Source organism: Perissodus microlepis, chromosome 3 (assembly GCF_051167445.1).
Source record: "Perissodus microlepis isolate ML-2025 ecotype Zambia chromosome 3, ASM5116744v1, whole genome shotgun sequence".
NCBI lineage: Eukaryota > Metazoa > Chordata > Actinopteri > Cichliformes > Cichlidae > Perissodus > Perissodus microlepis.
In genome coordinates this window covers 1,116,481-1,188,569 of record NC_140463.1, presented here as the reverse complement: position 1 = coordinate 1,188,569, position 72,089 = coordinate 1,116,481, and the positions used below count along the sequence as shown (strand labels likewise).

Genomic DNA, 72,089 nt, shown 5'->3' with positions numbered 1-72,089 from the left:
TAATTGCAGTGGTGTAGAGGAAGAATTATGGAAGGAGCAATTAATCGGAAGGACTGTAGATTCTTACCAGTTAACTGAGTAATATGATATTCTTACAAAAGAGTTTATCAATTCAATCACCCCAGAGATATTGGTTTGTGAATTTTGGAAAAAGAGTAACACATCATCCGCATAAAGGCTGATTTTATGTTCCACGTTCTTGCATTTTATGCCCTTAATTACTGAATTCTGTCTAATTGCTGCTGCTAGTGGCTCAATAAAAATTGCAAACAGTGAAGGGGAGAGTGGGCATCCCTGCCTGGTGCCCCTCAGGAGACAGAAGCTGGAGGATGTCTGGTCATTTGTTCTGACACAAGCTGTTGGGGAGTTATATAATATTTTTAACCAGTTTATGAAAGAGGATCCAAAACCAAATTTGTGTAAAGTTGCAAATAGAAATTTCCAGTTAACTCTGTCAAATGCTTTTTCTGCATCTAAAGAAAATATTGTAGTTTCTAGGTTTTTACTGTATGAGTAGTCTATCAAATTAAGTAATCTACGTGTATTTGTTGATGAGTGCCTACCTTTTATGAAACCAGTTTGGTCAGGATGAATTAAGAGGGGGGTTATTTTCTCCAGTCTCTTTGAGAGAGCTTTGCAGATTATTTTAAGGTCTACATTTATAAGGGATATTGGACGATAGCTTGAGGGATATACAGGGTCTTTGCCTGGTTTTAGCAGGAGATTAATGTTTGCAGAATTCATATTTGATGGAAGTCTGCCCTTTTCTTTGATTTCCAACAACGTTCTGTAGAAAACTGGTGCCAGAATCGTCCAGAATTCTTTGTAGAATTCTGCAGGAAAGCCGTCTGGACCTGGAGCCTTATTATTGGGCATACTTATCAGAGCTTCCTGGAGTTCACCTGATGTCAGTGGCGAATCCAGTGCCATTGCTTGAGTGTCTAATAATTTTGGAAGAGTTATGTTGTCTACAAACTGATCAATTTCCTTTTTAGACGGGTTTATTTGTGGTGAATACAACATTTTATAGAAATCCCTGAAAATGTTGTTTATTTGTATTGGTTCATATATTGTGTTCCCAGATGAATCTTGAACAGCACATATAGTTGTTTTTTCTTTATTTATTTTTAGCTGGTTTGCTAGAAATTGATCGGATTTATTACCATGTTCATAATTTTGTAAGCGTAGTCTTTGTACTAAGAATTTTGTTTTTTTTATCAATTATCTCATTTAATTCCAGTTTTGTTTTGCGTATTTTGTTCAATGTTTCCTGATCTTGGTGGGACGCGTAGGCTTCTTCTAGTGATTTGATGTTTTTTTCTACATCCTGAATATTTTTCTTTTCTTTTTTCTTTTCAGATCTGGCCTTTGGACCAAAATAGTTCCAAAGGCCAGATCTGAATGAGGGTGGGGGAGGTTCAATTTGCCATGTTGCAACGAGCTTAGCTTCTGTTTTGCTAGCTTGTGCTGCGCTCAGTGGATCTGCACTCGACAGTGCAGCCTAGGTGGAGTAGTCGAACGCAGATCCACTGAGCTCTCAACACAGACAGCATCGTCAGCAGAAAAGCTGATAAAATAAATTAAAAATTTCGATACATATGCGTACCGAACCGAAAGCACTGTATCGAATGGTTCAACATTGATACGAGTATCGTTGCACCCCTAATGATCAGTGTATGACTTTTTGGGTGTTTGATAATTTAGGTACGGTAAAACTTACGTATAAATAATTGTTTTCATGTTTAAGCTTAACTGATTAGAATAAATTAAATCCTGTTTAGAAGATAAAATGCCTGTGTTCATGAGAAGCTGAGTACTACACTTAAGGGGAACTGTGGGACAGCAGGCTAAATGAAACATATGCTTTTGTGAAAGAAGGGAAGATGTTAAGATTGAAAATGTTTGATTTCTTTTTTGATTTATTTTACTAGAATAAGCGGTTATAATCATTTTTTATACACACATTGCAATTGTGATCATAGGAATTGCCACTCAGTCTTGTGAAGGTCATAAGCTTCGTTCATATATAGGAGGAAAATGTAGGAAAATGGCTTAGAGTGCGGAGGGGTAAATGCAAAATCGCTTGCACACATAAATAATATTTTGACTAATCGTCTAGATCAGAGAGTCCCGGATATAAAAATCTGAACCAACTTTGAGTAACTAGAAGAACAATGGATAAACATATTAGATTATTGAGACGTTGCAGAGAGGTGTTTTCCTTTTCTGTCCTTTACAGAAGAAGGAGCAGATTCCGGAACCACAGCAAAACCACGAGGGGGTTGGCCAGAATCCAGGAAGCACCAGACCAAACAGATCTGGCCAATAAAGGGGGGCACGGATGTGACCTAAAAGAAGCGTAGATCTCAGAAAATTGCCCGTCCCAGAAGATTAGTTGTTTAAATTGTAAAGAAGGTCAAAAAGCTCGTTAGACAGAGGTGGTGGTCATGCTGGATATGGTCTACCCGTTAAAGGGGGCAAAGGGACAATTAAGTGAACTGTAAGTTGTGTGCTTAGAAACCAGGAGTAATTTTAAAGAGGAAACGGTTTAACTCTATAGAGACTGTTTCCACAGATTGACAAAAGTAATCTAGGACCTTTTACTAGGAAAAGCTAATTATATCTGTTTGGATTTTACCGTGAGCAGTGAGGGAAGTCAGAAGTGGGTTTAAACTGTGACGCTGGGTGAAAAGGGGGTGTTAGGAAGGGTGAGGGAAGAAGCTGAAATTCACCCCTTAGAGGATGGGAACCATTTTTAAGGATTGATAAAGCCATCCTCTGTACCTGCTTAGAGTACAGGGAGGCTAAACAAGACTGTGGCTCACCTATCAGACGACTGGACCATCTCACTATCTGATTTAGAGAGTTTTTCTCTGTGACAGAGGTCTGACCGAACCATGCCACCAAACAAAAGGATAAAACAGACTCAATAAAAGAACGATAAAACAAAGTTAACATTTTTTGGTCAATGTGGAAATGAGCAAGTTTCCTGAGACAATGAAGGTGCTGGTGACACTTTTTACAAACTGATTTGCAATTCTGATCAAAGTTCAGTTTTTCATTGATTATGGTCCCAAGATATTTATGATTGTACTTGCTCTATTTTCTGACCTTTAATTAAAGTGACTGCGTGCCCATTTTGTTGTTTCCTAAAATCAACAACCATATCTTTTGTTTTAGATATGTTCAGCTGGAGATAAGACTCCTCACACCACTGAACAAAGTCATCAGTGACTGGACCGTGGTTAGTTTCACCCTCTTTCAGTAAGCTGACAATAACAGAGTCATCTGCATATTTAATGATGGCCCTGTTTTCATGTCTGCTCTGACACATATTTGCATAGAGAATGAATAATAAGGGCAATAAGACGCACCCTTGAGGAGAACCTGTGGAGGAGAACACTGGGTCAGACAGAACCCCATTTATTCTCACTCTTTGTGACCTGTCAGTTAAAAAATCTAAAATCCAGCCCAGCAGGTTTTTCCTGATTTCAAACTGTTCTAAAAGTATTTTAATTAAAATATGGGGCTGTGTTGTATTAAAAGCCAAAGAAAAATCAATGAAAAGAAGTCTTGCAAAAGTCCCTTTGCTCTCTACATGTTTCAGAATCAGATTTAGTAAAGTCAAAAGTGCGTCCTCCACTCCTCTATTGGGCCTGTATGCAAACTGCATTGGATCCAGTTGATGTTCAGTTTCTTTCATAATCCCATTTCTGATGATTTTTTCAAAGACTTTCATGACAACTGAAGTGAGGGCAACAGGCCTGAAGTCGTTTAGAATTGTTGGACGACTAGATTTAGGGACAGGAACCACAACTGCTTCTTTCCAAAGAGAGGGCACATGTTGTGTTTGCAAGGATTTATCAAAAATAACCTGAAATATAGGACTGAGTTCATCAGCACAAGATTTAATTAGGCGGCCACTGATATTATCAGGACCCTGGCTCTTGTTCACATTGACTGTATGAAAGGCCTTTTTGACATCACTGAGTTCAATGATAAAGTGCTGAGTATCTCTCAGTTTCTGTTTCAGTTCCAAAATATCCTCGCTAAAATCAGAAGAAGTAAAACGAGCATAAAACATATTTAAAGCATTTGCAAAGTCTCTGTCTGAATTAAAACCATCTAAAATGATCTGACTGCTGCTCTGGGGATTGTCCTGCCCTGTTTTGCTTTCAAGATCTCGATTTTCAGTTCCTTGGTGGCTGTCTGAAAATCAGTAACAGCCCCCTCTTTAAAGGCCTGTCTCTTTTTCCTTAAACAGGATTTGATGCTTTTAGTGACCCACGGCTTATTGTTAGCACAGACTTTAACGCGCTTACGGGGTATAATCATATCTTTACAAAATACTGCATAAGAGCTAGTAACATCCACCAAAGCGTCGAGATCATCTCCACAAGACTGAATAAAAACTTCCCAATCTGTACACTTAAAACATTCCTGCAAGGTAAGCACAGATTCTTCTGACCGTATGTCAACATCCTTAGTCTTTGTCTTCTCTCGTTTTAAGACAGTTTTATAGATGGGAAGGAGATGCACACAGTTATGGTCAGAAGATCCCAGAGGAGGAAGCGGGAGGGATTTATAAGCATTCTTCACCGATCCGTAACAAAGGTCCAACATTTTATCCCGTCTGGTAGGACAGGATACATATTGATACAGATTGCCCAAAGTTGATTTAAGAGAGACATGGTTAAAGTCCCCCATTATAAAGTTTGGTGCATCAGGAGAGAGCGCCTGCAGCTTCTGCACTACGTCTGAGATGATGCTGCAGGTGGAGGCGGGGTGAGCCCTCGGGTGAATGTAAACTACGGTAATAAAAAGTTGTGGAAACTCACGAGGGAGATAAAAAGGGCACAGTGACACGGATAAAAGTTCAACATCTGGTGTACAAATACACTCTCTAACAGTCACAGCGCTACAGTAACGTTTATTCACATACAAACATACTCCCCCTCCTTGAGATTTCCCTGTTACCCGTGCATCCCGATCCCGGCGAAAGGGAGCTCCAAAACCGTCAATTGAAAAATCGGCGTCCTGATCCAGCTCCGTCAGCCATGTCTTGGAAAAAGCCATTACACAGCTGTCCCTGAAGTCTTTCTGGAACCTGACGTTTCCCTGGAGTTCATCCAGCTTGTTCCTAAGAGACTGAGCATTTCCAAGGATAACAGACGGCAGGGGAAACCGACTGACCTGTTGTCTCCTCAGACGCAATTTAACACCTCCACGTCTCCCTCTTTTCCTCTTCCTCTTCTCACTCATTCTGTTAGAGTCTTTATGTATAAAATCCGGCATACATGAGGTGAGGTCCTTACCATTATATGGTAAGTTAAGTTGTAACAGTTTGTCGCGGGAGTATACAATCCTCAGCTGACTCACGGCCTCGCCCACATCATTGGAAACAAGCCAGCACAGTAGAAATCCAACCACAATGAAGAAAAAAGAATTCATGACGTTCTTACTGTTGTGGAGCGTCACTTTGTAAGAAAACTGTCACTTCCTTCAACCAAAACACATGCCAGCGATAGAAACGAAAAGAAACGATAAGTACTTAAAAACGATAAGAACTTAAAAACTTAGGATGCCAAGCTCTCACTCACTGCCGGTCGCTGCGTGCGCTCCCAGATCTGAACCCGAATAGTGGACTAATGTGCAAACCATAATTTGTTGAACATATTCACGTGGCATCAGGACACCCCAGGCCGCAGGTCGATGATCGATTTTGTAATCGTATCACCAGAACTGCGGCCATATGTTCTGGACACTCGGGTAAAAAGAGGGCCTGGGCTGTAAACCGATCACCACCTGGTGATGAGCTGGATCAGGTGGTGGGGGAGGACGCTGGAAAGACCTGGTGCACCTAAACGTATAGCGAGGGTGTGCTGGGAATGCCTAGCAGAGGCCCTGGTCCGTGAGATCTTCAATGCGCACCTCTGGCAGAGCTTCAACAGCATTCCGCGGGAGACTGGGGATTGAGTCCAATTGGACCATGTTGAGCACCTCCATTTCCGAAACCGCTCTACTCAGCTGCGGCCGTAAGGTGGTTGGTGCCTTTCATGGTGGTAACACCAGAGCAAAATGGTTGACACCAGAGTTGAAGGGAGCCACCAGGCTGAAGGAGTCCTTTCGTGGTACGTTAGCTTGTGAGACTTTGAACCCAGCTCATAGGTACCGACAGGCCAAGTTGAACGGGGTGGTGGCTGAAGCAAAAACTTGAGTCTGGGAAGAGTTCTGAGAGGACATGGCAAAAGACTTTCAGAGATTCTGGCAAACTGTCAAGCTACTACCCACTTGCACTGTGTGTAGTGCACGTGTGGCACTGCTGACTTTGACTGAAAACATTGTCGGGCGGTGGAAGGAATATTTTTAGCACCTCCTAATCCCAATGGCACATCTTCCTTAGAGGAAGCAGAGTCTACAATGTTGGTGGAGATTGGGGCAGCACCTCTGGATTGCCAGACTAGGGTGGTGGTCAGTCTTTAAAAAAGAAGACTGGAGGGTGTGTTCCAACTATAGGGGGATGACACTCCTCAGCCTCCCAGGGAGAGTCTATAAAATGTAAGAGCTTGGCCCGCATAGCCGACAATGAGTCGGCCTCGTTCCTGGTGGGTGACAGACTCCACCGTGGCTGCCCTTTGTCACCAATTTGTTTCTTAATTTTCATGGACAGAATTTCTAGTCGTAGCCAAGTGGTGGAAGGCTTTTGCTTGGGTGATCTCAGAATCTTATCTCTGGTTTTTGCAGATGATGTGGTTCTGTTGGCTTCATTGGGGGATGGCCTCTGAGTAGCACTGGAATGGTTCACAGCCCAGTGTGAAATGGTGGGAATGAGAATCAGCACCTCAAAATCTCCTCCAAGTGGAGGAGTTTAAGTATCTCAGGGTCTTGTTCACGAGTGACGGGTGAAAGGAACGGGAGATCAACAGAGGGATTGGTGCTGCAGCTGCAGTGATGCAGACGTTGTACCGGTCAGTCAGTTTGAAGAAAGAGCTGAGTGTCAAAGCAAAGCTCTCAGTTTACTGGTTGATCAACGTCCCTATACTCACCTATGGTCAGTGCTGTCACTGCTGAGAGTTTAGTTTCCATCCCTGTATCTCATAATGTGAACTCCCTGATGAACAGAAGGTTGACACAACTCTGATGTGATGCTCTTTACTCGTCCCCTGGATTGTTCACTCCCCACACACTAGTCTGTGGTTTTGACACAAAATCTCATGGTGCAAGGACAACTGTGTTTCGTGTCAGCCCACCTCTCCAACAGGAAGCCACAGCAGACTCCTGCATCTTGGGCAAAGCAGAGATGTAGGGAGCAGTAGATGTAGGGAGTGCCATGGAGAGCTGAAGCTGAAAGCCAGCCAAGAACTTGGTCATGCAGTGCCCAAAAGGACCTGGTGACAGGGTTAATGATCCGTTCACAGTTTACTTCCTCTAAATCTGACTTGTTAATCAAAACCATCTTTTTGACATCTTAGCTTGGGCTGAACTAAACTGTGTGTTTAAACCTTTAGCCAGAGGAAAAAGTACACTTCTACAAAGGAAAGGGCTGTACTTGATTTAAAAGAACTTCATAATGACCTTTAATGCAAAAAGAAATCATTTTATTCCATTGATCTTGTGTTTATGAGTTATGGAAGTCACTTAACGGAGGTTAACATGTGATCATTTATCCAGTCCTAAGCTGCACCGTGGGCTCTGCATCCTGAAACATTCTGTGAACATCGTCAGCATCTTCCTCATCAACATACACATGTGTCTGAATGTCAGCACCTCGATGCTCAGCAGGATAGAACCACCAAACAGAAATGCATCAGAGCTGGAGGATGGGGACAGACTAGTGTCTGATGGAACAGCTGTTGGTGGATGAAACAGGAGACAAAAAAGCTTTGAACACCAAAGTAAAACTTTAATTTCTTTTTGGAGGAAGAGGATGACCTAGCAGAGAATAAGATTTGATGAGCAGGTGAGTAAAGATTGTGTGTATTCACACTGGTTTTGAAAGAAAAGTCTGTCTGGTTCTTAAGAAGGAGAATTTAGAAAAACTTGTGATCAAACCAACCGTAGTTCTTTTACTTTGACTGTTGATGAAGAGAAACTTACCTGATTTAATGTGGAAGTGTGAAGTGAAGGTAAAACATCTGTGAGCAGTGTTGCTGGGATGGATTCTAACAGACATGTTGATGGTTTAGATCAGGGGTCTCCAACTCCAGGCCTCAAGGGCCGATGTCCTGCAGGTTTTACATGTGTCCTTGGTCCAACACAGTTGATTCAAATGGCTAAAGGACCTCCTCAACATGTCCTGAAGTTCTCCAGAGGCCTGGTAATGAACTAATCATGTGACTCAGGTGTGTTGACCCACGGTTATATCTAAAACCTGCAGGACACCGGCCCTCGAGGCCTGGAGTTGGAGACCCCTGGTTTAGATGAAGTTATTGTTGAAGTCAGGTCAGAGATCAAACAGAGAGTCTAAATAAAGATGTGCAGTTTTTAAAGCTGCTGTCCTTGATGATACATCTGTGACAGTTTGAAGGATGTTCAAAACATCATTACTGCTGAGAACTAAAGGAATAAAACAGAGAATCCAACACAGCTCAACAGAGTGCTGAGTTTGTCTGTTTCTCAGTGATAACAGGATGTAGTCCCAGATGTACAGAGGTCTTTTTAAATACGGGCTAGTTAAGATTCTTCTGAGTTATTGTAAGTTCATAAAGATTATTTAAATTTGATTATTAGATGTCACATGATATCTTTCTAACCTTGTATCTGTAAGTCATAAACATTAATGTATTGTTATTCAGTGATGGATAATAAGTAATCCTATATATGCAAATTGATATTTGTTGATTAATCTATGTTTCCAGTTCAAAGTTTTCTCTGAATAAAAATAATTTCATGGAGATCAAATTTGCTCTTATTTACAATGAACACGTGTTGACCTGATTTACTGTCAGTTAACAATCATTGATAGTTGTTTTCCTTGTAGTCTATCTTGAAGTCATGAAGATTACATTAGTCATTAATTCACTAGAATTACTTATGCCCTCAGTGTTGTAGGGTTAGTGAATCTAATGATACAGCGACCTCCCCTTTGCACTGTGTAATATAAAAGTCAGTCAGGGTTGCAGATGACACAGACACGGTTGAGTTTTCACTGACAGAATGGAGATCATGGTGTTTTTCTCGCTGTTGCTTCTGGCCTGCTCTGTTTCCACCAATCCGATAGACGCAGATATTGAAAATCATGACCAGCAGATTTCAAACCAACAACCCTCTCTACAGGATATCCATGCTGTGCTCAGAGAGCTTACCGCCTCAGTGGCTGAACAGAAAGTGGAAATTGGGAACTTAAGACAAGAGAAACAAGGTACAGTATCATGTCAGTTAGGGAAAAAAGTAAAGGCTTCATAGAATATACTGTTGTGTTACAGAGATGTAGATACAGAGAGTCACTTCATAAATATTCACAATGACAGAAATGAGTTTATTATCATCATCATCATTATTATTATTATTATTATTATTGTTATTATTATTATTATTATTATTATTGTTATTATTATTATTAGTAGTAGTAGTAATAGTAGTATTGGGGAACATATCCAGTGTCAGTTCCTGATGTCTTTTGTTTCCTGGAAGAAAAGACTTTTTCAAAAAAACTTTAGGTAAGTACAGTTCCTGGTTCCAGTTCCTGGTTTACAGATGGTCGGGATTTAACTATGATGATCATCTGACTCTGTTGAAAGAAAGACATGCACACGAACACATCCAAAATTTTAACCTCCTTTGTGGAGGTAATGGATTGACTGCAACAGTGTTCAGTAAACAATGCAGCACACATAGAACTAACTAAACCTATTAGTGCTGTTTCACCATTACACTCACAGGCTGTTTTAGCAAATTTCGGCCTAATTTCTGTGATCATTTTATTTTGTATTTGTGCTGTAGAGCCACATGCAGACAGAAGACAACAACCTCTAATCAACTGTTGAGTTATTATGTATTTATGAACTATGCTACATAATCATGAATCAAACCCATGCCTCTGTAGCCATTTGGCATATGGGTCACCTGATTAATGAACAGAGCTACAGCCATCATCCATCCTTTGAGGGCTGAGTAGAAAGGTGCTATATGAGTACAAGTCCATACTGTTTATCACCTCAAAAAATGATCATATGAGTCGTGTGGATACTTCCATCTTTTGCATACAGTCTATGGGCACACAGCACCTGTAGGAGGTGTGGTTCTGTGGCTGTGCAGTGTGTGAGGTGGAGGATGAGGGGACGTGGAGGAGATCACCGCTCAGTGTAGCATGAACAGAATGAGAGTCACAATCACTTTCTTACTTACAGATAAAAACATGTGAATCACTGTGTGCTGTCAGTGAGATTTTTTATTTTGCATTTTTCTCAGAACAAGAAGCGAAGCTGCAGACTGAGATCGATCAGCTGACAGGGCAACTACGAGGTACTGTGTATGAATCTGAAAATAGAAATGTTTTAATTCTACATATCTGACATGATCACATTTATATAATTGATGTTTGACATCAAAGATTACATTTACGAGTTTAGTACTTATGTTTAAATGTCTTAATGACACTGAAACTAAAAGCTGGTCTGTTCAGCTCAACATCACGAGCTGACTGGAATGTGTTACAGTTAAAGACAAGACAGTTTGAAGACATAACGCTGCTCAAACTCTCATTGCTGTGAACGTTTGAAGCTGTATTTGTGCTGTAGCGCCACCTGCAGACAGAATCCAAGAAACTCTGGTCGATTAACAGTGATATAAATCTGTCCACAAGGTGGCGCTACTGTGTTTGAATATCTTTAGTTCATTCACAGGGGCAACTTTAGTACCAACAATGTTTTTTATTTCTTCCACATGATATCTGAGGGCAGGAGAGCGAGTAGAGGATTAGTATGATTGTTTTCTGTGATTAACAGAGGTGTTGTGTACAGGTGTATCTCCACTCTGTGCAGGTCATTAAAGTGAAAGCACTCTTTAAGCTTCAGAACACACATTAAGTTCATTACTGGATCTAATTTACTGATTGACATTAAACTGAGTTCATGTTTGTCTGAAGCACACACCAAGATGCAACTAAAACACTGAATAACACAGTTTGTTGTCTTGGCAGAAGCTACAAAATTACTTCCTGTCTGATCTTAAGGACGAGTTTGGGATCCTTAAAAAATGGATTAAATCAAATTTCAGTTTCCAATCACAGAGTTTGATTTCTTCTGTGAAAATGAAATCCTTTCAGCTGTCAAACATTTCTTTCATTGGAGATTAAAGTTTTTGTCATTGTCACGTTTTTTGGGAAGAGTCTAACTCTAAAACAGAAAGTTTCAAATAATGACATTTCTTTCTCCCTCAGCCACACAGGTGGCTTTCTCAGCCTCTCTGATGAATGGAGCTTATGGTGATACTGGACCCTTTAACACTCTGTTTACTCTGATCTTCAAACGTGTTGTCACAAACATTGGAAATGCCTACAACCAACACACAGGTAATAACACTGAATGTCACTTCTCAGCTATGTTGATGTCAGGCTGATGTTCCAGATGTTCTAACAGCTGATTTTCCTTTTAACATGACAAAAACAAATGTCCCACAGGTATTTTCACTGCACCAGTTAGAGGAGTCTACCACTTTGACTGGAAAGCGTATGGAAAGGAAAACATTCAGGCCGGTGCTCTGCTGTACAGGAATGGAGAGAAGATTTTTTTTGCATATGAACTGCCAACATCTGGTGGTGTGAGCGCCTCTAATGCAGCCTCACTGCTTCTACAGGCTGGAGATCAGGTGTCTGTGCGTCTCTATCCTAATTCAAGGATACATGATAGTGAAAACCATCATACCACCTTCAGTGGTCATCTGCTTTTCACCATGTGAGAGGTGTGACATCTCCAACACTTCCTGTTTGGACTGTCTGCTGTGGGCGGGGCTTGGCCATTTTTAGAAGTAAATCACCTGCTGGAATCAGTTTCATGCTCTCTCTGTCTTTCTGGCTGGGTTCTAGTTTCGTGTTTATTTGTTTCTACTTCTCTGATTCTACTGACTCAGATAATTTACTTCTTCTTGTTATCTTTGATTCAAATAAATCCAGTTAAATGCTCAGTGATTCTCTTCTCTTTGTCCTTTCTTTGAGTCGGCTCTTCATAAAGTGCTGCTCCTCCATTAGGTAATGACTATTTTCTATAAGTTGGTAAACTGCATTGTTTTTTATTGGCTCCACTGTCCTGTGTTGGTCAGTCTGTTATTTTGGTGACTGCTGGCCCACATGTTTGCTTTTAACTGGAGTCTTTCCTGTTAAGTTTAGCAAAATCCAACAGTTCCTCTTTTTTCTCTTCTTTCAAAATCATGCAGGTATTTTTCTTAAACACTTAACAGATGTTAAACTTAATCTGACTATCATGATAAAAATGTAAACAGCTGATTTAGTTTGATATAAAAATGTGTGTCAGTGCTGTGGAGAAATTTCTAGAAGCCGAAATGTTTCCTTATTTGTCATCTGCATCTGAATCCAAATCCAGACACAGATAACTGACTGTAAACTTACTCGGGTTCATTTCTACTCATTTCATGTCTAGTTTCAAAATAAAAGCATCATTGAACTAATGTTGTTGATTGCTTTATATGTGTTTCATGTTTCATACATAGAGCAGAGATCAAACCTACACATGCTGGGAGTTACTATTACAAGTAAAGTGACACCTGGTGTTTAGAACAAAGTGCTGTTTTTAAAACATCATCTACAGTAATGCTGACAGCTCTGTGAGGCTGAACTCTGATGTGATCAGGGCTGTGATGAGCACACCATCAGTCACATTATGATCTCAATAAACACCTCAAACAACAGCATGAATGAAAAAAAATAAACAAAAAATTTGGTTCCATAAATATTGGACACGTTTTCTGATAAATGACTGGAGAAAATTTCAAAAAGGGCATTTTGGGTAAACGTTCAATGGTCATGTTACCATGTGAGACACGTGGACGGTGGAACTAATAACCATGTGGTTCCTCCTCCTTTTAGTGCACAAAATAGTGATAATTTGGTCCGGGGGTGCTGTGGAGCAGGCAGAGACAGGAGCCAAATGCAGGATGCGATAAGCAAAAGTTAAAGTTTTAAATGCAGCTTTATTGCAAGAAACAAACAGAATTAACAAATAACCAAACACGAGAAGATTAACTGACAGGGAGACACATGAATGGATGGATACACAGCCTGTGACAAAGATCAAAGGGAAACTGTTAAGTCTAATTGTTGAATGTTGCCATTGTGTTCCTTAAATGTGTACAGTCTTAGTTCAAGCAGTAGGATCAAAGCCATTCCTTTGATCCTGACCACCTCTCCAACCACTCTGTGCTGGGGGAGGTTTTATTGCAGATACATCCTATCTGAAAGATCTGTTTCTTTTGATGTAAGCTTCCTGGGTTTACGACCCTTTGGTCAGCAGGAGGTCTGACACACACACACACACACACACACACACACACACACACACACACACACACACACACACACACACACTCTTACAGAAGTTCACACATATACATACAAATGCCTTGTCTTAGGACCATGTGGGCGTGGCTTTGTTCTGACGTGTTTTTTGTGAACTGTCTCTCAATAAAAGGTAGCAGGAGGAGGTCAGATCTGGGGGTCATTTTCGTGGTGGACACAGACGAGGCCTCCCTTGCGCAAATAATCGATCGATCGACTGTCTTGTTTTCTTCATGATGAATAAGTCTCTAGAATTAGCGGGGTTTGTGGAAACACAGACCCAACATTTATTTGGTCCTTCGAGCCGGATCCTAAAACATCGCATCCACAGAGGAGAGGGAGAGGACGCCACCGCAGTCTGCTAGCAGCCATCGTCTGGGACGATTGACGAAAGCCCTGGTACTGCTTTTGTTACCAGGCCGGAAGTTTGCGCCTGAACTCCCCTCGGGATGGATGATGACTGACGGGATCCAGAGACTCTTCCCATGAACGTAAACAAACAGTGAGTGCAGAAGGCCTTAGAGAGCGGCTACGTGCCCGTGCGTTAAAGCAGGTACGTGAGCGCGCAAGCTGTGCGTGTAGACGCAAGCTGCCTGGTTTCTCCGCCAGTGTTTTTGTTTTTGTTTTAATTTTTTTGATTTATTTAAGGAGGGTTAAGTCGGTTTCTCCACCGAAGGAGGTTTAAAGAGGTTTCTCCACCGAATAGAAGGAGGGTAAGGACGGTTTCTCCACCGAAAGGAGGATAGAGCTCTATAAAATAAAAAGGGACTCCGCAGTTAAGGGCGTTGAGTGAATGGTTTCTCCACCAATGTTAAGGAGGAAAGAGCTCGCCGTGGTAAGGGGGATTATAGGCCTTAAAAAGAGTGTGAATGAGCGTATGCGTGTGTGAGTGCCAGTAAGTGAACGCAGCAGCACAGAAGGAAACCTAAAGCGGTGTTAACGGAATTCTGTGACCTGTTGTGTACACGTAGCCTGGGTTTTGGTGTAAGTCGCGTTGCCTGCTGTAAACTGTGTAAGTCTGCCTTGAAAGAGGATGAAATACACTGCAAAGTTTTCATGGGGCAGCACGTGATGTGTGGATCGTTGACGAATGAAGTGTAATTGTGATCTAAGCAGAAGTGAGTGTGTTTGACGTCACGGTGTGTGTGAAAAGGTATCCAGCTGGGGCAGACGTGATTCTGCAGGTCACCTGCCCAGTGGACAAAAAGAAATAGTTGTGTGGATGAATGATAGCATGAAGAGTGTTTGGTGTTTCTCAGTCTGACACAGCTGTAATGCTACTTTCTGTTTTGGAGAAAAGTACAGTTAAAAAAAAAAAAAAAACAGAGAGAGATGTGTGTTGTTTTAAGCAGTGATGAGAATAATGAAAGTGTGATGAGACGAACACAAAAACATACAGAAAATGCATTAACTATACTAACCCTACATGCACATACACAACAAATGATACTCATGAAGACCAGACAGCATCTTAAGCATGAGATTCTGTTTGTCATCTTGTCCAAGTCACTAGTAAGATGAAAGTGATACATAGACTAGTGGACTGAATATTATAGGAGGACAGATGGTTGCATCATAGAGGAGGAAACAGAACGCTGATGAGAGGTCTTAAATGAGTGAGCTGAGTGAGCTGATTGTGAGTTTCTGGTGTGTGAAGAAGTTTTACTATGGCACACATTTGGTTACATGAGAAGAAACTTATTATGTGCTAAGACAACAGGGTTATGCTGTGTGTTGTGTGTGATTGGATGTATGTTTGAGGTTAAACTGGCTGTTGATTTGTCTTTTGTTACTAAGTTGAGCCTGCCAATTAGGTTGGTACGATTCATCCCCCTGAAATGAAGAACACGTGTCATGACTTAAACAAGGCCTTTCTTTCCTTTATTTTCTTTTCTTTTCTTTTGTTACTTTCATGGTGCGCTGAAAGTTCTGTTTGATGATCTTTGTTTGAGCAGATCTGCACGATTAGAACCGAAGCGTCGTCGAGAAAACTGTTGCAAAGTGAGCTTCTCCAAAATTAAAATGCGCTCAGGAGAAAGCCACTTATTTGGGACAATTAGGAAACAAGTTCCTGTCCAAAAGGATTCAACGAGGAAATCCAGTCTAAATTCTTTTTCTTTTTGAAATGACGTCGTTTTGCTGAGCGTGGAAACGAATGCGATGATAATTTCCACAATTAGCAAAAGAAGGAATCACTGAGTGAATGAAGTAAGAATTTTAAATAAATGGGGAACTGACTGACTGACAAAAGCTGACAAGACTGACTGACTCAACACCATTGTGTGAAGTTAACCCCCACCTGACAAAGGTGTGGCTGTATCTCTGTGTGTGTCTCTGTTGCAGGAGCAGAAGGAGACCACAGGAGGAATCTTGGGTCACATGACTATGTGAACTCTGAAAATTTAACCTTTTTAGTTTAATTTTTTCTGTGTCTGTGAATTTACCATGGGTGTGTTATTCACCACCTTGTGTTGCTCACAGAGATCACTGTGAGAAAGAGTGTATACACCTGCGCAGCGCTAACATTTACATTTCTTTTTACAGCAGATGGTTAATCATGTGATTTGATCATGTGATTTACAGCAGGACACAACTTAATGATGTTTTTCTACCACAGGATTACTGAGATTTTGTGTGAAGAAAACTGTAGTTACAGGCTATATGTTGATGATGAAATGACACTGTGTTGTTGAGAGAATGTTGGAGAGAATGTGAATGTTACAGGGGAGAAATTAATACAGTGTGAGACATACTGTGATGAGACCATTGTTACTTTTCCACAGCGAGTGTTAACTTTACGACCTTTCACAGCTCCTCTGGAATCTGGATGGCCGACACCTGACAACCAGGACGAACCGTGTGTTTGGCTAATGTTGTTTTTCTTTAAGAGTGCTTGTAAAGGATTCAGCACAGACAGACAGGTGACAATTGAACAGATGTGCAGTGGTTACAAAATAGTTACATGGACTCATTATCTGACCACTGTTGGGCTCATGGTGAGTAACAAACTTAAGGGAAGTCACTGATTACAATGTGGAATGACGTTGAGATGTTAAATGATTTGGAACAAATTATGGGGAAAAGTAGGAGTTTAATGAGTTTAGAATAAACCTGCAATGATACTTGTCTCTGTGATGCTGAATACCTTATTACTCTTATGATCTACAGTTGGTTGCGAATATGAAGTTGTTTTAACTTTAAGACTTTGTCTTCTAGGATACAGGAGCTGGGAGTTAAACAAGCTGAACATTTAAGTGCTGACTAATGTTTTTACACAGGGTTACAGCTTGGAGTGAAGCTGCTCCAAGGGACCAACCCTGGAGATTGTTTTAGGGAGACGGTGCAACATTCTTGTGCATGTCTCATTGGGGAGTTGACACATGGCGAAAGTCGTGTGGCGAGAGGAGTGTCATTTTTCAATTTGTAGATGTCGTGAGGTGCCATGACGAGAAGGAGTGACTGAGAGGATTGTCCACAAGCTGAGGCCAGGATGGAGGCTTCAGGAGGATCGGAGGTCACCTTCAGCACAGAGAGCTGTGCTACTGGGCTTCCAAAGGATTGTCACGAGGAGACTTTGCACAGCAAATCTTAAATAAGATGAAAGAGTTTCGACGTTGACGTTAAGGAAGACAACTAAGGTGTACGACGTGCTCTGCCTTAAATCTTCAGCAGCGTTGGAAAATGGAACCTGAGGGAGCGTGCCAAGCTCCAAAAAGTGACAGCGCAGAGGAGGTCCAGTGATGGACTTGTGGTTCTGTGAACAGCACAAATGCCAGGTGACTGTAAAATAACTAACAGCACTTTTTCCACAAGTGAAGCCAGTAACTTCCTATCCTAAAAGATTAGCTCTGGTTGCTCGTGTTTTACCTCCATGCGTGAGATCAGTATGTGCAGCAGCTTAAGCTGTACAATGTTTCAGGAGATAGTTTATTTCACCTTTTGACACTGTTAGTTCCACACGAGGTAGATGTTTACTACTGCAAACTAAACTTACATTTCTGTCACCTACAAGACACTTGCCTTTAATGTTACTGTTACTCTCACAACCACACATATTACCATAAAGTGGTGCACAATTCTGAATCTGTTAAACCCTTTTTGCCAACGAAAGAAGAGGGCACTCCTCATGAGTGTAGAGAGCGCGAGGAGAAGAAGTGTAAGCCGAGGGATGACTTAATAGCTGTGCCACTCGTTGAGGGAAAGGTTTGGTTTGTTGATGATTTGAGTTTTACGACGGTAGAGGGACAGGCTAGAACAGGTTTTACTGTAGCAGACAGTGAGAGAAAGTTATCTATGCATGACAACTAGCATGTTTCATATTTGCTCGAGCAGCAGAGATTCTAGCTTTAACGGAAGCGTCTAAAGCTGCAGAGAGACAATATATACCGATAGGCAATATGCATTTGCTACTGTACATTTCTTTGTAGTGCAGTGAGTGAGACGAGGTGTGACAACCTCTACAGGGAAACCTGTAGAACACGCCAAACTCTTGCAAAACCTGCTGGAGGCAGTGTTATTGCCCAGTAGAATTGCCGTTTGTAAATGTGCAGCACACATGTGAGGGAAAGTTTTTGCAGATAACATCACAAAAGAGGCAGCTTTAGTTAAACATGGTGTTAACATTTTAGCTGTACAACATCAGCAGACATGTAGACCCACTCACCTATTGCAGGAAAACAGCTGTGACTTACAGAAGGAGCGAGCTTGCAGGTTGGTGTTTTTTATCTGCTTGATAAACCAATACTGCCTAATAATTTGTATAAGATGCTGCTATTTTGAGCCATGGGCCATGCCATGTCTCAACAGGAGGGAGATGAGCAGTAGTTTATACTCACTCTAGGATTATTAAATACTTTAAAAAAAATTGCAGGCAGAGAGAACTAATGGAACAGTAAAGTGAAGACTTAGGAAGACAGGCAGGACATGGTTAGACTGTATAGAATTAGTTAAGATGTACATGAGGATTACTCCAACAGAGAACGGTCTGACTCTTTGAGATTACATATGTTAGAGCATTTAGAGTTCTAGTCTTCTGTAGTGATGATAGAAGAGCAGAAGAGAGAGCATATTAGCAGATTAGATGCTTGAAATGTTTAAAAGTAAAGAAGTCTTGAGAACAAATGATCTGCCAGATGATTCTGTTTCTCCGCAGGAGCAGAGTCTGAAGTCTGGAGATTGGATGTTGATAAGGCCATGGAGAGGAAGTGCTGGTCCAGTCCACGGTGGAAAGGTTCCTATCGGGTGCTGCTGACAACGACCACAGCAGTGAAGATTGCCGGAAGAAACACTTGGATACATCAAGCGCACTGCAAGAAGGTGACACACATCCAGGCCAGCTCGGAGTAAGTGGCAGGAAGACCGGGTACAAAGGGGGGGAAAGCCTCCAGGGCCCCTCGTCTCAATCCGGTGAAGAAACCAACTGAGCCACAGGTACTCATCAGAATGGCCGGGAATGTGCTGTGCATCTTCTTGAGCCTGTGGACCCTGAGTGGGATGACAGGAGCGCACTGGGACAGAGCAAACCACACCCAGTGCCCGCATGGGTTTTCAACAACTACTGGTGGCAGTTTAAGAACACAACCGCTCACATAAAGAACGAGACCAATGGTTATGCTTGTGATGCCACTGGCTACACATTCTTCTGGACTGTGGCCATATAGCATCACTGAGAGCGAGACAGTTTGTTTGGTTGCTTTGGCAACACATCCAGGAACACTGCCAACTTTTCAACTCGTCTGAACCTGAATGGACGGTTGATTCACCAGTAGCCGGGAAGGTGAACTGCTCTGGTACGACAGACCTGCTAGCCTGACTCCACGTATCTGATTCGCTGCAGGACATTGAACAGCTAAACGAACTGGAAACAGGCCAATTTCCTATGTGTATGAAGGACAATGGATTAGTCCAAGTTGGAGATTAACCATGGAACATGGTAACATCACCTATTCTTTGTGTCCTCTGCAAGAAGGATGTAAACAGAGAAGCCTTTTGTCTACATTTACATCATGAACACTTGAGGTTTTGAGCCAAGAAGATCAAAACAGCTTGATCCAATTTCCTTTACAAAGCTTTTCCTGTGGTGACAACAGGACAGGAGAAGAGTTGTAAATGCAGATAATTCACCAGTTGACTCTAACCCCCACAGGATGCCTACAGTGAGATTTGGGGGGTTGATAGGAGTCATAAAGAAGGGTGTTGACCAGGCTGCAGCTTTGAAGTTAGCTGAGAGCCACATGGACAAACAATAAAGTCAGCTGATGTGTTTAAATGCCTATGTCTGTATACAGTTGGATTGTAGTGACATATGATTTTTGGGAATGTTGATTCTTCTTGTTTGACTGTTGACATTCAGTTGTTTACTTGCAGGAATACATAATGAATCGCACGACAGGAGTAGATCTGCCACAAGGCTGGATAGGTTGGTTAATGTCTGGTCCTTGGTGGCATCTTCTTTTGAAAATATTAATTCCTGTTTTTGGACTGTTGACATTGATTTGCTTATGTATAGGATGCATTTTACAGTGTATAAGATCAATGCTAACTAAAATGATTTATAATACATTTGTTAATTATGTACTTTTACAACAATATGAAATGACTGACATGAATGTCATGACAGAAGCCTGTGTATAAATGACGTCTGTGCTGAAAATGTTAAGCAAGAGGTGCACGGCTGAGAATATACTACACAGGAATAATTTGGAGCATAAAAATAACAAAACAGGAGGGAATGTTAGAGTGAATTGTTAAATGTTGTCATTTTTTTATCACAGGCACATCCTTGTGAAGGAGGTCTGTTTGATGTTTGGTAAGGTTCCTTATTCTTCCAAGTGATTTTATTCAGTTGGATGAGTGATGAAACTGAAACCTCTACATCCAGATGAACAGAATGAGCTTTTAGGGAAAACTGATTTTATCTCATTGTATCCAGGTAAATGGAAGAAGAATCTTCCATGACATTACTGAACAGTCTCTGATGGATCTTAAGTTTCATACAGATCAATTAAAACAATTTATCACTAATTTATCAATGATTTGTCTTCAAATACAAGAGTGATCAAACTTTGCCCTGAAATAAGAGCTAAACATCTGGCCCAAACATCACAGAAACAAATAGTCAAATTGTTGAAGGAGGAAACAAAGAAAACTTACAGTTTCTTCAAGCACACACACCAACAGCGAGCTCCACTCCACACCTGGACACTAAGCAAGGACACAGGTGAGCAGCTTTCTTGAAGGAGGCGGGACTCCACCTGAAGACTGTGAGACGGCCAAACCTTCATGTGTTGATTTAAAAATATGTCGTCTGACTGCTCAGACTGGCTCAGAGCAAATGAGCAGGGTCTGGCTGCAGCCACTGTGGAGCTCCACAGCAACCGGAAACATGTGAACTCTGTGGTTTTGTAATCAGTGCAAATCTAAAGAGCACAAACAGTGAAGCTGTGAACTCTGCAGTGACTCCATGATCTACAGATACCGTGGATGTGACACGTAGAGGAAACTGAGCTTTTCTTCCAGCTATTTCTCTTCTTTCACTTTCCTGTTAAACTTTGGAAGCAGCTTTCTTCCTTTTTACCTGCAGCACAATTCAAAAACAGTCAGAGGAACTCAGCCAGACCAGCTGCTGCTCCATCTACAGGTGGAGAGCACCACTCACATGTCTTTAGCAGATCCAGAGTCACAAAGTAACAAAGTGAAGAGCAGCAGATGAAGCACAGAGAACACAAAAAGGAAGGAAAGAAGGAAACAAGGTCCATCTGTGTCCTTTCAAACAAACAAGCATCAACGTCCAGGACTGAAAGATGAATCCACTGAGAAACTGAGTGCTCCACCATCTGCTCCAAATACACTCACTCCAAACAGGCCATCTTTGATATCCAGTCTATGCTCTGGGCTCCTGCAGCCTCTCCTTCAAAGCTCTGAGGCTTTCTGTCTGCACTAACTCCCTGCTTCTTCACACCTGTCCTCAGGTGTTCCAGCTTTCCTCCCACAAGCTGCTCACAGCCAATCGGATTGTGACTTTCATTCTCCGAACAGATGCTGGAGCAGATCCAGGCTGCACAGACCCTTCAGGTCAAAAAAGCTCAAAGTGACAAATGTGTCTAGAAAGCATCGGCCAACATCGAGTCCCAGGAGAGAGGAAGAAGGTGCTGTTTGTTCAAACACCTGTACTCATACTCCAGCTTTAAAAGGGCATTAGCCCCTCCCCCCAACCGTGTGCTCCAGCCAATCACAGGACATACTGTGCTGTAAATAAAGCTGTCCCAGTTTGTACACATGTACACAGTATGAATCCAGAATCCTGCACACAAACAATCCTGGGTCTTCAAACAGAAAAAAGGCATTAGCACTTAGAAAAAGCCAAACAAATGGAAGTTGAGAGCTTTCAAATCTTCTGGGATCCTCAGGCTGGGAATTTCAGTCATGATGTGTGGAGCGCAAAGGCCGGATCACCTTTAGTGACTAAACTAGCCTTTAGGAGCACTAACAAGGCCACGCCAGAAGGTCTGAGGCAGCGAGTGGGCTCATGGAGTCAGCGTCTCTGATACAGGCAGGAGCCTGATCATGGAGGGCTTTAAAGATTCGTCTTTGATATGACTGCGGATGGAACTGGACTTATCGGGGAGAGGATCAGACATCGGGCTCTGTCTGGCTGTATTTGAGAGGATGTAGGTGGCGGGGTGGATGGTGTTTTGAGATGGGATTGATAGGATGGTACTTTGGGCATGCCCCGGCTTGTAAAAGCCCCTCTCCGAGAATTGAGAGGGTTTTTGACTGGAGTTGGTTATAGAAAGTTGGGCATGGAAGTTTGGCGGTGTCCTACTGACTCTCTGGATTCTGTGGTGGCGCAATTTAGTTTATCGCAGGAGTATTTGGACAGATATTGGGTTGTTCTAGGTCAGGTCACGACAGTTATGTTTACATATGTGTGTAATTTGTTTTTTCGTTTTCCCACAGATTATGTAAGTTTCATTCTGATTAGTTTGTTTCTTTTGTGTTCTTTTCTCTTGTTTTTGTTTGTATGTACTATAAATTTGGAAAAAGTACAAAATAAAAAGTAATTTAAAAAAAGATACGTCTTTATTTGGATATCAATGAAAAATCCTCATCAATACAAAGCAGCAAACATAAGCAGCATCAAATGAATGCTGCAGTGTTTGATTGCAAAGGTTATATAGAAGCAGCACGTTAGCTCGAGGGACTCTTTGGTCCAAATGTTTTTGGAGCAGAAACTCTCAGCTTTGCCCTCAGTGTTAGTGACGTGTCAGTTCAAGCTGCTGCTAAATGAAAATAACACATTTATGTCTATGATTCAAAGGCAGCTTTGCTTCCTGTGCTGCTGCTGCTGATGCTGTGCTCCTGGATGACGCATGTAGCTCTCTTCACATTTTAACACAAACTATATATATTCATGAAATTATGTAACTTATTATAAATCAGTCATTTTCATCATGAAATCTACACAGAACATTTTAAACAGCATTTACAATCCACATGTGGATTTCTTTCTTCATGGGTAATGAGTCTCTGAACTAGCGGGCCTGTGGAAGCGCAGACCCAACAGTTAGCACTGAAGGAATCTTTAGGATACATTTATTACAGGTAATAACTCAGTATTAAATTTTCTGTGATTCGTGAGGATTCGTGTATTATTAACTAAATGTAGTCTTATATACACAGAGATGGATGAGCAGAGGTCAGATGTTTGATTTATTTAGATATTTATTGTTGAATAAACTCTAACACTAGAACAAATGCGGCGGTGGGTGTGGATAATTTTGCTGAAAATTACTTTAAAATATATGCCGTTCAATAGTCGACCTTAATCTTACAGAGAATGTGATGATTTTATGGATAATTAAAGTCAGTCATATATCCACAAACACAACAGGCTGAAAGTCAGTGATGCTGCTCGGTTTGCAGTCCTGAATATCACGGCACAAGCAGTTGGAGGTGTTTGTGTGCAGCTGTGGGTGAGTCAGCTTTATTTCACTTAGCGATGACAGAGCGCTGTTAGCTTTGAGTTAGGATCCACTGAGCTGTTTCATCTACTCTGTCACTGCCAGCAAGCAGAGCCCAGGGTTGGCTTCATAAGCTGGACGTGGCCTTGCTCCAGGGCACTTTAGCAGCATGTTCCCAGCAGTAACAGAGGGATTCAAACTGGTGACCCTGGAGTAGGAATCACCCAGAAAAGTCACCTTATGTCAGAAGTTTTAGTGAGACGGCAACAACATTACAGCTCTGATGTCATTGATCTGTGCAGTGAGGACATATTGAACTATGAGGACACAGCTTATAGGTTCAACACTGACCCTGGGTCAGCATGTGCAGGCTGCCATGGTGTTGGTGTCACCACTACAGACAGCTCAGGTTCAACTAGCTCTTCTTTGATTTGCTTCTATAGAACAAAGTTTGACACCAGTCTGGTCCAGTTAGCATCTGAATCATAAACGTGTGAACTCGTCCCACCAGAGGACGTCAGCATCATGGGGATAATGTCTACAGCAGGAAAACCACAGGGACAGTTGGGTTTGCTGCACATCTGGAACACACAGTTAGCTCAGATATGTTCATGTCTCTAACACCAATACAGTGACTGAGTGCTCTATAGCAGCTAATGCTAACAACTGTAACACTGCTGTTTGTCATGGTTTTTAGACCAAATGATAACAAAACGTTGGGAAAAGTGAAATATTGGAACATGAAATCATAAATTATTACATTTAAACAACAATAATACAGCTAAATTTCCCCTGTTGGCTCATAAGCTGCTCACCTGGATGCTACATCAGTGCAGTCCTCTCTGAACATTAGATAATCAACACACACACACTTATTTTTGAGAGGCTGACTTCACTAAACTCACAGAAACTCTTAAGAAGCTCCTCAAATGATGACTTTGGAGTTTTGTTTTACTGTCAGTGTATAAAAGCTAGAAAAGGAAGAAAAGCAGGAGAAATGATCAAAGTGCTGTTGTGTGCAGGAAAAACATGTTAGTGAGAAACACAAACAGGGTGTGAAACACACTCCAGAGGAAACGCTGTGTGCAGGCTGTCTGTGACTTCCTGTATCTCTGCCACATGCTGCTCTCTGTCACAGACTGGGACAGACACCAGTGAAACCAATCACTGTGTTCATGTGCTTGTAGCCAGCAGCCTGTGATGTGAGGCTGCTTGAGTCAGTCGTCTGCTTCCACCATGTAAACCTTGGTGTCTCCTACATGTACAGATGTTTCCTACAGACTGTGCTGCTCCAGCTGTCACACAGACGTTGAATCAGCAACATCTGTGTCACGTCCTCCCTGGTCCCACAGATAACAGGCTGCATACAAGAGGCTCACCTCTGCTACCTGCTGCTCCACTCCCCATTGCTGTTTTGGCCACGCCTCCCGTTGGTCAGCAGGTAAAGGTGAAGCCTGGGACATGGAAGCCTTTACAGCAGAGCTTCATGGGCCTGACAGCGTCCAGCAGCAGACTGAGGAGAGAAAGGTGACAGAGTTCAAACACGCTGTTACAAACTGTTTCTCAGCTCACTTTGATCTAAAAGAGCTTCTTTCCTGTTAAAGCAGCTGAGAGTGAGCACATGTTCTCCCCCTGAGGTTCTCAGAACAGAGGAAGAACTCAAAGCTGAGGAAGCCCAGGATCTCCATCCACTCACAGTCCCAGCAAACAAAACGACCATTTGAACTGAACCTTTAACATTTGTTGTCAGTTCTTGTGTCACTCAGCACATCTCAGCTGTTTCTCTGAGTTTCTGTTGCTTCTCAAAGTCTTCCTGTGATTGGCTGTTCACAGAGACACATGACTACATGAATCAGCTCCACATGTTCTCAGCAGCAGCAACATCTGGGCAGCTGTGACAGGTTAAAGACACAACATGTTTCTAAGTGCAATTAGAACAAGATCAAGTAAAGACGCGTCTATGATGGAAAGCAACAGAAGAGCAACGTGAGCCACAGTAAGTGATGGAGGATGAACTGGTTCTGTCTCTGTTGGTGGGCTCGTATACTGGCAGGAAGGAAGCTTCTCTGGGATTTCTCCCTCACAGCACCAGTGAAGCCTCAGTTTCTGTCACTATTGTCTCTTTGAACTGAGATTATTTTGTGCTTTTACAGCATTTTCCTATTTCATGGTGTTTTAGAAGCAGCAGTGTGTGTGAGCTCTCAGGGCCACCGTCCATCCTGTATACTTGTTATTTATAGTTTCACCAGTGCAGCGATGACCACAGGGTGGCGCTGTGCTTTACAGTTTTTCTCAAATGCTAAAACACATGTCACAAACGTTACCACCAGGTCCCCCAATGTCCAAACACAACACCCTTCTCTAAAGCTACATAAACACAACCACACCTTCCCACTGCAAAACTCAAACTCCCACACCAAGAGAGCAGCTCGAAGCTGTCAAAACTGTAAACACTATACACAGCATTACACACTACAGCAAAACAATTGAAAACACAATGCTCAATTTGTGAGAAGGTTCTTTGGTTCATAACTGCCAATGCATATTTTTATAAACTGTACAGTAACGGATCGTCATAGAACCCTGCAGAGGATTAGGCATTTAGATTTGTGAGTTTCACATGAAGACTATAAATCTATAAAAACATCCTGCATGTACGTACACTACTGTAACACAACTCAATGCAAAAACAGAATCTATCGCACACAACAGTACTCTCGGAAACATGATCAGGGTGTGAAGTCTTTTTTATTGTCTACACGGTCTTTTTACAGTATTACACACAGTCACTGTGCGGCATCATGTCGCCGAGCTGCATTGGGCCACATCACCTCATCCACATCACAGGCTATATTGTCCCTTGCTAGGCACCGCGGGAAAAACGCCCTGGAATGGCGAATCCATCCCTGGAAGGCCTCCACTGGGATGTCAGCACAGGCCAGCTCCATTGCCCGTACGAGGTTCTCTCTTGTGTATGGCTGTCTGTCATACACCTTCCATCTCCATGATGAGAAGAACTCCTCTATAGGGTTCAGGAAAGGGGAGTAGGGTGGCAGACAGACGTTTAAAAAGTGGTCACTGTTGGTGGTGAACCACTCTCTGATTTGGTGTGTTTTGTGGAAGCAGACGTTGTCCCAAATGATCACATACATGTGATGTGCTAGCCTAGGATGGTGTTGTTGACGGTCCAGGAGGATGTCTTTTAGCTCCTCTAGGAAGGTGAGGAGACGTTGGGTGTTGTAAGACCCAAGGACAGCATGCCGGTGGACAAGCCCCTCCGTACCCATAGCTGCACAAAGAGTAATATTACCCCCCCGTTGGCCAGGAACCTCAGTGATGGCTCTTTGGCCAATGATGTTACGGCCTCTTCGCCTTCGTTTCTGGAGGTTGAAGCCAGCCTCATCCAGGAAGAGGTACTCATGGGGTCTGGCCATCGCGTCCAACTGCATTATCCTCTGTGAACATGGAAAAGCGTACAGGTGTTCAGAACGGTCAATCAGGTAGCACAGTATTGTCCAGAAGTAATGTAGGCCACTAAGCAACACAGTATGTCCACTAACTGTACTGTGGACATGGATGTATACGTACTTGCACATACTCGTAACGTTGTTCTATGTGTCGCGCAGAGTTGCGCTCAAAGGGAACCCTGTAGACCTGTTTCATCCTCATCTGTTGGCGCCGGAGAACTCGGTCTCTTGTGGACACGCTGACAGCATCAATGTTCTCAAAGTTTACATTATCTGCAATGACTTTGTCTCTGATCTCTCGGAGTCTAATGCAGTTGTTCTCACGGACCATATCTGCAATGAGGGTTTCTTGTGCCGCTGTGAATATGGCAACCCTCCCACCTCTATGTGGCATCCTTTCAGCTCTAAAGAAAGAAACATGTGTTGTCAATTGACTGATTTATATGTAAAACTACATGTAAAGTAACAGACCACTTTCACAGGCCTGTAAAACTGTAGTGTGACAAAGAAAGCAATAGCGTACTATACCTGTTGTGTTGTCTAAATGCCTTGATAATGGTGGCCACGGTGAACCTACTCAGGTTTGGATGTACTCTTCGTCCCGCTTCAGCCATTGTCATGCCATGGCCAATGACATGATCGATTACTGTTGCTCGCATATCATCTGTTATGATGGTGCGAGGTTGTCTTCTTCTCCCACCTGGACCTTCTCCTCTCTCTTGTTGGCCTCCTTCTCTTCCTCCTCTACTCCGAACTCCTCTTCTTCTTAGGCCTTCACCTCTTCCTCCTCTGATCTCAACCCCTCTTCCTCTTTGGCCTGCAGTTCTTCTCCTTCCGCACGCTCGAATGCCTTCATTCATTGTGATTGTTTGGCATCTTCACCAAACTATGCTTTTATAGGTGGGGTCACATCATTAGCAACAGGTGTCTTCAATTTTGAGTCGTTGTGTGTAGTGACTGACGCCAGGTGTGTTCCCTGTGTTCAAAGATTGGTGACTGTGGCAAGCATTTTGCATCACATGGGCTTTCATTTGAGAATATGAGCAGAGTTGTTTTGCAACATGTGTTTTAGCAAGGAAAAATGTGTTTAGATTTATGAGTACAGAGGGTTGTGTTTTGTGAATTGTGTCTTCATGTGACATGTGTTTATGGTACTGGAATATGGTGGCTACATTTAGTAAATGTGTTTAGACTACTGGTCATTTGGGTTACAGGATTGGCTTTTGTGTTTTAACATTTGAGAAAAACTGTAATATGTCTGCATTAAGTGCATAGTAATTACATAAATTGCAAAAAAGTGCAATAAACCAGAAACAAATTGAAAATCGTTTTTGTTTTTTTAACATATATTTCTAGTTAGAGAAATTTAAGAGGCTTATCCGTCAAAACTGTAAATACAAAAAAGTTGCACAAAATAGTTTCCCACCACAGGAAATTTATTTTGTGTCTTCATAGTTTTATTTTTGAAATACACCAATTTTTATGCACTGCAGGAAAAACAAAAATAAATATTATAATGCAAATTTGCAAAAAAGCAGCATATGCATCAAAATAAACTATTTCCAGCAGTGCAATATGAGTCCTAAGCATCCCAGAAATGACACAGAAAGTCATAAAGTCAAACATAACTTTTAAAAACACCAGTATAGGCTCATGAGGCCCTGATGGTAAAAAACGACATTTCCGTGAAAATGACGTCACTTCCGGTCTCGGGCAGGTAATGGCGGACATGCGAAAGTTCCCGCTGACATCTATTCCAACGTAGGAAGTGTTACGAACAGCTGATCAGATCGGCAAAGTGTGTTTCTGGAATATTATGTTTTTGTTGCTGCAAGTGCTTTTTATGCAGTTTTTGCAAAGCTATATGTGGAAGGAAACTGTGACCGAGGACAAGCTGATGGCATAAGATGTAAGTACAACTTCTCCGGTTTCATATGCAAAAAAAATTATTGCGCTAGCTCATGCGGTTGCAGTGCTACCGGGATTTAAAAGTAGTTACGCAAAACGGAGCGTGCCCGCTCTGACCGGCTTTAAAGGGTTAAAAACCCGCTCAATGAGAGGCTGAGAAACTGCTCCCTGACAGTCACTGGATGTGGCCTTTTTAATTTGGGCTATATAAAAAGGTCAGTACTGAGACGTAAATTACAATATACCGTGTTTTTCAGACCATAAGGCACACTGGATTATAAGGCGCACTTTCGATGAACAGGTCTTTTGTGAAACACAGTTATTTGCTTTCTTTCTGAGAATTACCAAAAAAGATTGATCCTAGTCAGATTTCATTTCATCATCATTCAAGCCATTGTTTGTCTGCCCTCTGATTTATTGCCGCAGAGAAAGAATAAAAAATTGTCAAAAATAATGAGAGAAATAAGCTATTAAATACTTATTTTTGTATCCGCAGCCTTTTGTTTGATTAAAATTGTGTTTTAAAGAACTAAAGTGGCCACAAAAGACTGATTTATGCTGCATATTTTAGTGCTTTAAACAAATGTAAATTTCAATTTTCCTCCAGTCTTCAGCTGACACTGCTATGTTGTGATTTGTGCCACCAAGCCACGTTCACAAATAAATAGTTCCATCTCACAATTCCAGTTTGCGTAAAGATAAAGAAGATAAACAGTTTTAAAATAAAAACACTGTTTTTATTTGTTGTTGCCTTTAATATATCCCATTACATTGTTTAAAGGATTTGATTCCACACAGAGGTCTTTGAATTTAAATTTGCATTGTTTTTAATGGTAACTACAGATATGACATTTGCATTCAAAGGAAAGTAATTTGTTATTATCAGTGGACTGTCCATAAAAAGCACTGGGATCAAACTGTTGCTCACCACCAAATTATTTCCATTATTCTGCTAATGTGGCTAATTTCCCTCTTTGGCTTTTAGTTGTATAATCTGCAGTGAAATCTACAACCTAAAACGTTGTTTCAGCCCATCACCGTTATATTCAAATTTGTTAAAGAGATGAGATAAATGTAGAGCTTCATAATTTTCCCACAATCATTTAAACCCAATAATAATTAATGCACAAACAGAGAAAAGCTACAAACCAATATCACAAAATTTGTGTTTTTCCTCTTCTTTTATGAAAATGACTACATTACTCATTACTTATTAATAATTATGGTAACTGTTCGTCGTAAAGCATATCTCTGAAAATGTAGGGCACTTTACATCTTTGAAATAAACACCTACTTGATTATATCCCAGCAAGTAAAAACAAACCTTTGACTATAGTAAAGTTATTATGGATAATAGTAATAACAAGATTTTCTAGATTAATCTATCCCAGCTTAAACTAAAAAAACAGAAACACAGAGGGAGCTGTAAATGAAGCCAGAGCTTCATGGTTTAACGTCAATGATGCAGGAGCTCTTTATGTCTCTGAAGCTGCTGCAGTCGAAGTTGGCAACCACGGTCTTCAGTCCAACTCTGTAGGGAGTCATGGTAATCTTCATCCTCAGCGTGGCGTTTGGCTCTAACGCTTCCTTCTCACTGTCAATAGAAAAACATTTTTTTTTACATAATATTAATAAAATATTTTTATTTTTTTATTTCACTTCAAGCCCCTGTTTGGATGCGAACCTATGACCTAAGACAAAAAGAGGAAACTTAGATTTGTTTATGCAGCATAAATCAAAATCTGAAAGTCTTTTGTGGCCACTTCAGTTCTTTAAAACTAAATTTTAATCAAAATAAAAGGCTATGGATAAAAAAATAAGTATTTAATTTTTCCCCCTTTATTTCCTTTTTGACAAGGGTTTTTTTAACCAGTATATTTTTTGAACTGCTGAGATGATGCAATGACATCTTGAATCAATCTTTTTTGTAACTCTCTCAGAAAGAATGCAGATAACTGTGTTTCAAAAAAAGCATCTTTTTGAATATGGAAAAAAACATTCAACTATTCATTAACATCACTTTTAGCAATCACATTGTTCCTTATACCCTGTAATTGTACTGAGTTATATTCTATGTTAAGTCTCAGTACTGACCTTTTTACATAGCCCAATTTAAAAAGGCCACATCCAGTGACTGTCAGGGAGCAGTTTCTCAGCCTCTCATTGAGCGGGTTTTTAAATTCCACCTCCAATGTCGTTTTACGGTTCACACAGACTGGCTCCAAAACCTACAAGAAACACAGATATAATACAGCATTAATGTGCAGCAAATTATAGAACAAAGCCCAGAATTTTCTAATATCTCATAGAACCTGTTCATCAACTGAGTTCAGGTGAAGCTTTTTTGATTGTCAAATAACCAATGACAGAGCCAGTTTACTGTATACCATGAACACATACTTTGTTATGAAGTAATGACATTAGACTGGATGTGCTTTCACTTCTTGGTATTACCCACAAAGTTAGGATTTTAATGACCTTCATGGAGATGACAGGTTCTTTTAAGGTGATGTTGGTCTCAGTCTGGTAGCATTCATCGCAGTCACTGACCACTGCTGAAACCTTTATACTGTTGCAGTTCACCATATATTTACGGTAAGTTGTGAAGGGGATCAGTAAAGGTATGGCCACATCTGTAGGACACAAGGTGAGAGGCAGGAATGTGAGAACTGATCCAGATATCATCTTGTTCTTTCTAATTTATTTAATTTCTGAGTCTTGGGGTGGAGTTTGAAATAGCAGCTTCAAATCATAGAAATCTATATTATTTGTTACTTTTTAAAAATAAATTTCAATGCTGAATAAAATTATGAGATAATAACTGCAGACCGTGTCCAAAGGGCAGTTGCAGAGATTGCTGTATTTTCAGGATGTTGCCCGCTGGTTTGCCGTTGTAACTCATGGCCTGAGCGTTGACATGGAGAACCGACGGCTTCTGTATTTGATCCTTTCTGCTCAGCTTGAGCCTCAGTTTAATGTCCTGGCCATTTATCGCCTTGGTCTCCTGGTGTTTAAAGAGAAAATAGGACAAAACCATTTTTGACTTTCTTTCTGTCCCTGAAATCAAAATGTTGTCAATTTTTTTCAGGTTTTGTTTCAGAAAAAAAAAACGGACAAACAAAAAAACAACATCGTTGTTCCGAACATTTCAAACATTGAATTTTGATTTTAAGCACCACAAGTTGCAAATAAAAAACAAAAAACTGTATCAGGTGAGGCTGAAGTGTGTCCCAGGTATCACAAGCAAGGTACATCCTGCAAAGGTCGCCAGTCCATCATAGAGTTAAAACAGGCCTCAAGTGACTTTTATTTGCTCATTGGTGTTCAAGATCATCCTTACAGGCATGTCCAGAAAGCCTCCAGGCTTCTCGCTGCTATTCTTAAATAATTTCTTCAAAGTCCTGTTCCAATCAGTTACACTGTGTATGATTTAAACACTGGTTTCACATGGGCAAAGAGCAATCACCAACTACTGTCAAAGCTGGCCTAAAATCATTTCCAACATTTTTGGGGTTTTTGACCAAATCAACATATTCGTAACTCATCACCTGCACTATTGGCCAGGTTTGGTTCCCTTTGATATTTTCCACTTCTTGAAAAAAAACATTAAAAAATTTAAGGATCCCTGTTAAGACACATTTAATGAGATCCAATGGATCTTGCAGAAACACAACTACAAGGGGAGACTTTTGCTAAGAGACCAAAAAATAGAAGCCATGCTGGATATGGTACAAAGGTAAACATGGCAGTAAGGACTTTGATTTTTATAGGTCCATTCCAGGAAGTTGATTGGTTTTTCTAGGCTCATTCCAAGAAGGGGTCTATAAAAACATACACATACCAAATAAAAACACATTTTCCTAAGATAGTGTTATACCTTACTAGAGGTATGTCCTCCAAAGCAGATGCTTTTTATATCATGCTGTAATAACACAAAGTTTTCCCAGCCGTGTATTTTGAGTTTTACCTCTTCAATTTTCATCTGAAGTTTCTGGGGTGCCTCTTCTATGTCACATCTATAACCTTCCTTCGAGTTGATGCTGACTGCACGTTTGAAGATTTCTCTCTCTTCTGTGCTCCCTGTAGGGAAATACTCATCAACATAACTCTCAAAGCCTGTAGTAGTCTGGTTAGTTTTTAGGGTATTACTAATGGCTCTTTGATAGTGACTGAATTAGTTTTGATCTGGCAATTAGTTGTTTGTAGTAAAATTTAATTAGGGACTAGCTTCGTCTTGCATCTTGGATGTTCCAAACTAATGGATCGTAAATAGAATGAATTAATACTGGAATTAACTAATACTATCTTACTTTTTGTTAAGACAACAGATCTCATCTTGTGATCTCAGTTTTTCAGTTCAAAAGTTCTCTGGGATCATTTGAATTGAAACTGCATTTAGCAGTTGTTCTAGGATGAACAGTTATCAAAATAATATGTCCAGTGTGTGCAATGCAAATGAGCATTGTACATTTGTTTTACCTTCCCTGTGCTTGTAGCTGTTAGTGACGTCAACTCTTCCCTGGGAGCCAACAGCCTTGGTAGAGATGCTCTGACCCACTGACATGGAGTCAGTGTACATTTTCTTCTTTGAACCGTCAGGACTGATCTGAGAAATGAGACATAACAACAGAAAATTAGTCAATGCTTTGTGCAAGACTGCACAACTGAATAAGCTAAAGTCACTGGTAAATCTAAACTTCTGTGTGTCACTCAGAATAACTTTTGGGCTGAAGCTATCACCATTAAATTGTAGATGATGTAAGTGTGATCTCTGTTTGCATTTGAGATGGTGAATGAGTTTGAACTGGTAGCCAGAGAAATATGGAGTGAATGTTGGGCTCCTTAATGGTCTTATGTCCTGTAAATTAACAATAACATATAAGAAGCAAAAAAGAGCTGAAAGGGTTAATTTTTAGTATTTTGATGTCACCTTAAAATTAAATGCGATAAAATGTAGAAAAACAGATTGTACAGACAGACTGTATACTATCCATATAGTTCTGTTATTACAAGGTGTATATGTAAAGCATGGGTACAGACCATCCATTTGACAATGTCAGCGTTGACCTCAGCGTAGACAAATGGTACATCATACTTGACGTCTGTGTCACCACGTAGGATAGCGTTGACTGGGGCTGGACCACAGCAGAATACACCTGGAGCAGCAAAAGCAAAGTCTGACTTTACAAATGTAACAAAAATGTTTTAAATAATTGTTTGTACTTCTCATTGGAATCATTATTTTGTGCATCTGTCTCACTGAATTCATTTCTAAACAAAAACTAAATAGTTTTTACCTTCACTTTCTTCCTGTGGAGTGGGATCCAAGACCTGCCAGCCATCATAAATACCACCTTTCATGAGGTCTGGTCGTTTCATCCATCCCTCCACCCACACATGGAAGTTCCTGCACAAGAAAGATAAACCTTCCAGTTTATATCGCAGACGTTTTTAAATTGCATAATCTAATAGCTCTGTCTATGTTTTCTTTTTGCTTGCACATCTGACTGACTGTCTGAATGTCTTACCAGACACTTTCGGAGGCCTCCTTGCTACAGACTCCATTGTTATCATAATATTCATCAATAGTCAGGCTACTGTTTGAGTCATGACCAGATTCAAAGTTGGTGACGACACGGCATGGAATACCAAAGAATCGCATCACTGAAATCACAGACAACAAAATGATCAAGTCAAATGACGTCTCGGTCTTGATTAAAGTTCATGGCGACACTGTCCTACACATAAACAACACAGTATTCGCAGTACCTGTACACATTACGGCAGCGAACACCCAGCACTGTCCGTACTTAACAGGATTGCAGCGGTTTTGAAACCAGCGCTGAAGGATGCTAACGCTGCTAGTCCAGCAGGTGGGGCTGCATCCATCACTATAGTTTCCATCCCAGCATCCCACTAGTACACCTGCATCATCATTGGAGTTGATCTGCAAATCAGACAAATGCTGCGTTCTTGCTCATCCATTGGTTGCACAAGAGTAAATTATAGTATTCAAAACTTAACTTGTATGTTTTTAAATGAAGTGTGTTAAATGTAGATTGTAATGTATGTAAATTTAGGTCCTACCATTGCACTGATCACACGGCTAACATAGATGGGGTTACAACGAGCAGAGGTGTCACCAGCTGGGTCTTTTCTGTGTTTGAGGTTGGCATCCAATATTTTGAGACAAATGGCCACCATTTCCTCCTCGAACTGGGTAAGAAGCACAAGTTAGAGCTACAGTACCAAATAATTTATTATTAATTTGGCTGTAAGCTTAGGGATCTTTGTCATGAATTCGTGACCAGTCAGAAGCTCAAAGACCACTTTTTTCATGGCACTGCGTTTCAAATATTTTTCAAATTAAACGGTAAACTTTAATGTTCTTAATTCTCTTGTAGAAAAATAAAAGTATTGTAATGATGATTTCAAACAGAATATGTTACTGGTGCGTATTGCTGCATGACTATTATTTTTGACCAACATTTAACTTTTAAATGAGAAAATTATTAACAATTGCCTTCCAGTGACTGCATCATGGAAACATCAATATTGTTAGTCTGATTAGTATTCACTTTAGTGCTGATTTTATCTGTTGCCAAGCTCTGTTTTGCAATTTGAACTTATTTTATGTATTTTATGACTATTGTTCCTTTTATTAATTTTGTTCTTTGTAAGGTGACCTTGGGTTTCTGAAAGGCGCCACAAATAAAATGCAGTATTATTATTATTAAAAGAAGTTACCTATGACTAGCAGAAAAATCACAACTTCATCATACTTTAAACCAGTTTGTTTTAGTGCATTTATGTCGTATTCAAATTCGAATCAAGTCTTAAAAAATCTAGTGTCAAATCATAACAAAAGCTGCCTCAAAGCACTTTATATAGGAAGATAAAGACCCTAAAATTATTTTAAAAAGTGAAAAAAAAAAATATTCTAATTCCTTCTGGTTTTAATGATTCTGGTTTCTCTAAATAATTGTCTGGTTATATTCTTGTAACTTTATGTTGCTGTCAAAACTGAAACATACACATGTAAAAATATCATTTTCATATGGCTGTAATAACACAATAGACACAATAAAAGAGGAAAGATGTTAGATGTCAAGTCACCCCAAGGTCAAATCATCCAATACTCAGGATAACTGGAAAAATCCCAGAGCTTTTCTACAGGCCTCAATTAGTGTTACATCTTGATGTTCTCTACACTACAATTAGAAAAGACAAGTATGAGTTTTCTCTAAAAACAACATCACAGTACAGCTCAACAAATCACAAGACTTCTGGAAGAAGAAGACAGATGAGACCAAAGTGCAAATGTTTGGTCAGAATGACATTTGGAGAAAAACCAAACAGAACATATTAGCACAAAAACCTCATATCAACGGTCAGTGGGTTAAGAAAGTCATAAAGCCATGCAGAAAGCAAAACTTTGTGTATTGTTGTTAAAGTAGGTTCTAGAAGCTGTTAAATCATGGGATGTACTTAGTTTTTCATTATGCTGGACTGTATGCTTCAGCTTATTTTCAAATATATTTTCAGCTTTCTTACTTCACACGATACTAATTATTACAGGTCTATATAAAGTATAAAACTGAAAGATAATTGACTAGCTAATCTTTTTGTAACTAACATTCAATTGTTGCGTAACCTTCAAAACAAATAAATTGGCCAAATATGGTAGACTAAGCATGGCAGCACTCTGGTGCTGACCTGTCCAAAGATCCAGGGCCGTGAACCTATGTAGTTTGATGTTCCTGTGTAGACGGTTCCCCCTTCATTCATCACATATTCCTGTCTTTCTCTTTCATCAGGGAGATACACCCAGTCACCTGCAGACACATGCAAATATAATGCAAGCATCTTTAGCAATTAGCTTCTATGGTAAGTTCATATATAAAAACAAAAAAACAAAAACTCCTTTGTGTAGAAAGTAACTTCTATTAGTTACAGATTGTCTGTCTTTTTTCTTTTGTTTTACTTATCAGGACTAAAACACTGCTTCTCACCAGAGCACCAGGGGTTGAAGAGCACCACCAAGGTTCCCAGACTCATTGTTTTACCATCTCTTATTGCAGACAGGGAGTATTTCCCCACAGGAGCATCAACTGGTGGGGTCACGGAGAGGGCCACAATGCCCTTCTCCAGGACAGCACTCCTGTCAATCTCATACCTCCATATTGCTTTGGAATCAGTGGTATACCTGGGAGACGGGTTACCAAACTGAGAACGTGTTCCATGTCTTTCTGATGGAGCAGGACCTGACGTAAGGATAAAGGGGGGAAGAGCACTTGTTACACTTCAGCGATCAATCAGTTTTATTTTGTTGTTTTCTTCAAAAAACTCTACTTGCACTGTTTTCAAAATCTCTTTACCCTCAATTGACCTCTTTACTTCCACCAGGTCACTGACGACTATGATTAGGCAATGGCTGTTAACCAGAGCCTAACCATAATAGACTGTCAATAAGCTGGAGTATATAAAAAGGATATGTTGTAGAGTTACACGTGTGTTATGTTAATTGTTGAGTTCAAATATAATACCAGTCATGTCCTATGTGGACACTACCATATTAAGAACTTTTAAACACTATATTGTAATATATTTATTTATCAGTGCACTATTTTACAGTAATATTTTTGAAGCAATGTGGCATGATGACAAGCAGTGTGGTAGAAAAATTGTTCAAGTGGCTACCTGTCTCCACAGTGAGCAGGAGTGTGTCCCCAACACTGAATGGCTGAGCCATTTCCAGGGTCAGCAGGAAGGGCTGGCCCCGCCTAACAATCAGCTGATTTCTTGAAATTTCAATGGTGCGATGAGCAGTGTTGTTAGTCACGCAGTGAAAATTCACCTTTTTAATTTCTGCAACAAAAAACACAACAGAAGCACAAATTTAATTATCTTAGGTGCAAAAAACAAAGAAATTATCCGCATTATATGAAAAGCCTTTGTTAACTGACATGCTTGAAGTTTTACATGAAGTTAGGTTGCAGAAGTGGGAGTGATGGCATTTTAGTCACAGGTTTCCTATCTTACTGTTTTGATCATAGATTCCTCTGCTGTGTCCAGCAATGCCCTCTTTTTAATTTGTCATTCATTTCCGCCCCTTTCACATACTGTAGGCTTTTGAAAACTGTGAAAACATGAACATTTGCTGCTTTTTGTATAAGTTCATACTCAAGTAAAAAAAACAAAAAAAACACTAAAGCTATTCTGTTATACCTGTATGCAAAAAATACACTGCACCCAAAATATTTCATAGTTCAGCAACACTGATCAATCTAATAAACTTAAACCTGCTCCATCCTCCCTATTCTGGTATTTTAAAGAGTACTTAGCAGAAATATTAAGCAACCTAACTAATAGGGTTGCAAACTCCCAGCAAAAAAAAAAAAATAGGGAACCACCCCCCACCCTCCACCTCATGATGCTTAATCGACGTAATCAACTTTAATTTGATGCAGTGTGAAAGAAAATGCACAGAAATAAATTATTTTTCACGAATAATTAAATAGATTCAACATCTTTCTTCTACAGAACTGCAGACTGCACAGATGGTATCTTCCCAAAGAAAAAAGTACTATAGCTTACTAGGGTACATTAGACTTAACAGTTACTATATACAGTAATGGACTTCTATACATTTTACATCAGATTAAAACTTTGGGTGTAAGATTCGGATTATTATTTATTAAAAGCTAGACATTTGAAATGAGAATAAGAAAGAAAAGTATGTCTCTGTGCCCCCTTTTCCCTGTTCATGCCCTATCGGCCCCCCTGGCTAAACTTTGCTAGATCCGCCCCTGCACAGTTACCAGCCGTCAGCTGCGTAGAAAAAGATCCTGGTGTAGAAAGTAATATTAAATAAATTCTAACAACAGCTTATCAAGCTTAAACGTGCTGCTGTTGTTCGCGAAGTGGGCGATAAACAAACAAGAGAGACGGACTTGAGACACAAAAGCCGATCAGCTGATCATTGATTAGTTTCACGATTGAAGTAGCAGCAGGGAGGGGGAGAGAAGAGGCAGTCGCTCCATATATCGGTTGTTAAGCTTAACGCTGGAATGCTTTACAAACATTCAGAGATGAACTTACACACTTGCTTTACTTCTCTCTGGGATTTTGCATCCAAGTCTGTGATTGGCTGGTTTTGTGGCACAAATATAACGGTGTAGAGAAAGAGTTGAGCGCGCATGGGCAGAAATGTTGAGAGCACAAGCAACACATTGCGAGCAAGCGCCAATGCAAAAACTGAGCGACAGGGGCTGCTGTTGTGTGTGTGTGTGTGGATAATAGCAAACACTGAAATACATTTTTTGCACGCAGCAATGACGTTTGTTCACTCAAATCTAGCTTTTCTTCGCTCAAAATAAATTTCTCCTCAAAATACAACACTTGCACCTGCAAACCTTTTTTACGTGTGCTCAATTTTTTTTTTACGTGCGCTCAGAATAGTGGCACAAAAATAACGCCATATTAAACCTGATGCCCTCCAGATAAACACCTGCTGATGTATCTGGGCCGTCTTTCCTCATAACAGCCATCCCTCAAGAGTTTCTCCATCTAAAGCAATGCATTTTCAGGGACTGTAACATCTAGTCCTTTTTACTGAATGATTTAACACAGCCTCCAATATAAATGTCTGCAAGTAGTGTGCTTGTTAAGAAAATGAGGAGGACGACGCGGTGGAGGAGGCGGCAAATGCTGAGGAGAGAGAGGAGGAAGGGGAGCTGGCGTCACCTGAGGCTCATCTGCAACTTAAGGACTGTGGGAGGAAGCTGGCGAATCCAGGGAGAACCCACACCAACTCCACACAGAAAAGGGGCTGATGGTGGAATTGAACTCAGGACCTTCTTGCTGTGCGGCAACAGTGCTAACCACCGTGCCGCCGTGCGTAATAAAGTGTAATTCACTCTAAAAAAAAAAAAAAAAAAGAAAAAAATTTTTTGGTGCCGAAACCCGGGAGAAATGAGCGAACAGGACTTACGTGGAGCCGCGGCCGCCGAAGCTGCGGGAGTGGCAGATGACGAGCATCAGAGAGAAATGGAAAGAACAAAACGGAAACGTGGGACGATAAGAGGTGCTACCACACGACTTGTGCATCAAATTGACTCCGAAATGGCTAAACCAGATCCGGACACTGACCATCTGAGCGCATTACTGGAAATGCTGTCGGCAAAGGAGCTCAGCTTGTATGCCTTAGAGAGTGAAATAGAACGTAAAACAGCTCTGGATGACCTGGAAATGGAGATCGAAAGCGCAGAGGTATATAAGGAGCGCATCATCCTGTCCAAGAGCCGTGCACGGCGCATAATTAAGAGAAATGAGGATTGCCGCGAACGAGCCGCGCATCAAGGGGTGAGTGACGCTAGCTCTGCTCATTCATTGGCACAGAGAGCATCGGTAAAGCTTCCTAAGCTGATTATTCACAAATATGATGGAGATGCCAGTTTGTGGCAGGAGTTTTGGAGTCAATATGAAGCTGTTATTCACCACAATGATGCACTATGCAAAAGAGAGAAGTTTACCTATTTGAAAACCTATCTCACTGGCCAAGCAGCAAAAGCAGTTGCAGGACTGATGTTGACAGATGAAAATTATGACAACGCAATTGAGTTACTGCAAAACCGATTTGGAAGAAAGGATGTAGTAATTAGTGCGCACATGTCAAAACTGCTGAACCTCACCCCTGTTAAAAAATCCTCTGATGTGCATGCTTTGAGGCAGCTGTATGATGAATGTGAAATTCAGATCAGAAGTTTAGAGTCATTGGGTGTAGTGTCAGAAAGCTACGGAAGCTTGTTATGCCCAATATTGCTAAAGATGATTCCAGATGATATAGCGCTTGAATACAGCCGTCAGAGAAATGGAGATGAAGAGTGGAAAGTGTCAGAAATGGTCACATTCCTACAGAAGGAGGTTCAGAGCAGGGAAAGAGCGCTGCAAATGACAAAGTCGTACAACCCACAGAGAACTGAAAATAAACTGTACAAGCCACCGTTCAGTGATGTGAGGTTTAAAAGGCCTAGCATACAATCTACTGCTGCGCTGTACACAGCCAGCCAGAAACAAAACACCTGTATATTCTGTGAGTGTGACGATCACAAATCGGAAAACTGCCCAAATAATGACACGCTTCAAAGAAAGGACAAGTTAAAGAGAATGGGGAGATGTTTTGTGTGTTTGGGACAGAAACACATTGCAAGATTCTGTAAGACCAAGAATGTGTCCTGTGAGAAATGTGGACGGAGACATCACGTTGCTGTGTGCGGTGGTGAAAGGGTGGATGTACAGGCCCCATCCCAACCAGAAGAAGCAGTGGTCTCCTCCGTGCTCCCTCATTCAGTAAGAGTGAAACCAAGTGAACAGAACACTGTGTTGCTACAGACTGCAAAGGTGTGGATTGAAGGCCCGTCAGGCAGAAGGATAGCTCGTTGCTTATTAGATGGAGGCAGCCAAAGAAGCTTCATACATGAAACGTTGGTGAAGAGCCTAAATTTACCAGTAATAAGGCAAGAGACATTGACACTACACACATTTGGGTCCTCCTTTCCCACAAGATCACAGCGCGGCATAGTGAAGGTTATGCTACAAAATATCTGGGATCCTAGCCAGAGTATAGTAATAGAAGCTGTGGAGACCCCACAAGTGTGCTCGGCAATAATGAAGGTTCCTGGTGAACAGATCCAGCATGAGCTTAAGAAAAGAGGACTACAACTGGCTGACTTCCCAGGATCCAGTGAGGAACCAGAGCTTGCTGTCCTCATAGGAGCTGACTACTATTGGCAGATCGTAACAGGAAGGGTGGAGAGACTTACAGAAACATTGGTGGCACTGGAGAGCACCTTCGGATGGTCTGTTCAGGGGCCAGTCTCTACATCAAGTGTTACAGAGGCAGCCTGCATGTTCATTCCGTGTGAGGAAGAGAAACTTCTCTCCAAGCAACTGAAAGCATTCTGGGAAATAGAGTCTCTGGGTATTACAAATGAGACAACAAAGAACCCAGAAGATGATGAGGCTCTGCAGATGTTTGAGAGAACGACTATGTTTAAAGATGGACGATATCAGGTGGAGTTGCCATGGAAGCCAGAAAGGGTAGAGCTCTCAGACAACTACAGAGTTGCCAAAAAACGGCTGGAAGGTCTGAGTAAAAGATTTAAGAAGGATGTCACACTCTTCAGCAGGTATAATCAAGTGGTGGACGACTACTTGGACCAGAACATTGCAGAGGAAGTGACACCAAACAGCAGCACAGATTCTGTAATGTATTATATGCCTCACCATGCAGTGCTGAGAGAGGACAAAGCAACTACAAAATTAAGAGTGGTCTTTGATGCATCGTCCCATGAAGAAGGCTGTCTGTCGCTGAATGACTGCTTATTTACGGGGCCAAATTTGAATCCAGATCTGCTCAGTGTTCTCCTTAGATTTAGGGAACACGAAGTCGCCTTTCTGGCAGACATAAAACAAGCATTCCTACAAATACGTCTTGCAGAAAGGGACAGGGATGCAGTCAGGTTCCTGTGGTTCTCAGGTGCACCGAATGGAGAAGTGAATGATCACCTGCGCATTCTGAGGATGACGAGAGTGGTGTTTGGAGTTACACCAAGCCCGTTTCTGCTTGCAGCGACAATTCAAAGACATCTAAAACAATATGAAACAAGCCAACCACAAGTGGTGAATACAATAAGGGAGTCACTTTACGTAGATGACTTCATTTCAAGTACACGCTCAGTGGAAGAGGCGTATCACATAACGACGAATGCCAAAGAAATACTGGCGGCTGCTGGTATGGAGCTTTCCAAATGGATGACAAACTCAGCTGAACTGAGGCAGAAATAGGAGAAGAGCTCCACAAACTACATGATGGCACCTGAGACGAATGGAGTAGCATTAAAGGTGCTTGGATTAGTGTGGAGGCCAGAGCCTGATGATTTCACCTTTGACCTTAGTTAGTGAACTAAGGTCAAAGGCTTCTAACAGAGAAGAAAGGAACCAAACGAAGCGTGCTGCAGTCCTCAGCACGAATTTATGACCCACTTGGGTTTCTGAACCCCTTCACCATTAGGGTCAAGTGCATGTTCCAAGCAATGTGGGAGAGGGGGCTCTCCTGGGATGAAGAATTGCCACCAGATCTGGCACAAGAATGGCAACAGTGGTGTTCAGAGCTTACTCAGTTACACCAGCTCGCCATACCAAGGTGGTACCAAATCAATATGCAACAAGAAAGCAAAGAGGGCTTGGAATTACATGTGTTTTGTGATGCCAGTGAAAGGGCATACAGTGCTGTGGCCTATCTGCAAGGCAAAACACGAGAAGGAAAAACGACAATGAGTTTGGTCGCATCTAAAGCCAGGGTGGCTCCCCTAAAGAAAATGACGTTGCCACGTCTGGAACTCATGGGAGCCGTGATTGGGGCCAGATTGGCGAACAACTTGATCATCTCGCTGAAGATGGAGCAAGCCCAAATAAAAATGTGGACTGACTCCATGATCACTTTGCAATGGATTTGCAGTTCGGCACAAAGGTGGAAACCGTTTGTTGCAAACCGAGTGACTGAGATCCAGACTTTTACGAGTCCATCTTCATGGTCACACATCCCAGGGAAGGCTAATCCCGCTGACCTGCCCACAAGAGGACAATCAGTGGAGGCCCTACTACAAAACCAGCTATGGTGGAATGGCCCTAGTTTTCTTGTATCAGAAGATCGGATACATGAGTCTGAAGATGAAAACATTTCAGACGAAATGAATGTAGAACTTAAATCCAGTTATCAAATAGCCACGCAGTTTGCTGCTAATGACATTGACATCTGTGAACCAATACTGAAGCTTGAGAGTTACAGCAAACTGAAGAGAGTGCTCAGAGTGACAGCATGGATTAGGAGATTCATAGCTAATGCAAAAACAACGATGCAACCAAAGATGCGAGGTGAGCTGACAGCAAATGAGCTTCTTGATGCTGAGAAGTACTGGATTAAGGTTGCACAACATCACAGTTTTCACCAGGAGGTCCAGAGACTGAAGGTAGGAAAACCTATGATGAATGACAGTAAGATTCAGGAACTGAAACCATTCCTTGATGAAGATGAGCTCCTTAGTGTTGGAGGCAGGCTGCAGCAGTCGGACTTCACATTCAGAGAGCAGCATCCTTGGATTCTGCCAAACAAACACAGATTTTCAGAACTGCTGATACAGGACTGTCACAAAAGGGTGATGCATTCAGGAGTGAGGGACACTCTTGTACAAGTAAGAGAGAGATATTGGATCATCCGGGCTCGGCAGCTGGTTAAGAGCATTGTGACCAGATGCACTGTGTGTAAGAGGTTTAAGGCAAAGGCTGGGCATCAGCTAACTGCACCTTTGCCTAGGGACAGAATATCCGAGTCACCGCCATTCGAAGTTACAGGTGTGGATTTTGCTGGGCCACTCTATGTGAAAACAGAGGATTCTGTGAAAAGATCCTATATTGCCCTATTTACCTGTGCTGTGACACGAGCGGTCCATTTAGAGCTTGTGTCAGATCAGTCAACTGAGACATTTTTGCTAGCGTTGAAGAGATTCATTGCCAGGAGAGGGCTATGCAGAGTTATCTATTCTGACAATGCCCGAACATTTAAGAGAGCAGACCAAGATTTGAAGGAGCTGTGGAAGACAATTAAAGACCCACATTTGCTGGAGTTTTTCTCGGAAAGAGGAATTACTTGGAAGTTCATTGCAGAAAGAGCAGCCTGGTGGGGTGGATTCTGGGAACGTCTTGTCAGATCAGTGAAAATCTGCCTCAAGAAGGTGTTAGGTAGAGCTTCACTCCACTTTGAAGAAATGTGTACTGTGTTGGCGGAAGTCGAAGCGACTCTGAACTCTAGGCCTCTCACCTTTGTGCACAACGAGGTAAATGAACCGCAACCACTTACTCCAGCCCACTTTTTGGTGGGCAAACGACTGACATCTCTACCACCCAAGTCAATCGCGGGTTTCGGCACCAAAAAATGTTGTGGCGAATCCACTAGCCAAAAAAATGGATCGGACATCAATTGTAGAAACGATAGTTTTTATATAAGGCTTCAAAAAGGGGAATGTACAACAAATAAACTGCTCGACATCAGAGCAACATACAATGGCTTCCCGAAAACTTTCTTCTTGCTAGCAAAAAAAAAACCCAGAGTAACTTTCGTCTACCACAAAGGATTCTGGGAAACGCAGTTTTCTAGTGAAATACCTGTTAAATGCTCCCCTTTAGCAAAACATTTAATCTATAATTAACAGCTCTCACTAAACATGTGACTAACACTTAAATCACTTACAAAATAACCAAAATGCTGTTATCAAACAATAAACTGCAATAAAGTTACAACAAGTAGTCTTCAGGAATATCTCTTCAAGCTTCTTGAAGGACACTCGAAGCTCTTTTTTGTATGCTGACTGCCTTCTTTGTCATCACACTGCATTGGTAGTGTGTTCTTACCCTGTGCAAAATAAATAACAACACATGTTTACCTCCAGGTGAAGCAAAGAAAGTGGTGAGATGAGAGACAAGATGAGATAAGAGATAAGGGAATATGTTTCAATTGGCAAATGTATCACAGTCATGGCTGCAGGGATGCAGATGTTGCACTGGTCTGTTGTGATGAAGAGAGAGCTCAGTGTCAAAGTAAAGCTGTTGATTTACTGGTTGATCTGACCAGTGGTCACCAGCTTTGCATAGTGGCTGAAAGAAGTCCTCCAAAGGGTGGCTGTGCTTTGATAATATTTAGTTTTCTTTATATGCTTTTTGTTGTAATTCTGAGCATTTTGTGGCTTATAGTGTTTTAACAACAATAACTGTAGTTATTATTAATAATAGTAGTACTAGGCCTATTCATTTTAAAGACTCGTGTTTAAATTCCTGAGGCAGCCAGGCTGCCGTTTGTTTTTTTTATAACTCCAAAAATGCCAACATCAATGGCTAAAATGCAGCCCCACATCATGACAGAACCACCAAGATGTTAAAAGATGGCTGCAGATGGCCTCTCTCCTGACCTCCTTCTATACTGATGAAAATTTTAACCAAAAATGTAAAATGTGGATTTTATTTCCACATTTTATGTAATTTCAGACAAACTGTATCTGTTCCAAATGTACTGTCATTTATATATATTGATAATTCAATTATATAAATATATAATTTCTACTCACTGTTCGCCATCGTCTCAGTTATTGGTTATTATTCAGCTCGGATCTGAAAACAGTTGCCAATTCTGTAGCCTCCTGCCTTTTAAAGACCCAAAGATACAGGCTGTGACCTACTTAATGACAAAAAAATTCTTGTTGAAACAGGTTGTTGAAAAGACATCTTTCTTTCAAAAATGTGGTCAAACAACCTGTTTAAGGAGAAACTTTTTCAAATCTCACTGTAAATTGAATGGTGGTTGACCACTCAATTTACAGTGAGATTTGGGGTACAGATGCACCTTTTTTGACCAAGCTGAAGGTTAGGTAGGTAATTGCAAGTAAACTGAACCCAGAAATGGTAGGCAAGTACTTGGCTGTGTCTCCAGTGGCGGTGTCCCAGTAGGTCACTCTTGCTGTACACTGCTTGCAGTAAGGATGCGTCTCTTCGCCCCATAAGCAGAAGGTTAGGAGTAATGGGATCAGGGTCCCCAATGTCCAATGTTGCATAAACAAGGGGTTTTGAGTTAAGTATACCTTCCACTTCTACACTCCTTGCCACAAAGTGTCGAAGGGCAAGCAAGAATGAATCTGTGTTCATGCTGCACTTACAGTACAGGTTCATTAACGCACAACCTAACCACATGAAACTGCGTTACAGCTGCGATGCTCTGCAGCAGCTCCTTTAGTCTCTCACTCTCCCGCTGCGTTCTGACCACATGACCACTGATGCGCTTATTCCTTTGGGTGCCGTAATCAACACGGCTGAAGGAATGACAACAATGGAACATCAACCACATGACTGCACAGAGAAAGCAGTTAAGGACATGAGATTGACTTGACGTATGCTCAGTCATTCAGTTAAGTAGATCCCAAAAGGTTGATTCTGTTCATCTGGACGTAGTGTTTTCAGTGGGAGAAACGTTTTGTCACTCATCCAAGTGATTACGAACTGAGCCACTGGAGCATCCAGATCACACCTTGTATAAGGGAACGTGGCTTCAGTTGCTGTTGCGAGTCAGAGCCATGATGAAGAGACACATGAAACATTTGTACAAGGAAAAAGCACACAACCAGCCTCAGCTCAGGTGGAAGAGATTGTGGCTCTCCCCAAAGCACTACAACTCTCAGAAGGAAAAGAGGAAAAGGCTCAGCAGTTCATGTCAATGGACCAGGGTGGGTGAGACAGAGTGGATGAACAAAGGAGCAACATGGAATAGTGGATTCATGAGAGCACATGATGGGAGGTTAGTTGCCCCAGAAAAAAACTTTGTCAACTGTTGTTAAAAGAAGCACATGGTCCTTCACATGTGAGCAGAAAACAAACTCAGAAGAACATGGAAGCCCTGTGGTGGCACCCACACATGGGAGATATGGCGGAAAACTGTGTGAGGGAATGCAACGCCTGTAATGAACACCACTGAAATCATGTGTACCAGTGTTCAAAAGGAATGTTTCCAATACTGGGTGCCCCTTTTAAGGACATCACAATCGATTTTACAGACATGGGAGCTGACCAAAGCACCAAAGGATACCAATATCTTCTTGTGATGGTTGGCAGATTCACCAAATGGGTAGAAGCAAAACTCTCCAGGAAAGAAGATGCAAAAACAGTCCTAAAATGGCTGATAAATGAACTGATCCCAAGAGACTGAATACCAAGAACCATCAGATCAGACAAAGGATCACACTTTAATAATTAACATCTGGCAGGGGTTAGGTTAGCTCTTGGTATTACTTATCAATTTGGAGCAGTCTACCATCCAGCATTGCAGGGCATTGTAGAAAGAGCTAAGCAAATTTTAAAGAAAGAAAAAAGCCAAAACAATATTTGTGTATAATGAAGGGAATGGCAGATTTGTCATAGAGTTATGTAATAGCAAACACTGGCCAACGTGACTGGGTTTCTTTTTCCCTTGAAGGTAGTCAGTCACTAAAAATTAGAAGACAACTGGCAGGGGCATATGCTAGGATGTTGTGCCACAAAAAAAAATGTAACCCACTCAGATTAACCCTGATAAATCCAATTATCATATAACATTACACATAGAGGAACTTAAATGTATGCTGGCTTTGCATATTCAATACATGCCTGATAACTGTTCTGTCCTGAGCTTTTGTTTCCTAAAGCAGCTAACCTGACCACACCACCAGTTTTCACCCCAAAAGAGAGTAATTGCACATGTCTGACGTGGAGGAATCTTATCAAGGTGTGAGAGGTAAGTGCTGGCTGTTGTAACAAAACCATAAATGTCACTTTATGCCCAAGTTCCTCAAAATTTTTGATATCAAGGGCAGATTTGTTTTGGTATTGTGGAGGAAAGAGACTGTTAAATTTCCTGCCCAGTACCCAGTAAGGTACATGCACAATGGTCCGGTTGGGACTGCCAGTAACAGTTATAGGACATAGGCAAAGGGTACAGCAGTCCAAAAATTGACATATATGGTCCACATTAGACAGTTTTGATATTACATGAAATTCTCCAACATTAATAGATGCAGTAGGAATACCGAGAGGAGTTCCAGATTAACATGGCACCCCTCGAGGCAGACGTGTTTGCTTGCTCCGCGCTCAGATGTCGACTTGTTGTTTGTTATCAGGGCTCTAGACTAACTTTTTGCCATGGGCGTACAGGTACGCCTAACTTTTTAAAGTTAGGCGTACCGGCACAAAAGTTAGGTGCACACAAATTTTATAATAATTTATATAATATAATGTGTTTTTCTGGATACACTGTGCTTTTTCAGCATTCAAAGATTGATGACACCGTTTCAGAGCACTGGCTATGAATTTCAGAAGGATCAGGCCTTAACTTAATAGAAAAGTTAGCAATAGTTCTTTTCCTATTACAGCTACATCCACTTCTGTCGTGCCTAGGCTGCTCACTAGGGCTGGGTATCATCTCTGATTTCTATAATCCATTCGATTCCGGTTTTCAAAGTCCCGATTCGATTCAACTTAGCCTCAGGCAGTCAGAAATATTATAATTCTGATCATTTATCAGTACTGACTTCATCAGAATTGTGAACATCACAGCAGATGCCTTTGTGTGAAAGTAACTGAGAATAAAACACAGAAACATGAAGGAGATTTTCCTGGTCTGGCTTTTTATAGCAGATAACCTTAAAAATATTCTACAATGTTCTGCATATAAAGTTTAAATTTCTTCAGTATTCAACAACAGAAAAAATAGGCTTTCTTGTCCGAGGTCATTTAAGTGAAAAAAGAAAAAGAAAAGAAAAAGACAGCAGCCGACAGCGCTGTAAACAACGGTAGACTGGTGGGTAATAAGCGAATGAATAATACAGAAAACAGAGATTGGAGACGGGAAACTGTTCTTGAAGTACAGAGAGAGATAGAGAGAGAGCTAGCTGTGCATGGAGTGTGATTTTAATAGTCGTGGAAGCAAAACAGCAAAATTCAGCTCGGTGAATTTTGGTTGGAGAGAGACAAAACCTGCAGCTCAGAATCAGCGCAAAAAGACGTAAACACAGCGCGGACCGGACGCATCAGAATCGCTGAGCTCCGACAGCGTGTCCGTCTACGGGCCGTCGGGTGAGAAAGCCAAGAAAGACAAAGTTGATTCTGATGCGTCGGGTCCGCTCCGTGTTTACGTCTTTGTGTGGAATCCGTGTACCTGCTCTCATTTGCTGTTTGGTTGTTGTTGAAATGGTTTTGTGAACTTTAATCTGAGAATGTGGCGTTTCTGGCAAAACACAGTTATATTTAAAAGTCGATTCAGGATTTAATGAATTGATATCGCTTTATTCAAGCTACTCACCTCCCACTTCCACCTGCACTTTCAACTGGACCACGGCCAATCAGAGAGGTCCCGCCCCTTACTATCTCTGATTGGTTTAGTCCACGATAGGGGCAAAATGTGTGTCTGTTGTTGACCACAGGGAAGGTTGCAGATTTATTTTTTTTTTGCTACCCGAACAGTTGGTCGCACAGGTGCAACCAAATATTTTTTTTTAGTCGCACCACTGAAAAATTTGGTCGCACTCTAGAGCCCTAGTTATTGTTTATTTTTTGCTCTGTTTGCACTAGATAAGTGCGGTGCACTGTTAACATACCAGAGACAGGCACTACTTGACATCGGTAACGCATACAATCCTCTGGACTTTACCCTCCCACCGGACTTCTAGAAGGATAGCACTTCGGAGACAGCGACGTAAGCGAGGCAAGGGGGGGGGGGGGCTCCATGCTAGGCTAAAAACTCGAGCCATGCGACCGCCGCTACCCAGTCTCTTGTTAGCCAATGTGAGGTCTCTGGAAAACAAACTCGACGAGATACGAGCCAGGATCACAACACAGCGGGAAATTAGAGAATGCTGCGCTCTTATTTTTACCAAGACCTGGCTCTCAGACAAAGTCCTGGAATGCGCCATTCAGCTGCAGACCGAGGTATACCGAGGAGACCGGACTGTAGCCTCCAGTAAGGGTATCGGGGGAGGTGTGTGTGCGTTGATTAATAACTCGTGGTGTGGAGACATACAGACTGTCCACAAGTACTGTTCGCCAGACGTGGAGTTCTTAATGCTGAAATGCCGCCCTTACTATCTGCAACGGGAGTTCTCTGCTGTGTTTTTGGCCATTTTTTACATCCCGCCTCGAGCTGACTCCACGGCGGCGCTCAGCAAAGTCCATGACGTCATCAGCGCATTAGAAAATACTCATTTAGATGCTGTTTTTATCGTCGCTGGTGACTTTAATAAATGCAACTTACGGACTGTACTCCCAAAATACCACCAACACGTGGCCATTCCTACCCGTGACAAGAACACCCTGGATCATGTCTATAGCAACATACACGGCGCATATAGGGCTGCACCACGCCCCCACTTTGGACAGTCTGACCACATCTCTCTGTTCATGTACCCGGCTTACAGGCAGAAACTGAAACCATCGAACCCTGTCATCAAACCTGTTAAACTGTGGACCCCAGAGACTGAGAGCATCCTACAGGACTGCTTTGCCCAAACAGACTGGGATGTGTTTCAAATTACAGCCACCATGGAGAACTGCTCTGTCAACATACAGGACTACGCTGAATATGTGACTGGGTACATCAGCACCTGTGCTGACAATATTGTGCCCACCACACAAGTCAGAAAGTTCCCCAACCAGAAGCCATGGATCAACAGTCAGGTACGACACATGCTGCGTACTCGGTCTTTCGCATTTAGATCAGGCAATGAGACGGAGTACAAAGCTGCAAAGTATGGACTGAGGAAAGCCATCACAGCGGCTAAGAGGCAGTACAGAGAGAAGCTGGATGGCTTCTATTCTTCTGCTGACCCCAGGCGGATGTGGCAAGGCCTGCAGCACATCACAGAGTATAGGGCCACCACCAGCACCAGCACCATCAGCTCTGCAGGCGGTCTTCTCGATGATCTCAATGCATTCTACACCCGCTTCGAGACCTCCCAGACCCTCCAGACCTCCCAGACCCTCCAGACCCCCTAGATCACCCGGACCTGCCAGGACCCCCAGACCACCCAACTCCCACCCCCACCAGCGGTCTCAATAGACCAGGTGCACAAAGCCCTGAGGATAAACCCCCCGTAAGGGAGCAGGACCAGACAACATCCCGGGACAGGCCCTTAAAGCATGTGCCAATGAGCTGGCGGAGGTTCTTACCTCCATCTTCAACCTCTCCCTCAGCCAGAACACAGTCCCCACATGCTTCAAGACCACAACCATCACCCCTCTCCCCAAGAAAAGCCCAGCCACCTGCCTGAATGACTATAGACCAGTTGCACTCACTCCAATCATCGCAAAGTGCTTTGAGAGAGTGGTGCTGGCCTACATCCAGAGCAACATCACAGACACTGTGGACCTCCTGCAGTATGCCTACTGGCCCAATAGGTCCACGTCAGACACCATCGCTGCTGCCCTTCACTATTCACTCTCCCACCTGGAAAACAAAGACTCATACATCAGGGTACTTTTTGTTGATTACAGCTCCGCCTTCAATACTGTCATCCCACACAAACTCACTCACAAGATGGCAACACTCGGCCTGCACCACCCTATGTGACTGGCTACAGGACTTTTTGACTGCCAGGCCCCAGTCCATCAGGATCGGCAACAGGACTTCAGTCAGCATTACCACAAACACTGGCATTCCACAAGGTTGCGTCCTCAGTCCCATCCTCTACACCCTGTACACCCACGACTGTGTCACCTCCAACAAAGATAACATCATTTTGAAGTTCGCGGACGACACTGCAGTGATCGGTCGCATCACTGGAGGGGACGAAGCGGCTTACAGGAGAGAGGCGGCCGGTCTGGTGTCATGGTGGGAGGACAACAACCTCACCCTCAACACTGACAAAACAAAGGAGATGATAGTGGACATGAGGAAGAAGAGAAGGCCTCACCAGCCGCTGTTTACCCGGGGCCTTGAAGTGGAGAGGTTGAGCAGCTTTAGGTACCTGGGCGTCTACATCTCTGAGGACCTCACCTGGACACTGAACACCACACAGCTGGTCAAGAAAGCTCAGCAGCGGCTGTATTTGCTGAGGAGGCTGAGGAAATTTGGTATGTTGGCCAAGATCCTCAGCAGGTTCTACAGCTGCATTGTGGAGAGCACACTGACCAGCTGCATCACTGCATGGTACGGCAGCACTACTGCTATGGACCGCAAACGCCTGCAGAGAGTGATAACAACTGCAGAGAAGATCATCAGGACTCCGCTGCCCTCTCTGCAGAGCATCTACCATCGCAGAGTCCAGAGGAGAGCTGCCTGCATCCTCAAAGACCCCACACACCTCCAACACGGACTGTTCACACTTCTGTCCTCAGGGCAGAGGTTCAGAAGTGTGAAATCCAGAACATCCAGACTCAATCAGAATCAGAATCAGAATACTTTATTGATCCCTGGGGGAAATTATTTTTTTGTTACAGTGCTCCATTATAAACCAACATTAACAAGACAGACAATACGCTAACTAAGAATAGTACAATATATACATATATATATATACATAAGTCACTCATTAATAAATAGCTGGAAAAGAAACATGTGTAGTTGTAGCAGTAACCAGTGTGTTAAGTGGATGCGTTGTACAGGGAGATGGCCACAGGCAGGAAAGGTTTCCTGTGTCGTTCAGTGGTGCTTTTCGGTAATCTCAGTCTCTCACTGAACGAGCTCCTGTGACTGACCAGCATGTCATGGAGTGGGTGGGAGGTGTTATCCAACATTGTCTTTATCTTGGACAGCATCCGCCTCTCAGCATTTCTAATTTTGATTGAAACTGTCAGAGAAAACTGCAGCCTCGAGCAGCCAGAATATTAGTTTACAGAGGCTGTTAAAATTATATGTCTAACGTTAAAATGTTGGTGACACAAAAATTTCATCCTAATGGCACTGACATATTCATAGGGTTAATTTTTGAGACAAAATATCATGAGGTAATCTTGATTTTACAAATATTCCACCTTGCAGTGCAGTTTGCACAAATTGTTTTAAAAAGTGCACTCAGCCTACAAACATTACTGATGAGTCAAGATCTGCACAATTTGACAGAAACACTGAAGCAGCTGCACATTTTATTCTTATTGTCATGTATGTCCTGTTTGTCAGGTGACAGAAGAACCAACACAAAGCTCAGAGAGAAATGGTGACACAAGATCACAGGTGGAATTGGATGATGACTTGTTGGTTCATGACTGTATTTGAAGCACATGTGTGACTGCATGTATGTGGAATGTCTCACTGTTATTTATCAGGTGACAGAAGCAGCTCTGCCATGTTGTAGCTCAGACAGAGGTGAAGAGGCGAGGTCACAGGTGACTGACTGATGTTTTGGTGCTATAGATTAACTAGTATTTATTATCATGACAGTTGTTAGGCTGCTGATGTAAATTGTTTCATTAGTGTATATTTGACAAAGAATCTGAATTGACATGTCTCACTTTTTATATGGCACGAATTCATGTGTTATTTTATCAGGTGGCAATATGTCCTAGTGCAGTCAGAGGGGAGGAGCCAGGGCCAAAGGTGAGGCACATCAAGCACAGAATAATTTTAATCTGAGGATAAAACGCAGGTACTGAGGCTGAAAGAAGCTTCAGTGCTCTCAGAAGACTAAAAAGATGCTGCTGTATGTCCACCAGGAGAGACTGGACAGTATAGATGTAAAACCAATATGCCAGCAGTTTATCTCAGTTAGCGAGAGGAGCAGGCATGTGTTTGGCTCCTCCACATAGTGGACATTGAGTTGTTGTGTGGGGCACCAGTAGTCCATGTCTGTTGCTGTAACAGTAGCTCATGTTTAGAGTAAAAGATCCCAGCTCACTGATTTGATCGGGGCAATAGTGCCTAAAATGTTGCATAATTTTGCTGAGAGATCTTTTACTTTGTGGTCATCTTAGATGAGTAGTTTTATGGAAAAAAGCCACCAGGTCATTCAGTGTTCCCTTAGTGCTAATGTATCAGAGATGTTGGTGTAACTGAAGTAATGTTGTTAAGTCCTTAAAGTCATATTCTTTTACTGTCATGACTGTATTGGAAGTTATTTTTATGTTTGTATGATACCTGATTTATATGGAATATGGCTGAAGTAAACTAAAGCCTAAAATACTTATTCAGTCATTTGTTTAATAGTAATTGAACATTATATAATTCACATATAAAACTATGAATTATAATTTTAAATGGTTTAAAAGCATGTAGAATAGCATATGTAGGCAAGTATATTTCTCTTTTTGTTATTAAGAAGCAAAGACAAAATGAAAAAAAAAAAAAGAAACAGGGCAGAGTTCAGTGGTTAACTCATCCGTCCCCACCAATGCCAAAACCAAATCTACGCCCTCGATCTTACCTGTGTACAGTTTATCTTTCTCTTCATCATGCAGGATCCCCAAGGCAAAAGGGCGAATCAGGGTGAGCACCTCTACTTTTTCTGAGTCCATGTCTCCAACCTGAGAGAGAAGATTCAGCAACATGTGTCAAAGCATCATAAAACTGAGGGGCAGTGCAGGAGTTTCTGATATATCTCTCTGACAACAGAGAGATGGACAAAGGAAGGAATAATATAGTTTGAAAAAAGTTTCACGTCTAAATTCTGAAGACAAAAAATATAAATTCACACATTAAAAAAAAGTGAATGCTGATGATGAAAGGAAAGATAACTACTATTGTCTCCACCCCCAGTAACTCATTACCTGGTGAAGGTGTGCAGCTCAGCTGAGACACTTGAAAGTCTTCTTGACTTTGACAGCGTGACAGTCTGCAGACATTTTTATAGCCTGAAATTTAACTCCTCCCCGACATGAAACATTCCAATCAAAGATGTTGTGTTTTACATAAAAAACAAAAACAAAACACAAAAAACAGCCACTGGACAGTAAGCCCGTTCTCTTTTAAATGACAATCAGAAATAATTTTGCATGCGATGTATCTGGTGCTTAATTCCTACATTGACTACATTTTCAGAAATTTCATGTGCTGTCTCCAAAAAATGCTTTTGGCAGGTATATGCAAATTTCTCACTTATGATGTTGTTGAAGCGTATTGTTATCAACTCAGATCAGAGTGCAGTCCACATGGCACACACAGTAAGTGTGTAAAGTTTATTTATTAAGCGCTTTCCGTAGACAGGCAGTCACAAAGCTCTGCACACAAAGGTTAAAATAAATGGAACACTGAGTTCCAAAATACACAGTATAGACAATACATGTAAAATAAAAATTTACAATTGTGAAAAAAAAACAACACTTTAATCAACAAATGGCTTGTTTAAACAGAGAAATTTTCAACTGCTTTTTAAAGGATTACACAGAGTCAACCAAACGTAGTTGTGGTGCTAAACTGTTCCACAGCCTTGGTGCCACTTCCTCCGTCTTCTTTGGAACGCATAAAAGAGTGTGAGCTCCACTTCTGTTTCAGAGCTCTCCTGACTGTGTAACTGTGATGTCCACTGTCTCTCTGGCTGTCCTGCATGCAGTAGTTAAATTGCTTGGCCACAGAAAATTCCACCATACCATAAAAATCATTTCATTCAGGAAAATGCTGTCTCAGTGTAGACGGGAGGCCAATACGGAGAGAAAACGATGCATTTTCAAACGAAAACGCATTAGTGTGGACGTACCCTAAATCAAAATGACTGTTGGTTACCTGTTTGAACAGATCTGTTTACTCACATAACTGGAAACAAGCCTAGTTCTTTGGTATTCAGCTTTTTACTGGCATATCTGAATCAACACAGTTCTCAGAAAGCGTTTCAACTTGTATAAACAAGTGCTGGCACACACACACACACACACACACACACACACATCTGGTGCATGAAAGCCTCGCATTCTGAACTTAATACTTTAGTTCACAGGTGTCGAACTTCAGGCCTCGAGGGCCGGTGTCCTGCAAGTTTTTAGATGTGTCCTTGATCCAACACAGCTGATTTAAACGGCTAAATTACCTCCTCAACATGTATTGAAGTTCTCCAGAAGAAGGTAATGAACTAATCAGTTGATTCAGGTGTGTTGACCCAGGGTGTTAACTAAAACCTGCAGGACACCGGCCCTCGAGGCCTGGAGTTCGACACCCCTGCTTTAGTTCATACACAAATCAATTGTCTTGCTATACATTAATAGTATTAGTATTTCTATAATTAATATATCTGGTTTAGCAAAATTGTGCAACTACCCTTGTCTGCCGGAAGGATGATAATATTGTTGTCATTACTAAGTGACGCGAGTGCCTTCCTCTCCTCCGTGCTGATGTTACATGCTGGGAGTTTTGCATTGCTGAGACAGGCCAAAACCTTCGTCCATAGTTGCTCTGCTTCCGGGTATGTAATGTTGTTTTTGTTTTGTTTGTTTGTTTTTCTTTTTTGCCTGTCCCATTTGGTTTTTTAGCCGTCAGAATTGATGTCATATAGCCAAGAAAGATACCCAACGGATTTACTTTGCCAAGTGGATTATCACGGCCTTGCTGTTTTGGTTCATTTGATTGACCTTTGTTGTTATTATTTATTTTATTTTATTTTTAGTCATTACAGATGGGACAGACATAGCTGGGGGATAGGAAAAGGAGAGAGAAAGATAAAAAGAATTCTCCTGGATCACCTGTTGAGAGAAGAGGGGAAAAAAAACGAGAGAACAAGCAAAAAAAGAGACAGCAACATAATAAACACAGCACCATCGCATTAATCTAGCTAACATTAAATGACAGTAAATACTAAATATTGAATGTTGTTGTGCAGCACGCAGGACCGACAGCGCACAATGTGCTTTGAGGCAGCAGCCAAGAAAGGTGTAGTTTGTGTCTGTGAACACCCATGTGTACACTTGTGTGGATCAGTGCGCTTGTATTCAAAAGGTTTCTCCACATAATGATCTGCTAGAGCAGTGGTTCCCAAACTTTTTGCTAGGCCCCCCTTTATTTTACAAGAAAAATGTACCCACGCACGCGCACAAACACATCCTCCAACCACACACACCCACATTTTCCTCCATTGCGGTTTATTTTTCACACCTCAAACATTTACAGGGAGTGCAGAATTATTAGGCAAATGAGTATTTTGTCCACATCATCCTCTTCATGCATGTTGTCTTACTCCAAGCTGTATAGGCTCGAAAGCCTACTACCAATTAAGCATATTAGGTGATGTGCATCTCTGTAATGAGAAGGGGTGTGGTCTAATGACATCAACACCCTATATCAGGTGTGCATAATTATTAGGCAACGTCCTTTCCTTTGGCAAAATGGGTCAAAAGAAGGACTTGACAGGCTCAGAAAAGTCAAAAATAGTGAGATATCTTGCAGAGGGATGCAGCAGTCTCAAAATTGCAAAGCTTCTGAAGCGTGATCATCGAACAATCAAGCGTTTCATTCAAAATAGTCAACAGGCTCGCAAGAAGCGTGTGGAAAAACCAAGGCGCAAAATAACTGCCCATGAACTGAGAAAAGTCAAGCGTGCAGCTGCCAAGATGCCACTTGCCACCAGTTTGGCCATATTTCAGAGCTGCAACATCACTGGAGTGCCCAAAAGCACAAGGTGTGCAATACTCAGAGACATGGCCAAGGTAAGAAAGGCTGAAAGACGACCACCACTGAACAAGACACACAAGCTGAAACGTCAAGACTGGGCCAAGAAATATCTCAAGACTGGTTTTTCTAAGGTTTTATGGACTGATGAAATGAGAGTGAGTCTTGATGGGCCAGATGGATGGGCCCGTGGCTGGATTGGTAAAGGGCAGAGAGCTCCAGTCCGACTCAGACGCCAGCAAGGTGGAGGTGGAGTACTGGTTTGGGCTGGTATCATCAAAGATGAGCTTGTGGGGCCTTTTCGGGTTGAGGATGGAGTCAAGCTCAACTCCCAGTCCTACTGCCAGTTTCTGGAAGACACCTTCTTCAAGCAGTGGTACAGGAAGAAGTCTGCATCCTTCAAGAAAAACATGATTTTCATGCAGGACAATGCTCCATCACACGCGTCCAAGTACTCCACAGCGTGGCTGGCAAGAAAGGGTATAAAAGAAGAAAAACTAATGACATGGCCTCCTTGTTCACCTGATCTGAACCCCATTGAGAACCTGTGGTCCATCATCAAATGTGAGATTTACAAGGAGGGAAAACAGTACACCTCTCTGAACAGTGTCTGGGAGGCTGTGGTTGCTGCTGCACGCAATGTTGATGGTGAACAGATCAAAACACTGACAGAATCCATGGATGGCAGGCTTTTGAGTGTCCTTGCAAAGAAAGGTGGCTATATTGGTCGCTGATTTGTTTTTGTTTTGTTTTTGAATGTCAGAAATGTATATTTGTGAATGTGGAGATGTTATATTGGTTTCACTGGTAAAAATAAAAAATTGAAATGGGTATATATTTGTTTTTTGTTAAGTTGCCTAATAATTATGCACAGTAATAGTCACCTGCACACACAGATATCCCCCTAAAATAGCTAAAACTAAAAACAAACTAAAAACTACTTCCAAAAACATTCAGCTTTGATATTAATGAGTTTTTTGGGTTCATTGAGAACATGGTTGTTGTTCAATAATAAAATTATTCCTCAAAAATACAACTTGCCTAATAATTCTGCACTCCCTGTAGTAAACAATTAAGCAAATACAAGTAATCTGCAATGAATTACAGGTAGCAATAAAATAAACTACTAACTCTTTTATGCTACGTCCACACCTACACGGGTATTTTTTAAAACGCAGCTGTTTCGTGCACGTAAACAGCGTTTCGAATCACCGAAAACTGAGATTTTTTTAAACTCCTTTTTTGCGTTTACGTGTGGACGAGGAATACAGAGTTCGTCACGCAACTTCAAAGGTATGTGCCTTTTTCACGTCACACTGTGTGCCACGTTATTGTTTACATGAGATGAATTGCAGACTGGCGGATAGAGACGAAATACTGTTAATCTGACTGTCCCTCCATTTACAAAGGCAGAGACGTCACGGTGTGATTATTTTACGTGTAGTTTTTTTTTTCCTGTGTAATAATATTCAACATTGCTATCAATACATTTTTCAAAAAATGCCTCTCTGTGCAAAATGGGTTCAAAAACATAAACAACTGTGGGATACTGTTTGTCCGGGATTTGAACCGGAGAAACAAATCGTGGCAGGATCAGCCTAATATTATTTGTATCCCACTGTAACTTTACTGTATAAAGAGCTAACATTTCCAAAATAAAGAGCTAACATAATAAAGAGCTGTATAAAGAGCTAACATCTCCAAAATGTCAGGAGTAGTTAGTCATTATGAGAAGCGTTTGTGAACTAAAAATCAAGAATGTGGGATCCTGTTTGTCCGTGATTTGAACAGCCCAACGCTGCTCGCGACGAACGGAAAACCAATTCTGGAGGGGAGACCTACCTCGGCACTTGTACAGATGAAACCAAAGGGAAGATATGCTTCACCATATTTTCTAGTCTTTGGCTTAGAATGAGGTTGGTTTGGTGGACCTGCTCTACTCGTCGAGCCATCAGCGTCAGTCGCCCTGCAAACCTGTAATTTGAACTCGTGAGTACTTCTGAACCTGGAAACTGACTGTCTTTCTGTATGTGTGTAGATCTCCCCTGGACCCATTCCCTGTGCAACTGTGACAGAGCATGAGCAAGAAGAGTGGTGGTGAAGAGAGGAGCTGTTTTTGTGTGTGGAAACCCCCCCCCCCCCCCGACTCCTGCCCCTTTCACTCATTTCACTCCTAATTTTAACATCTATTAAGTAACACATCGGGACAAAAAGGTGCAACAACAGAAATTTCAATAAAAACCATTTTGGTTTACAAAACCCCGACCATTTTCCCGAACACCTTTGTATATATATTGCACTTGTGGGAAATCACTGTAAATAAATTCACTCTTGTTTGAAAGAACTAGTGGTCTGCGCCTGAGTCCGCCTCTCTAGTCGTCACAGTAAAATAATAAAATATGTATTATGCTGTAGCAATAACAAAGTATAACATAAATTATTCAGTAGCAATTGCACAAGAATATCCAGTAATGTCACTGCCTGCAATTAAACACATTTACTTACCGAAAATCGGGGCATCTGCTGTGGCAAATGGGTGCAAGCCTTTGACCACAAACTTAGTCACTGCTCGGTGACATTCGTCTATCCTGGCCTGAAAGGAGACGCTAACGGTGGACTGCAGCGAGAACTGTGTCAGGATCCTGGGTCTCCTGACCCAGCGTTTTTAGTTCTTGAGCCATTAGCCACCCGGCCTGCAGCCAATTCAGCCAATCCTCCACCCGTTACACCTCCACCACAATCGTCACTGCTGCCCGCAGCACAGCCCTTATCCCCGCTACCCATAGCTCCGTCTTCAGTGTCCCCTCTCCCTGTAGCTCAGCCATTGGCTCTGTCATCAGCAGCTACATTTGCACCTGAACCATTAGCTCAGTCGCCGCTAGCTCAGTCATCTACTCAACCACCAGCTCCACGTTCTCCCCAACCGTCATTACTACCTCTAGTTCAGTTTCCTGTGCAGTCATCTACTCCACTCTCACCACAACCGTTACAACAGCCGCTAGTTCAGTCCCCTGTGCCAGTTCACCCACCTGGCCAGCTACACGTTCAGCCAGGGGTCCCCACACCCTCTGGCCCTGCATCTGCTCCTGGTTCTGGAGAGCCCGGCCAGCCCGTCCTCGTGTCCGCTGGGGGTTCTGGTGAGCCCGGCCAGCCTGTCCTCGTGTCTGCTGGGGGTTCTGGTGAGCCTGGCGGGCCCTTCCTCGTGTCCGCTGGGGGTTCTGGTGAGCCCGGCCAGCCCTTCCTAGTGTCCGCTGGGGGTTCTGGTGAGCCCGGCCAGCACTTCCTCGTCTCCGCTGGAGGGTCCGAGGGCCCTGTTCAGCCGTCACCTGCAGCGTCACCATCCGCAGCTGCCACGCCGTCGCCTGGTCCAGCATCAGCTTCGGCTTCAGCCTCGCCTGGTCCAGCGTCAGCTTCGGCTTCTGCCTCGCCTGGTCCAGCCTCTGCTTCTGCCTCGCCTGGTCCTGCTGTTGTTACACCTCCATCCAAGGTACGTCCAGCACCTCAGCATTGCCGGCCACTTCATGGGCCTCTAGCCAGACGTCATTGCCGTCGTGGGCGGCCTCCAGACCAGCACTGTCGTGTCCTTCACCTGCTTCACCGCCGCTGCCTTCCGCACGGCCGGCCTCTGGAACACCTCTATCGTCTCCTTCGCTGCCGCCGCTGCCTTCCGCACGGCCGGCCTCCGGATCAGCTCTGTCGTTGTCGCCGGCATTGCCGTCCACACAGTCGGCCCCCTTAACCTTTTTCCACGTCGCCGCCATTGCCGTCCGCATGGTCGGCCCCCTGAACTGTTTCCACGTGGCCGCCGTTGCCGTCCTTACGGTCGGCCCCCTGAACTGTTTCCACGTCGCCGCCGTTGTCTTTCCGCACGGTCGCCCCCCTGAACTGTTTCCACGTCGCCGCCACTGCCTTCCGTGTGGCTGGCCACCTGAACTGAACTGTCTTTGGGCTATTTTCTTGGGCTCCGGTGTTTACTGTGAACTGCTTTTGATTTCTGTTCCGAGCCCTCCGTCCTGGACCCCCGCCGCCCGCCCTGGGTTGTTTTCTGTTTGGGTTTGGTTTTGTTTTCTGTGTTTGGGCTGTCTGGAGTCAGCCCTTGAGGGGAGGGGTACTGTCAGGATCCTGGGTCTCCTGACCCAGCGTTTTTAGTTCTTGGTGATTTTTGTATTTTGTACTCATGTGATTTATTGTATGGTTTCTACTTTTGATCCCTTGCCCTTCATGTTTCTCTGTGCCCCCTCTGTTCTGTGTAAGTCTGTGTTTCTTGGTCTGTGTCTTTGCATGTTTCACGTTTCTTGTGTTTTCTGTCACTCTGTATTGTGAATTATGTTCTCATGGTTGGTCTTTTGTTACTCCCTCGAGTCTAGTTTCTTGTGTTCCATGCTTAGTATTTCCCTCTGTGTATTTTGGTATTTTTGAGTCCTCTGCTTTATGGTTTATGTCTCTGTGTTTCTTAGTTGCTGTCTCCACCGTGTCAAGTTCGCGTCTCTGTGTTATACAGCCTGTTTTACTTTGAAGGTCTGTGTCTTATGTGAATGCGTTCTGCTTTGCTTCCTTGTCTCGTCATTTCTGATTTCTCCCAGCTGTGCCCACCATCTGTGTCTCATTCCCCTCGTTACTTCCCACTGTATTTAAACCCTGTGTTTCTCTGAGCCAGTGTCGCGTCGTCCCTCATGCTGTGTGGATCTCCCTGTGTTTCCTGTAAGTTAAGGTTGTCATTTCCCAGTTTAGTTTAGTTTGCTTTGTATGCTCGTTTTCCTGTGACCAGCAAATAAAGCTGTGGTTTTGAGTTCATCCCTCGAGTCCGAGGCTGTGTCCCAATTCAGGGTCTGCACGCTCGAAGTACGCGCACTACGCGCACTAGGCGCACTACGCGTACTATGTACGGTGCAAACTATAAGTATGAGAAGTGCGGAAGTGAGAGGCTTGTGAAATGGGACGGTCTAGCCTTCGTCGCGCTGTTCAGGTTGGCTAGCAACCATGATACTAACTACGAGAAAAGTTTCATACAGCATTGTTTGACAGAAATGAAGGAGAAAAAATGTTTTGTTGGTCATTCATTTTTGTCATGACATCACTTTGATTAGTTGAGTATCTGAGGCGGAGACCACGGGACTGTAAAACATGATAGTTGGGCTTCATTTCTGTACTGAACAGTCATTTAAGATTAGTTAGTAAATAACACTTAGCTAATATTGTTCATGAGACTAAAATAATCTCACTGTGGTAATGTAAATATAATATGGCCAATATTATATGTATTGTCAGATTATTATGATATATATAGTGGAGATTAGAAAATTATTTTACTGTTCCTATTCATAACCATTATCATTACTATTGCATTAGTTATCATTTATCATTATCATTTCATCGAAGCATTTGTTGAAGCTGTTGATGTTACATTAAAGTCTGTATTCCAGCTGTTAGCTTAATTACATAATAATCTTTCATTGCAGGTGCAACTGTAATCATGTTATACACATTGCATTTTTGTGCTTATTAAAGAGTTGAAGCTCGGTCAGTTGATGGTCTGAAGCTTCGGGCGGCGCGACGTCCGCCCGATCAATTGAGAAATTCATCGAGCTATGAAAGAATTGCATACATGCTTACAATACAATACACAACATATAACCTGTAAACAGAATACAGGCCTGTGTGCACTCAGCAGCCTGCTGCATTGGAGTTTGCCTGGTAACAGATGACTCAGAATAGGTCATGCACTGAGGTCAAGACACACATAGGCTGCCTGTACACATACACAGTATATAGACTTGTTTTGCTCGAAACTGCAAAGTTGTTTTACCTGCGTACGTGACAGTTTAGTTCCACAGATAAGTGAAGTGCAGTAAATGAAATAACAGGAAGCATCTGGCGGTGGCGAAGGAACAGAGGAAGGAACTGTTCTTTTTTGAATGTGTCCAAGCTTGGAATTACTGGAACTGATGCATGTTAGTTATCTGCTTTGACGCATGATGCTCGTCATCAACTATGTTATATATATGACTGCTCATTTATTGTTCGGGGGAGATCGACGCTATTTGTATGACAGAGCTCATCTTTCCCACACACGTGTGTGTAAATAAAATCATTGTTTTGACGCACAATGGACCTGCAGTCGTTTGTCTCTCACCTCAAACACGAACGAAATCAGGACAATATATATAAATATATAAACTTCCCCACTCGCCCCTGTGGGCGGTTAATCCTTTAAGCTCGGGTCCTCTACCAGAGGCCTGGGAGCTTGAGGGTCCTGCGCAGTATCTTAGCTGTTCCTAGGACTGCGCTCTTCTGGACAGAGATCTCCGATGTTGTTCCCGGGATCTGCTGGAGCCACTCGCCTAGCTTGGGAGTCACCGCACCTAGTGCTCCTATTACCACTGGGACCACCGTCACCTTCACCCTCCATATCTTCTCGAGCTCTTCTCTGAGCCTTTGGTATTTCTCGAGCTTCTCGTGTTCCTTCTTCCTGATATTGCTGTCATTCGGAACCGCTGGATTGTCTCTGGGGCATCTTTACACAGCCTGCACCTGGGGTCTTGCCTGGTGTGATAGACCCCAGCTTCTATGAATCTTGTGCTCAGTGCTTGTTCCTGTGCTGCCATGATTAGTGCTTCCACTGGTAGCCACTGGTAGGATTTCTGGGTATCAGCCACCTCCGCTATCTGCCGGTGGTACATACCGTGCAGGAGCCTGTCCTTCCATGATGGTTCCTCACCTTCCTCCTCTTTCTTGGGTATCTGCTGCCTGAGGTATTCACTGAGCACGCTGTCAGTTTGGGCCATCTTCGTGATGTATTCGTGGATGTTTCTTGTCTCATCCTGTACTGTGGTGCTGACACTCACCAGTCCCCGGCCCCCTTCCTTCCGCTTAGCGTACAGCCTCAGGGTGCTGGACTTGGGGTGAAACCCTCCATGTATGGTAAGGAGCTTTCTTGTCTTTATGTCAGTGGCTTCTATCTCCTCCTTTGGCCAGCCTATTACCCCAGCAGGGTACCTGATCACGGGCAGGGTGTAGGTGTTGATGGCCCGGATCTTCTTCTTACCGTTCAGCTGACTCCTCAGGACTTGCCTGACCCTCTGCAGGTACTTGGTGGTTGCAGCTTTCCTAGCGGCCTCTTCATGGTTCCCATTCACCTGCAGGATCCACAGGTACTTGTAGCTGTCCTCTATGTCTGCAATGTTGCCTTCTGGTAGTTCGATCCCCTCAGTTCTGACTACCTTCACTCTCTTTGTTACCATCTGACTACACTTCTCCAGTCCGAACGACATTCCAATGTCATTGCTGTATAGCCTGGTAGTGTGGATCAGTGAATCGATGTCTCGTTCACTCTTGACATACAGCTTGATGCATGTACAGGAGGTGGCTGACAACTGCTCCGTTCCGTAGTCGGTATCCGTAGCCAGTATTGTTAATGATCTCACTGAGGGAGTTGGAGTTGGCCTCTAGTGTTGTACGCCACATACCCCATTGAGTTCCTGATAAAGGCTCTTAGGGTCCTGTTGATCTTGTACAATTCTAGGCATTCCAGTATCCAGCTGTGGGGCATTGAGTCATAGGCCTTCTTGTAATCAATCCAGGCAGTGCACAGGTTGGTCAGTCTGGTCCTGCAGTCTCGGCTGACTGCTTGGTCTACCAGTAGAATCAGAATCAGAATCAGAATCAGAAAGGGTTTTATTGCCAAATGTTGAGCAGGTTTACAACATTAGGAAATTGCTGCGGTGCTTAGTGCAAACATACTGTCATAAATAACGCTTAAATAGACATGAGAAAAAAAAATAAAATAAAAAATAAGAATAAGAATTAAAAGTGCTAAGTAGATAGATATATACATGAGTGCAGGTGGTGATCAGTGCCAAACATGGAATGATGCAGTGAACACAGCGTAGGGTCATGTGTTAGTGGTGGGAACAGTCATACGGTTATTGTTCATGTGTCCAACAGCAGAGGGGAAGAAACTGTTCTTATGGCGAGAGGTTCTGGTGCGAATGGACCGGAGCCTCCTGCCTGAGGGGAGCAGGTCAAACAGACTGTGTCCAGGATGAGAAGGGTCAGCTGAGATCCGAGCTGCACGCCCCAGTGTCCTGGAGGTGTACAGGTCCTGCAGAGATGGGAGTCTGCAGCCAATCACCTTCTCAGCAGAGCGCACAACACGCTGCAGTCTCTGTTTGTCCCTGATAGTGGCTGGTGTTCTGCCCCTCTGGTACTCTTGCCAATCCCTTTCTGTGCCCCGCTCATGTATTGACCCATGTGCCTGTTCATCTTAGCCGATATGAGCTATATGGTACGTCCAGCAGCGATATGAGGAGCTTCCATGTAGTACTGAGGCAGGTTATTGGTCGGTAGTTGGATGGGACCGGTCCCCTTCTTGGTCCTTGGGGATCAGGACCATCCAACCTTCAGTTAGCCATTCCGGGTGTCTCTCGTTAACCAGCACTGGACCCTGTTCAGGGAGGTCGCTATGGTCTGCCCTTAGATCCACTAGCCACTGAGCATTGCCATTATGGGTTGCGTCCTTCTCCCATATGCTCTTCCAGTATTGCTCTGTCTCCAGCCTTGGTGGTGCTGTTCTCTTATTGTTCCCTTGCCACTGAGAGTACACCTTTGCTGGTTCTGTGGAGAACAGCTGGTTTATTCTCCTGCCTTCTTGTCTCTCTGGTGTACCTCCGCAAGCGACTGGCCAAGGCTGTGAGTCTTTACTTGGCAGTTTCCAAGGCCTCAGGTATGGACAGCTTGCTGTATTTTTTATGCACCTTCTTTGTCACACCTTTCTGCAACTCCGTTAGTTGGGTAACCTCCCTCCGTGCTACTTTGATCTTAGCCTCTAGCCTCCTTCTCCATGGAGGGTACTGCCCCTTGTGGCTGTTCAACTTGTAACTTCAACTTGTTCAACTCACTGATCACTGCTGCCGTATTGTAGATCAGCTTGTTAGTCTCGGTAAGTGTGGCTGTAGGTATCATCTGTAGTGCTGCATTAACATCATCTAGCAGACCTTCTGAGGGTACTTCACGTAATCTTGTTAACCGGCTACGGGAGATCCAGGTTTCAAGCTTGGCCATGATCCTATCTTTCAGGTCAGTTCCTCTCGCACTCAACGATCCTTCTCCTATCGCACTTGGGGCTATGTACCCAATCTCGGGTATCTCCCCCCTGACCTGGCGTCCTGGCTCCCCCTTGCCGTAGCATTTATGTTGTACCTCGTCAATCTCTAGCTGTGAGAGCAGTCCCTTCTTTCAAATGTTGGAACACTGAGCTACTAGTTATTTCGCCGTCATTGTGGATGTTGGGTATCGAAGAATCCATAGGTCCCTCATCCTATTCATGTAACCCCTTCTGCCAGGGTTACTTGCGTAGTAGCATTCCAACAACGACCTGTTTTCGTCTCTTGCCCACCGATGCCTTCTTGTTCCAGTAGCCCACTTCTCGTCAGGGTGCCCTGGTTCCTCAACACCTGACGCGGACCTTGTTGATCCGGGCGACGTCCGAGTCGGCATGCCTTCATATTTATCTATTCATATTTATTTATCATATTTATCAGCAGGGGGCTTCAAACACAGCCCTGAGGCACTCCAGTGCTGAGTGAGATGGAGGGGGAGACTTGTTTTCCCAACCTCACTGATTGGGGTCTGTCTGTGAGGAAGTTGAGGATCCACTGACACAGTGATGAGCTGAGTCCTAGATCCGTCAACTTGGTGAAAAGCTTAGAGGGAATTATTGTGTTGAATGCTGAACTGTAGTCCACGAACAGCATCCTAACATAATTCCATCTGCCAGTGTCCAGGTGACTCAGGGATGTGTGGAGCAGGTGAGATATGGCATTGTCTGTGGAACGATTAGTCCGGTAAGCAAACTGAAGTGAGTCGATGGTGGCAGGAAGTGAAGAAGTGATGTGATCTCTCATCAGTCTTTCAAAACACTTCATCACAATTGAAGTCAGTGCTACTGGACGGTAGTCATTGTGGCAAGCGGGCTGTTGTTTCTTTGGAACAGGGACAATGATGGACTGTTTGAAGCACGTGGGAACCACAGCTTGGGCCAGGGAGAGGTTGAAGATCTCCATGAACACCGGTGCTAGCTGGTCAGCGCAGGCTCTCAGGACCCGGCCAGGGATTGCATCTGGTCCTGCTGCCTTCCTGGTGTTCACCCTCCTGAAGGTGTTCCTCACGGCATGCTCTGTGATGACGAATGCATTTTCTTCACTGGTGCACTCTGAGCGTGCGCAGCCGTTTGTTGTTTTAATTGCATAAAACGTTTTCAGCTCATCAGCCAGCGAAGCGTCGGCATTCATCATTGAAGAAGCTGGTCGTTTATAGTCCGTTATTGTCCGCAGTCCTTTCCACAGGCTCCTAGAGTCGCACTGTCGTGGCTGTAGCTCAGGTGGCAGAGCAGGTCAGCCACTAATCAGAAGGTTGGTGGTTCGATCCCAGGCTGCATCCTGGCTGCATGCCAAATATCCTTGGGCAAGATACTAACCCCATGTTTGCCTACTGGTGGTGGTCAGAGGGCCCGGTGGCGCCTGTGTCCGGCAGCCTCGCCTCTGTCAGTGCACCCCAGGGCAGCTGTGGCTACAATGTAGCTTGCTATCGCCAGTGTGTGAATGTGTGTGTGAATGACTGAATGTAGTGTAAAGCGCTTTAGGGTCCTATGGACTAGAAAAGCGCTATACAAATGCAGGCCATTTACCATTTACTGTCGTGACTGTAGTTTTCCCCGTAGCTCCGCTTTGCCTTTCTGACCGCGCTGCGCACGTTGTAAGACGCAGCCTTGTATAGGTCCATATTACCGGAGACGAGCCCTTCATTGTAGGCAGCGGTGCGTGATCTCAGAGCGTCGCGGATGTTTTTATCCACCCACGGCTTCTGGTTGGGAAACGTTCGGATGATAGTTCTTTCTGCTGTGTCGTCCGCTAGTTTCCCCATAAATCCCACAACCGCTTCCGTAAACATGTTGATGTCATCAGAGCTGCGCCGAAACATGTCCCAGTCTGCGTCATCCAGTGCGTCCTGCAGCGCGGCCACTGATTGGTCCGTCCAGCGAGCAACCTCCCTCCTGATTGGTGGTTGCTGCTTTAGCCTTTGTTTGTAAGCAGGCAGGAGGAAGATGGCGGCATGGTCCGATTTTCCAAATGCCGGCAGGGGCTGAGCCTCGTAACAGTTCTTGAACGGGGTGTAGCAGTGGTCTGATGTCCTAGTACCCCGGGTGGGGCAGTTGATGTGCTGGTGAAGGTTGTGAAATGTCCGTTTGAGATCCACTCTGTTAAAATCTCCCATAACAATGAGTGCGGCATCTTGGTGAAGTGTTTGTTGATGTGTGAGAGCCTCATGTAGCTCACATAAGGCAGTGTCCGAGTCCGCGTGAGGCGGAATGTAAACAGCGCAGGCAATGACCGCAGTGAATTCCCGAGGGAGATAGAAAGGGCGACATTTAACGATCAAAAGGTCCAGATTGGGTGAGCAAGAGCGTGTGAGTGGGGAGATGTTTGCTGGGTTCAGTGTCTCGGTGAAGCAGAGAAGGTGGCAGTCCCGAATGTCTCTCTGGAACTTAATTCTGGCTCTGAGATCATCAAGCTTGTTCTCGATGGATTGAACATTGGCTAGCAGGATACTGGGCATGGGTGCGCGGTGTGAGCAAGCCCGTAGCCAGTTCCTGATGCCGGCTCGTTTCCCTCGAGGCCGTCGCTTAGCATCGCGTCCTTTGTTCTCTCTCAGGATCTCCTTTGGCCAGGTTGGGTCCGGAGTTAAACATGGTGAAATGTTCGTGTATTGTAGGCCAATAGAAACCAGAGTGTCTCTACTGTAGCGAATTTGTGTGTTTTGCATGATGCTCATGCAAGATTATGGCAGATATAGCAAAAAGTGACGAAAAACCAGAAAAAGTGGAAAAGTTGGGGCAGAGCGTCCAGCACGGCAGCCGACCTCACCGGCGCCATCTTCAGTCTCGAACCGGGTTTGGATACCCATCCCTACTCAGCACTCACCAAACATAAAGACAGTCACCAATGAACACTGTACACATAATCACACTCCCCAAACATACTCTATACCCCAGGTCCAGGTACCCGCGCCCCCTGAGGAGGAAATTGCACCTAGACCCAGGAGATGTGACCATTTCCCCCAGGGTGGAGACAAGCAGACCGCCCCCGGCCCCGCAGCAGCAGGGAGGCCCCGCATCCCACCACCCCAATCAGATGGCCGACACCTCCGCACAGCCCCTCCGCCCTGATGGCTAACAGAGAATGGGGGTGTGTGAAGACCCCATACCCTACCTCCTCCCGCTCATGTGTAGTGTTGCTGCGTGTTGTATTAAAGTGTATTTAAAAGACAGGAGGGCATGGTGCTTTCTGCCAGAGAACAGCAGGTGTCAGCACAGCCCCGCCCCCCGAGGACCCTCAATGTCTACATACATTTAAAATTGAGAGGTGGGCACCGGCGCCAGAGGCGAGGTTAAATACACAGACCGTCTTCTGGACGCCGTGTGACGTGCCCACCCCCAAGGCCCTATATGTATGTGTTATGAGAGTGTGAGTAATGTGGGTGTCTAAGTTGTGGAATAAAATTGAGGCACAGGTGGGCAGAAGGGGATGGGGGGAGGGGACGGAATGCCTCCCCTGCACCCTGGTGACACACCTGCACCCCAAGGCCTTCATGTGTGGGTGGGTGTGGTGGAAAATTAATCATATTTTTGTTTTCTCATATGTCAGGGTTGTTCCAGATAGGTGTACGTTTGCATGGGATTAATAAAGACTCCGTTATTTTTAGAAACTCCCATCATGCTGTCAAAGAAGAGCTGATGTTAATGCTGTCTGCAGTGTTGTTGTTTGGAATTGCTGTTGCTGTGATCAGTTCCACAAGCGCGATTTGTCCCGGCATCATAGCAAAATTCAACCCTTTAGCAAGGATGTTTTTCTCTGGTTGCATGAGCTGTCTGTCAGACAAATTCTTCACCCACTTATCCACATCCTCGGTGTGGCATCCTTCTCTCTTCTGGACACTCCTTATTTTGCTGTGGTTTCCGACGTACAAAAAGTAAGTCGAGCTTCCTTTGTTGCCTGGTTTTAGACTTCTCATGCTGTGCTAGACGAGCCTTCTTGGTGAATTCAAACACCTTCTCAAGAGTATTCTTACCTAGAAGCATTGTAAGTCTCTGTCGGATCCGCTCCTCTTCAGATTTTAGCATGTCGATGGTAAAATTTGTTTGCCTTACCCGTTCATTAAGCAGCTGGTGCTGTGCCTTCTGGAGAATTTTTGTTGCCCGGAAGCCTTTTACTGATGAGCTCATTTTAGTTTTAGCTCATTTAATCCCGTTTTGTCGGCATCTGAGGCTGAATCTCAGGTGGTTCCTGTAATCAGCCATCTTACATGCTGTTTGCTCATACCGACGTACAAGCTTTAGGCCGTCCTTGGCAAAGTGGGTTAAATTATCTTGATTCATGCTCAATCATAGAGGTAAGTAAATCCCAAAAAGTTGATTCTGTTCATCTGGACGTACTGTTTTCAGTGGGAGAAACATTTCGTCACTCATCCAAGTGCCTTCTTCAGTCTCAGCTGACCTCAGGTTTCCCCATCCTTATAAACAGTACATTTGCATAATAACTGAAACTAGCCTGGCCATTTAGGGCTCTGTATGTTAAGCAAGAACTTTAAAACTAATTCTAAAAACCTACTGGGAGCCAATGTAAAGAATATAAAATAGGATTAATTTGATCTCGCTTGCTAGAACGTGTTAGTAGTCTGGCCACTGTGCTATACATTTTGTATAGCTTGGAGGTCTTGGGTTTGCACTTGCAGGCCCCGCTGGTTCAGAGACTTATCACCCATCAACAAAGCAAGACATCAGAGCTCAACCGGTTTTTAACTTGGGCGCAAGGGAAGCCGATCGGAACCAGGCTCTTGGAGCTGAAAGCTCCTCACCTGTTTCCAGCCAACTCCAAAGAAAACCAGCCTTCCCTGCAGCCTTTATTCTGTGAACACAAGCACCACCCATTGTAAAACCCCTATGGTCATAAAACTAAGGCACTGTGTGTGTGTGCGTATGCATGTGTGAGCACGTGTGTGTGTGTGTGTCTCTGTATATGTGACTTCCTGCCACA

The 72,089-nt window shown here is 43.0% G+C and overlaps 2 protein-coding genes across 3 annotated transcripts; one reads left to right on the top strand and one right to left on the bottom strand.

The window, feature by feature from the left end:
• Positions 1–9,156: 9,156 nt before the first annotated feature.
• On the top strand, positions 9,157–11,898 carry LOC146389363 (complement C1q tumor necrosis factor-related protein 3-like). 2 transcript variants are annotated; one of them, XM_084911744.1, is made up of 4 exons: positions 9,157–9,361; positions 10,411–10,464; positions 11,381–11,512; positions 11,621–11,898. In XM_084911744.1, the coding sequence occupies exons 1-4, from the start codon at positions 9,157–9,159 to the stop codon at positions 11,896–11,898; spliced, it is 669 nt and encodes a 222-aa protein (XP_084767870.1). The 2 variants fall into 2 exon arrangements, with proteins under 2 accessions (XP_084767870.1, XP_084767879.1); XM_084911753.1 differs by lacking the exon at positions 10,411–10,464.
• Positions 11,899–29,656: 17,758 nt separating this feature from the next.
• On the bottom strand, positions 29,657–40,153 carry LOC146389362 (protein-glutamine gamma-glutamyltransferase 2-like). The gene is made up of 15 exons (XM_084910717.1): positions 39,841–40,153; positions 37,548–37,715; positions 36,860–37,111; positions 36,564–36,682; positions 34,935–35,063; positions 34,617–34,794; positions 34,376–34,511; positions 34,145–34,254; positions 33,888–34,003; positions 33,327–33,453; positions 32,815–32,927; positions 31,677–31,851; positions 31,326–31,480; positions 30,942–31,075; positions 29,657–30,441 (listed from the first exon to the last, which is right to left on the bottom strand). Exons 2-15 carry the CDS (start codon positions 37,597–37,599, stop codon positions 30,291–30,293), a joined length of 1,947 nt encoding a protein of 648 aa, XP_084766843.1. The 5' UTR covers positions 37,600–37,715; positions 39,841–40,153; the 3' UTR covers positions 29,657–30,290.
• Between the last annotated feature and the right edge of the window lie 31,936 nt (positions 40,154–72,089).

Excerpts from the sequence above, each read along its gene's own strand:
- LOC146389363 (XM_084911744.1), top strand. The coding sequence starts at position 9,157 with ATGGAGATCATGGTGTTTTTCTCGCTGTTGCTTCTGGCCTGCTCTGTT. Across the intron at positions 10,465-11,380 it reads GCTGACAGGGCAACTACGAG|CCACACAGGTGGCTTTCTCA; the intron begins GTACTGTGTATG and ends TTTCTCCCTCAG. Across the intron at positions 11,513-11,620 it reads TGCCTACAACCAACACACAG|GTATTTTCACTGCACCAGTT; the intron begins GTAATAACACTG and ends AATGTCCCACAG.
- LOC146389362 (XM_084910717.1), bottom strand. The coding sequence starts at position 37,599 with ATGGCTCAGCCATTCAGTGTTGGGGACACACTCCTGCTCACTGTGGAG. Across the intron at positions 33,454-33,887 it reads CTGACATTGTCAAATGGATG|ATCAGTCCTGACGGTTCAAA; the intron begins GTCTGTACCCAT and ends CTCATTTCTCAG. Across the intron at positions 30,442-30,941 it reads AAATTGGGCTATGTAAAAAG|TGAGAAGGAAGCGTTAGAGC; the intron begins GTCAGTACTGAG and ends TTCTATTGACAG.